The sequence below is a fragment of the Haliotis rubra genome, unplaced genomic scaffold (genome assembly GCF_003918875.1).
Source record: "Haliotis rubra isolate DU_JTF1 unplaced genomic scaffold, ASM391887v1 Scf207, whole genome shotgun sequence".
Taxonomy (NCBI): Eukaryota; Metazoa; Mollusca; class Gastropoda; order Lepetellida; family Haliotidae; genus Haliotis; species Haliotis rubra.
In genome coordinates, this window is record NW_025766081.1 from 1,315,408 (window position 1) to 1,382,103 (window position 66,696).

At 38.7% G+C, this 66,696-nt stretch overlaps 1 long non-coding RNA gene across 1 annotated transcript; it reads left to right on the forward strand.

The window, feature by feature from the left end:
• Window positions 1-21,799: 21,799 nt before the first annotated feature.
• LOC124276193 lies at window positions 21,800-48,414 on the forward strand. Its single transcript, XR_006898445.1, has 3 exons — window positions 21,800-21,811; window positions 27,521-27,526; window positions 48,170-48,414. It is a non-coding gene; the product is annotated as an uncharacterized LOC124276193 (long non-coding RNA).
• Window positions 48,415-66,696: the final 18,282 nt, after the last annotated feature.

Consider the following 66,696-nt stretch of genomic DNA (forward strand, 5'->3'; position numbering starts at 1 on the left):
TTTCACCTGCATCTGTGAAATAACAGCGACAAACCCCTTTCCATATCCATAAGGAACCCTTTCGAAAAGCACAGTTGATTATTCTTTCTTGACTATATCATGGACATGTGTTTACGAATATTTTGCATAAATAGTACTAACTTATTGCCTGATACTACACGAAAGTACGCATCCTAGGCAACAATCACATGCAAAGAAACAGTCTCAGTATGACGTTGCATGTTTTCCAAAATCGACTAAAATATATTGCTTGTCCACAAATTACATTTTCTTTATTTAGATGGCATTCACTTTTATAAGTAACCACTTCAAAGAAATATTATGTGCCAACAGAACACTATTGCAACTTGGATTTCAGACAAGGCTTGCGATTGAAGATCTTGATGACCCTGAGGATGACATTGTCCTTGACCCCGAAGATGTTGATGACCTTGAAAAGGAAATAGAAGAGGACCCATCGCTACTTGATCTCAATGGGCCGACGCCAGCCGTTCACAGAGTTAAACGAAAGGTGAAGGCAAGCTCATCATCACAATGGCCGACCACTGTGCCATACATAATAACAACGGATTTTGACTCATGTAAGTAAAGAAGCATGGTTACTGAACATTGCAAAGCGACAGCCATTCACATTTCGGCCAAAATTTCGTCAATGAAATAAAGACTGCAACAAAAGTCACAAGAAAAACGGAAAATAGAGTCAATCTTATGCTTCTGATTACACCATAAGCAAGTATTCATATAGCTGCTCTTAAAAAAGATTGCACTACAAGGTATTCGCGAAAACGAAAGCATATATTGTCACGGATACATGCAAAATCAAGTCAACTTATCATGCACATACAAATATACGGTAATATGTTAGACATTGCCAAGGGAATCGCTCTACACATAATTTCTGTCACTTTGTCCCAATTTTAGCAGTCCTGAGCAGGCAACAAACGAGCATTTGACAGAGATTATACTGCAGTAATTATTACCTGTCCTTGCTTTATTTCACATGAAGTTTTCTTTTCAATATTCATACGGATTAAATTTAATATAATTTACACAATATGGATCCATTTACAGATGAGTCCGACAAACAGGCGATACTTGATGGGATACAACATTGGGAAGATGAAACATGTCTGGATTTTGTCAGCGATGGACCTTACATTGGACCCCATTTGAATTTCATAAGAGATTCCGGGTAGGTGCCAGCAGAATCATGGGTTTTATATGCTGGTGCTAGCTGATCCATGGGTTTTAATATACATGTGCTAGCTGATTTATGGGTTTAACATACTGGTGCTTGCAGACTGAGAGGTCTTTCATAAAGGTGCTATCAGATTCATGGGCTTTACAGAAAGCTGCTAGTTGATTAATGTTTTTTAAATACAGGTGCTAGCTGATTTATGAGGTTTTTTATATACTAGTGCTATCAGATTCATCGGTTTTCATAGGCTCGTGCAAGCAACCTAAGGTGGGTTTTGTAGGAAGGTGCAAGCATATCTGTGAGTGTTTTTGCAATAACGATTGAAGCGGATTGCTTGGTTTAATATACACAGAGTACATAAGGATAAAACCCTGACATCGTTGATTGATGGGTGAAGTTTCTAGTAAGCTTCCATTTAAGTAAGAGAGCGGAAGCTCGCGGGTTCCATCCCCGACCGCGTCATACCAAATGGTACTTGTTTGTCCCTGCCTGGAACTCGGCATTAATGGGTACAACAAGGACTGGTCGGCTCGGAGTCAGTATAATGTGTCTGAGTGGGGTATTCATGCTTCACTGAGGCGTGGTATTTCAGTGGGCTAGCACTATAAAACCAGCTTAAGTCAGGGCTAGTACAAGCAGCCGCACATACACATCCACACGCATGCACGTCGTCATATGAGCGAAATATTCTCAAGCACGACGTTAATCCCAATTTCACCTCACCTCACCACCATTTAAGTAAACATATTTTATATGATCTTCTAACTGTTCTATCTCATGTTTAGGTGTTGGTCCTCTGTTGGAATGAAACCTAACGGTCAAGACATCTCAATCGGAGAAAATTGTGGGACGGTGAGTGTGAACATTTTTATATTGATGATTTCAAAATCAGTATAAAAACAGTAAAATATGTGAAGACAATCATGAAACAATTATGATCGTTATAATCGATCAATCATAGATGAAATAGTTTCCTGGCAAAAATACTGGAAGATATGTCACAAAGGAGAAGACACTGTGTCACAATATTAAAGCCTCAAATGCTTCAAATCAAAGAACTGAGACTCCCGAAGTTAACCGTCCTAATACATGATTTACCATTCTCAACATGTTGGTTCCAGAAAGGGATAGTGGCACACGAGATCGGCCATGCTTTGGGCTTTTGGCATGAACAGTCCCGACCTGACCGTAACGCGTACGTCAACATCCATTCTGCTAACATCATATCAGGCAAGAGTCACAACTTTATACGGAAAAGCTGGATGGAAGCTCTAACCCTTGGCGTCCCATACGACTACTCTTCTGTAATGCATTATCGAACAAAGGTAAATGGTCACTAATACAACTTATTCATAGATGAATTATTGAGACAAGGAAGAAAGTCATCTGACTTGACAACTCGCCACCGCATGGCACAATCACGTACTCTTCTAATGCTTCATGTGAACTGCGTTAAGGGAACCCTCCATCATAATTCAGTGATTCACTGCCTCAATAGGTACAGTACATGTGGTCAATGTATGACATTGATAGGTACAATTGTGCTGACATACAAGAATACAAAACCAATCAATGATATTTCTATAGAAAAATGTCTGCAAATGCCATCAGATACACCATAACTTCATAGTGTGTGTGTGTGTGTGCATGTGTGTGTGTGTGTGTGTGTGTGTGTGTGTACGTATGTATGTACAGGGGGATATGCATTCAATTTGTATCTATATTAAATAAGGATGACATAGACAAAAATATTCATCCCTCTCCTTATAGTGCTGGAAAAGTGTATGTAGAGATGACCAAAGGAGAAAAAATTGTCAACACCACAAGAGGAAGAATAAACATATCCTGTAATGTCATAATACTTAATTATCTCTCCTTTCACATGCCTGATAAAGGGTACAGTTGAATTTCTGCTGTGTCAAAAGATAACTTGCTTCACAACAAGGATTATGGCATTAATTGAATTATTATTTTTTCCTTTAATTCCAAGTAAAACATTCTGTCTTGTAACATATAACGGAATATTCAAGTCAGTTAAGAGCCTTAACTGGAAGTTTATCCAGATATATTGAACAATTTCACAGTCCCAAAATAGATGGGTAATTGGTTCAATGTTATATTTACAGAAACTGCAAATGTGAGAGTCTATATACTTGATCTTAAACAAAAACTGTTGTGTAGGTAGAATATTATGGATAATTCTGTATTGTAACCATCTTAAATCAGTGCTGTAGGTGCACTTCCAGGGGATGATATATAATATTTCCCAGTCCTTTGGTAGGAGATTTAGATTCAAGCTATCCCAGTTTTTGTTATACTGTTATGTTTTAAATTTAGAGCATAGGAGTGTTTCATAGAAATATTTGCTACCCTTTCTACTGAACTTAAGTTTAGACAAATTTAAAGGGTATGTCAGTTTAATGCTCAAAGTTGTAAAATATGAAATATTTATCTTTAACATATATGTAATAATTGCTTGTTTGACCCCTTCGAAGGTCAGGAAATTTTGTTCTGAGTTTATATAGATCTATAAAGTCATCAAAGGATAGAAATTTCCCTTCTGCTGTCAACATGTCAGATACAAACAAAACTCACTTGTTATACCAATATTTATACAGAATAGGTTACTTTGTTATCAACCTATATGTCATCATTACACGAGATAGACTGTGACTGGATTTCAAATTCACTTGTAATAGAATCTTTTTGCTTAGAAGTGAACCAAGCCCAAGCAAGTAACACATCTTTCCAAAACTGATTAGTTAAGGTGGAGTAACAACATTTTTAATATAATTGCTGTGTGCAGACCATAGGTAAATTTCACATGTAATCTTTCTAAGAAAAAGATAGTCCCACCTATTTGATGTTTGTAATTATAGTTTTCTTACCCATCCAAGCTTTAGGGGCGCAATTGTCTCTTTGATTTTTTGTACCTTTAATCCACCATGTTTAGGGAGAGATGTAACAATGTCCCTTTTAACTTTGTCTGGTTTTCCTTTCCCAATAAATCTGAAACATAGCTTTTGAAGCTTATTTAAGACATGATCTGGAGGATTTGGTAGTGAAGCAAATAGGTGATTTAATTTTGGAAGCAGGAGTGATTTAAAACTGTGTTTCTTCCAAAGGGAGTGAGTGTTCGTGCTGACCAGGTATTCATTTCTTTCGTAATTTGAGACAATTTATCAGAATATTTTTTTTCAACCATACTTTCTAAGTTTACGTCAAAATGAATACCTAAAAGTGTAAATTCAGTATGAGACCAGTCAAAATTCCAGTCTTTGCATAATTTTAGTCTTGATCTCTTTTTTGATCCTATCCAAATTAGCTTTGTTTTTTCAATATTAATTGTTAGCCCACAGAATCTTGCAAAGAACTGTAATGTATTTAAAGCAGCATAAAGTCATCTTTCAGAACCATCCATCGCCATCGTCGTATCATCAGCAAATTGGGACATAATGTATTCAATATTATCAATTTTTATTCCTCTTATATACTTATTATTTTTTATCATTAAGGCCAAAATTTCTACACAAACCAAAAATATATAAGGCGATAGAGGATACCCTTGACGACAGCCCCAGGTTATTTTAAAGAAGGGTGATGCAAAGCCATTAACCAATTCACTGGATTCAATATCATGATAGAAAAGGTTTACCCATTGAATCAAATCTGGTCCAAAGTGATAGAAATTGAGAACATTGAGAATGTATTTCAAGTCAACCGAGTCAAAAGCTTTCTCAAAGTCAAACAGTAAGAGTAGTCCAGGGATTTGATTTGTCTCGGTATGTTCCATCAGGTCATAAATTAGTCTAGTTACTTCCCCTATGTAGCTTCCAATGATGAAGCCCTTTTGGTCTTCACTGATGATACTTGGAAGAAAAGGCTTAATTCTGTTGGCAATGGCTGCAACAGCAATTTTATATGAGATATTTAGAAGCGAAATGGGTCGCCAGTTCTTTAAAAATCTTTTGGGCTTATTTCCTTTAGGAATACATGTTATGTGTTTAAATGTTGATACGTAAAGCTTCTAAAATTCCTAGTGTAGAGGAATTTCAGTCGATGATTGGGTTATTTTCTTTGAGAGGCATTTAAGAAGATAAAGGAAAACTGATTTGTATGGATAGTCAAGTTCTTTATTGCAATGAGTGCCACGTTTCGGTGTAGGTACTAACACCGTTATCAAGCAAGTGATACAACAACTGAAGCAAGGAGAATATATACATAGCTGTATAGTGAGTATATACAATTAACAAGGTTGATGTACATTGGATATTTGATAAGTGATTACAGCAGAGGAGGTTGATGTACAGAGTGATTGATTGTGATTAGAGTTGAGTTTATACAATTGATGAGTTGACGTACAATAGTTGTGATTACAAGCACAAAGGAGGGAGCATGGAAGCCAGATGGACAAAGGAGGTAGGGAAGGATTACTGGTGGTGGTCTTTGATTAGGTGGTGATAGGCTGACGAGATGAAATAACCTTGATCTCGATTCATGGTGGGGTTGTGGCGTTGGATGTTTATGGCTTCAAGGAGTTTCCTAATTTTGTAGTCTTGTCGGTTGATTTCAAGTATATCGATGTTGTTCCATAGGATGGCATGGTCAGGGTTGGCTTGGGTGTGGTCAGCTATGGCGGATTTGGAGTCGTTTTTCTGGACTGACGCTTTATGTTCCTTGATTCGTAGTGGGAGCGGACGGGATGTTTCACCAATATAGATGATTGGGTTCACTCATATGTTCTGTCGACATTATGTTGTCTGCCTCTAATTTGTTTCCTCTTACAGAGTTTTTCCGCAAACGGACAAGAAACAATCACCTCCAAAGAAACGGACATGGACACAACATTGGGATTAAGATATAGTCTCTCCTTCTATGATGTGAAACTTGCCAATTACAGATATTGCACTGGTAAGTCATAACCTCCTTATACTATAATATTTACGTCCAAGATAAAGACCAGAACATTTAATCAGTTTCAAATGTCTTGTATATTCTTATGGTTATTGGTTTGAAAGAGATTGGCCAGGGAGAAGGTTATTACGTGTTCCTTACGAAGCCTTGAGGACCCGGTTGAGAAGTTGCCTTTAGCAACACAAACTTAACGGGTGACAAACAAATCTGTTCTGTTCATGATCTGAAAAATGTTTGCTGCACAGTCGGAGCAAGAAATATAAAGCAGTTAATTTCATACGAGCATTTTTATTTCTACGAAAATGTCGGTTTTAATGCTCAACGATACTATCAAATAGTGTTAAACTATCAGTATCATAAATTGGACGCACTTTTATTTCCATTTTGTAGATGAATGCAGTGGTGGTCTGACGTGGTCTGAATGCAGACATGACGGGTACAGAGATCCCAAGAACTGTAACAAATGCAAGTGCCCGGATGGATGGTCTGGAAAAATCTGCACTGACATAAAACCAGGTGTCAACGGTGAGTAGCTGGCTTAGATCGTGATCTTGCTAAACACAGCGTCGTTGTCGAATGCATGCGTCGGTCTGAGCACAATAGGTCTGAGTATAATGGCAGTGAGATTAACAGTTGATTGACATGTTGTTTATGTCAATGTCATACTGGCTGGAAGCGTATATGAAAGTGGTAAAAGTGACAACAAGTATTGAAAGCACTGACAAGTATGAGAGTAAAAACTCCAAAGAAGACATGTCTGGACGTAGGCTGTGCGATAAATAGGTGACAATTAACAGTCGAAGTGGATGCAGAGTGACTTGTTCCAGATGAACTGAACTGGAGCTTTGACAGTGAGAAAGTCACGTATTACAACATAAGTAGACACGTGATGATTGGGGTTAGAATTGGTCTTCAGCAGCACATGCTTGTCGTAAAAGAAGACGAACGGGATCGGGTGGTCAGGCACGCTGACAAGTCATCGTACCCATTTGCGTAGATCGATGCTCATGATGTCAAACACTTGATTGTTTGGTCCAGCTTATTTACAGACTGTCGCCACATAGCTGGAATATTGCTGAGTGCGACGTTAAACAACAAACAAACAACAAGAACAAAATGCTACATGAATGTCCTCACATTTGCGAAACCCAATGCATTCGTATTTTCAAAGAGGAACATTCTCACTCAGTATTCATTCCATCTCTAATGTTGAAACGTCTGACAAGAGAGACTAATATGTATAAACACATGAATATGGTTTCTATTGGAAACCACAAGAGAGCAAATGTTTGAAAGTGGTCCTTGTCGACAACCTAGGGATTGGTATGCAAGGTGTTCATCAGTCTGCTATTTAGTCACCTGTCCTATTGTGCAATACAGGAATCGACATGATATAAAAAGTGTATGCTTGTTTTATGTTTGTTTCTTGTTTAACGCAGCGCTCAGCAATATTCAAGCTATATGGCTGTGGCATATCTTGTATTTTAATTAAAACAGGAATTGTATTGGTTGTATTGTAGAACTGTATGGTAATAATGTACGGATCACAAAGTTATTTTGAACTGCACTGAATCTTAGACAAATTATACAGACTAGTTAGACTTTCCTTTACAATAACAAAAATATTGAGCCAAGGCATGGTTTTGTCACAGGTATAAATTGTTCTACAATCATTAATAAAGCGTGCTTCACTAAAAGGTATATAGTGGCACTTTTCCCAATATGCGAATACAGTAGAACACGGATATAACGAACTCCAAGGGACCAAGAAATTTAGTTCGCTATATCCGTTCGTTATTCACATTTGACCGCCATTTTGGATTGTAGAGATGTAGACATTCACAGACATTACCTGTATCATGTTGATAAATATGAATTTTATTTTTATAAGAAAATTGAAATAATACAACTATGCCCGTGCCTTTTTCTTTTATATTTTCATTTTTATGTAATCAGGCTTTCCGTTCGTTAACATGACACAACAACAGGAAATACCTCCGTTTTCGAAGGTTCGTATGAATAACATGCGAGGCGAATCGTGTGGTGTCTGGTATCGTTCGACAGCTCTGGAACATCTTACCGGTGGGGGTGGGGTGTGAGTTTCGTTAATTGGGTCTTGGGGGTAGCGGGATCCAACTTGAACTACTAGGGCTTCAACTGCCATGGCGAGTTTCCACAGGTGGACTTGTATCTTTGAAACAAGTCTCCCCTAACAGAATTCTGATACCAAAATATTATGGTAACATCATCACACGAGCAGATATCTCGCCATGGGATGGAGCGTTTGTGTTTTGTAATCCTTTCAAACGCAATGTATGTATGTGCGTGCATCTTTGATTTGAAAGTGTGTATGTCAACTACAATCTTCATTAAAATTCTCTGCAGCAAACTGTGGGTCCACGGACCTGACTGCTACAACAAACTGGGCCCCATTATCATCACCGAACTACGGTGTTTCCGTGTACACTGCTAACTCTGAATGTACCTGGCGAATCAAGGTAAGTTGTATATAGCGTATACATAATGACATTTAAATTCCTCACATATGTTTGTCGCATGTGTTCTTCAAGCGGGCACCGAAAATAGTTATTAAACCGAACAATATTATTTTAAATATCTATTTCTGAGTGAGTGAGTGAGTTTAGTTTGACGCCGCATTCAGCAATCGTCCTGCTATATGGCGGCGGACTGTAAATAATCGAGTCTGGACCAGACAATCCAGTGATCAACAGTATGAACATCGATCTGCGCAATTGGGAACCGATGACATGTGTCAACCAAGCCACCGAGCCCGATCTCGTTAGTCGCCTCTTACGATCTATTTCTGAGATTACTTAATAATAACACTGAATGTTTGAATCACTCTTGCAGGCGCCTGGGGTTAACAAGAGGGTGGTGATGCAGTTCATGGACCAATTCTCATTCCATTGTCACACCCCCTGTAGGAACTACATTGAAGTAAGACATCAGGATCTGGCACGAACAGGACCTAGGTCAGTTAATGTCCATGTGTTGCGATGGTCATGGCACACACACATACACACACTTGTGACTACGTGCATGCATACATGCATATATGTCGAAAATATGAGTTTTAAGTTAAACACTCAGATCTATTAAATGTCCACTAAAACACATATATGACAGGATTTCAGTTACATTCACACATGTAAGACCAAGTTAAAGGCACACATACAGTATGTAAGTTGAAGGCAGAAAGTCCTCAATCAGGATCTAGCACGAATCCAAGGTCAGCTAATGCTCACTGCAACGGTATATTCCCGCGGCATGCATGATACCTAAAGACGCGCACATGCGCACACGCACGAACAATCGCACACATACGTAGAGACACACATACAAAACACACACAAAAACACACATACATACATTCATTCATACATTTTCTCTGGAAACCGAATTATCAATTACAATCACCCTCTGTGTCCCAAACCATCACCCTCTGTGTCTCAACAATATGTCATATTCTGTTTTAGGTACTGTTGCAGCTCTAAACCAACCAAATATTTCCGTTCTCATGGCAACGAGATGCTGCTGTTGATGAGAATTAATTCAGTCGGTGGACTGAAAGGGTTCAAACTGAGGTACAAGATTGGTAAGTTGTTTTGTTTTCTCTTCTTTTAAACTTTTTTGTCGTACAAAGTCAATGTACAATAAAAGGTCCACTAATTCCAGACATTTCCTGGAATTTTGGTATTACTCAAATCAGAGAGCATGAAATAAATACACAGCGTATGAAATAAACTGAATGGATAACATCTTCAACTAAAAGCACATGACAAGAAGACCAAAAATGTAGAAATGATGGTACGCTACAACTTATCTTCAAGTTGTAGTTATCTAAATTGTATGTAATTTCGACCTCTTTTTAATGTGTGAAATATTTGGATGTCTATTTGCTAGTCTTGATTTGAAAATATTGTATTTTGTGATAATAATGAAGCGATTGAGCACATCATCTTTCTCAGGGTATCCAAATAATACCCTTTTCTTATCTAAGTGAAGAAGACTGCCTGTTTTATGTTGACTCCACGCAATAACATTATTCAAAATCTCTTTGACAATATCACATTCATAGAATATGTGTATTATGGTTTCGACCCTTGTTTTACAGAAAGTACAAGCATTGGATTCAATCAATTTCATTCTTGATAGCATTTCGTTAGTTGATATACATACACCTGTGAATGATGATATATTGAAACCATTGATGTTTTACATTAACAAGTACCCTGAACGGTATTTTATGGACATATTTTCCAATCATTATCAGATATACATTCGTTTACTTCTAAATCCCATTTATTTCTGTAATTGTTGTTATCATTTTGAATTCTAGTTGCCTGTAGTATATCATAAAATATTCTGCATCCTCTGCTTGGGTTAACTAAATCTTGTAAAAGATAAGGAATAAAAGGCATGCAGGATTTTTTAGGTAGTGTGGTATTTGTTAAGATACAATATTTGTAAATCGTTTTCGAAATTCCGGCATATTATAAAAAGTCTGTTTTAATTATACAAATGTCCCAAAGCTAGTATGTTTCCTTTGTCGTCTACCAAATCGTTTGTAGTATTTATTCCTGCCTTTTCATAGTGTCTATAGCATACAGGCTTGTTACCGATACGTAAATTGTCATTGTGCCACAGTGGCTCTGTGAGAATGTCATCTTCATCTTTGATGTTTTGTCTTTTACTATTGATGTAGTAATAATTTATTCCCTATGAGAATAAAACATCTGTCCAAAAGTCATTGGTTCGCTTCGTCATAACATTTTCCTTGATATATTGTTCTCATTTTGATACAAAGTTCATATCGTTTGTTTTAATATTATTATAAAATAATATTTTAAGTTTTGAATAATTTTTGAACAACCTCTTAATCCATGTAATGTTTTGAGATTTGATTGTATTTTCTACGTTTGGTACTCTCGGTCCCCCATTTACGACTGATTTGCTAAGTGGTTTTCTACTTATCTTATCTGGTTTACTTTGCCAAATGAATTTAAAGAATTCTGAATTTAATTCTCTTATAAATGTTTTATTTAAGTTAGAGAGAGATGAGAATAAATGATTCAGTTTAGGTAGTATAAGACTTTAAAATACAGTATTTCTACCTATAGGTGTAAGGGCTCTTGCTGACCATTTCTTCATCGACAGTCGTACTTCTTTCAATTTATCTTTAGTTCCTTTCCACTATTTCTGCCAAATTATGTGTGAAGATGATGCTAAGGAGAGCAAATTCAGTTTCATTCCAATTCAATTGACATTTTTTACATAAGATTTCTTTAGAATTTATCAGGGATCCTATTTTAACTACTTGGGGTTTGTTCGTGTTAATTTTAAACCCGAACATGATGCATAGTGTCGTAGGATTTGCAGCGTGTTCTTAAGGCAATTTTCTGTACCATCTAATATCAGTGTTGTGTCATCTGCAAATTGAGATACAAGAAATGCCGTATTTCCAATTGTTATTGCTTTTATTTTAGGGTTAATCCTTAGCATGTTTGCTAGTATTTCTGCACATAGCAGAAATATATATGGGGATATATAGGTAAGTTGATGTTCATGCGTTAACTGTACACGTATAGCAGCGTCATTGTCCTAAGCACTATTGTGAACCATATCGACAATGTATGGAATACTGCAAGGGACACTCTTGCAGGGTTTTTACGTTTGAAATAAGATTAATATGTGAAACACGACGATCCAAGATCTCCAGAAGACATATAGCGCATTCTTGCACTTGAACATACTGAATTTATATACGCTTGACAAAGGGGTTCACAAAGTACGTGGTCTAGACTATCAGTTGTCGGACGTCCCTTTGATTAAGCCTCGGTGGTCCAGTTTGACAGATCTATGACTTTGTGTGCTGGCAATTTTGTTCCACGAGGGTGGGTTCGAATCTCGGATGGGACTCCGCGGAAAAAAACACATACAAGAATTTGTACTTTACTATGAAAGTGTAACCCGAAATATTAGATATGCTACTTTCTTGCACTTGTTGAATATTTGGCTTTTTCCTGGTGTTTCCTGAAAGCTTTGGTGTTCTTTACATTGTTACATACACATTTCATATTTAATATACTGTCAACATTGAATTTCAATTGAATTTTCTCTGCCTAAGAGATATATTCGCATGTACACAGTTTCCTTGTTTCTTGGTGAAGTAAGCGTCAAGTAAGCGTTTGTTTTGTGTGTTTTTTCTCAATTAATTGACTGTCAGTATCAAGTGCATTTGTGTTCTAAAGTCTGGGTAACATTGATCTGAACCTCATGACGTTGTGTTCCAGAGTCTTGTGGTGGTTGTAGTACCCCGACGACTACTATCGAACCTGCCTGTCTGGACACACAACCGTATCCCTGCACAGGTGTATATTACGTCGAATGTGGGTTCCAGAAATGCCCAATGTGAGTTTAAGGCAAGCGTCAGTGAAACCCAGTTAATCTTGGTTGTAAGATACCATTGTTAAATGAAGACATACGGGATATGTGTGGATATTGCTGATAAATGTAGACTCCAGTGTCTGTAGGTGAAGACATTAGGAACATGTGTAGATATCATTGCTGATAAATATAGACAGCATTTAGAATAACTAAAGACATCGTTGATAATAAGTTACCGCATCATTGCTGATAACTCTAGATATCAGTTAAATGTAGATATCAGCGGAATAAGTGTGGATTATTGACGAGAATGTGCTTTCAGATGTCGTAGTTATACTATAACTTCTACTGGAACCACTCCGTAGAAGACAATGTCTATTCTCTGCTCGTTATAAAGAGCTAATGAAATAATATTTTGCAGAAGTAATGTCAGAATTCATCTGTATGTAACCCACTTCAGCCCTGGAATAAAGGTAGATATTAACGGAGGTTTCGGAAGTAATGTCAGAATTCGTCTGTACGTTTCCCACTTCACCCAAGAATAAAGAGAGATATTAGCGGAGGTTTCGGAAGTAATGTCAGAATTCATCTGTATGTTACCCACTTCAGTCCAAGAATAAAGATAGATATATATGTGAGAATTCATCTGATGCTACCCACTTCAGCCCAAGAATAAATATGGATATTAGCGGAGGTTTAGGAAGTAATGTCAGAATTCATCTGTATGTTACCCACGTCAGCCCTAGAATAAAGAGAGATATTAGCTGAAGTTTCGGAAGTAATGTCAGAATTCATCTGTATGTTACCCACGTCAGCCCTAGAATAAAGAGAGATATTAGCGGAAGTTTCGGAAGTAATGTCAGAATTCATCTGTATGTTACCCACTTCAGCCCTAGAATAAAGAGAGATATTAGCGGAGGTTTCGGAAGTAATGTCAGAATTCAACTGCATGTTACCCACTTCAGCCCTAGAATAAAGAGAGATATTAGCGGAAGTTTCGGAAGTAATGTCAGAATTCAACTGCATGTTACCCACTTCAGCCCTGGAATAAAGAGAGATATTAGCGGAGGTTTCGGAAGTAATGTCAGAATTCAACTGCATGTTACCCACTTCAGCCCTAGAATAAAGATAGATATTAGCGGAGGTTTCGGAAGTAATGTCAGAATTCAACTGCATGTTACCCACTTCAGCCCTGGAATAAAGAGAGATATTAGCGGAGGTTTCGGAAGTAATGTCAGAATTCATCTGTATGTTACCCACTTCAGCCAAAGAATAAAGAGAGATATTAGCTGAAGTTTCGGAAGTAATGTCAGAATTCATCTGTATGTTACCCACTTCAGTCCTAGAATAAAGATAGATATTAGCGGAAGTTTCGGAAGTAATGTCAGAATTCATCTGTATGTTACCCACTTCAGCCCTAGAATAAAGAGAGATATTAGCGGAAGTTTCGGAAGTAATGTCAGAATTCATCTGTATGTTACCCACTTCAGCCCTAGAATAAAGATAGATATTAGCGGAGGTTTCGGAAGTAATGTCAGAATTCATCTGTATGTTACCCACTTCAGCCCTAGAATACAGATAGATGTTAGCGGAGGTTTCGAAAGTAATGTCAGAATTCATCTGTATGTTACCCACTTCAGCCCTAGAATAAAGAGAGATATTAGCGGAGGTCTCGGAAGTAATGTCAGAATTCATCTGTACGTTTCCCACTTCACCCAAGAATAAAGAGAGATATTAGCGGAGGTTTCGGAAGTAATGTCAGAATTCATCTGTATGTTGCCCACTTCAACCCTAGAATACAGATAAATATTAGCGGAAGTTTCGGAAGTAATGTCAGAATTCATCTGTATGTTACCCACTTCAGCCCTAGAATACAGAGAGATATTAGCTGAAGTTTCGGAAGTAATGTCAAAATTCATCTGTATGTTACCCACTTCAGCCCTAGAATAAAGAGAGATATTAGCGGAAGTTTCGGAAGTAATGTCAGAATTCATCTGTATGTTACCCACTTCAGCCCTAGAATAAAGAGAGATATTAGCGGAGGTTTCGGAAGTAATGTCAGAATTCATGTGTAAGTGGCTAGCTTTAGCCCTGAATATAGAAAAGCCGGCTCATTGCATGTACCAAACACAGTACCACGTGTTATGTGTCGGTAGCTCCATGTTTCTTCGTTTATCTGCAGGTATCGCTTAAATACATGCTACAAACATTGGAAGACTTGCTGCTCCGGATTTAAGCTTATCGGTGACTTTTGCTATAGTGAGTATATTATTGGCATACATGCACACGCATGCACACACGTCCACACACGGACACACATCCATCCATTCGTTCATCCATCCATCCATCCACTCCTCCAGTCAGACAAAACAGACAGATACGTACTATATGTGTTATTTAATATTTCTCTTCCTACCTACTATTGAGAACTACAGTACCAAAGTTCAGTTCAGTACACGCTATCTCCTAAGTTTTGGATCAAGCTATTTTCATTCTATTCAATATAATTATAGGTTTAATGGACCTATACACTATCACTATTGATTCGTTCTTATGAATATACAACGCCACACTTGAATTTGCAGAAGAGTGGACAAAGTGGTCAACTTGGTCTAGCTGTTCGAAGACATGCGAAGATTATGGAAGCAGGACTAGAGGCAGACTCTGTGTCAACCCTCCCTGCAAGTACGTAATGCATTCGTTTGGTGTGCCTCGTTGGGTGAGTGAGTGAGTGAGTGACTCAGTGAGTTTAGGTATACGCCGCACTCAGCAATATTCCAGCTATATATCGGCAGCCTGTAAATAATGGAGTCTGTAAAAGACAATCCAGTGATCAACAGCATAAGCATCGATCTACACAATTGGGATACAATGACATGTGTCAACCAAGTCAGCGAGCCTGACCGCACGACCCCGTTAGTCGCCTCTTACGACAAGCATGGGTCACTGAAGATCAATTCTAACCCCGATCTTCAAGGGATGTGCCACGTGGGGTTCTGGGATTAAATTGGTCCATGGTATTTTGCCGCAATTGGCGCCTTAATGGGGTGGGTGGTCATGGAAGGTGACGAGCTTGAATGAGCGTCTCCTTCACCGACGGCGTGGAGCATGACTCACAGTTTCTATCACTGGTTTGTTTGTTCCAGACGCGACTTTTAACAAGACATTGCTAAAAAGCTATTTATAGCTCTCACCAAATCACACTGGTCATATCAGTAGTTCTTTTTTTCAAAATCATCTGGATAACATGTTTCTGATTAGTTTTTTCTTACTTTGCACATTTTCCAGCGACTAATTGCAGAACATTCTGAGTCACATTTATTTAATATGTGACCTTAACTTTAAAAGAATTCACCGTGCCAATCAAAGCCTCGTCAAACACATTTAATCCAGTTTAGTCATTCACGGAGTAGCTTTTGAATGAACAGCGCCTCGCGTTTTTATATCACACCTTGAAACGTTCTTTCTTTTTATGTCGCTTCTTTTTCTGCACTTCCAGTGGACCTAAAACGCAGACCACCGAATGCAACAGAGAGGCGTGCCCCGATGACATTGTGAAGGGTGGTGGTGCATTCGGAGAAAAGTTGGACTGAAGTATGTACCAATTATGAAACATGACATAATCGTAACTGTGCTGGACAACATACTGCTTCAGGTTTGGGTCAAAATGTGTCAAATATTCGAGCGCCCACATCATCAGTCGTGGTGAAAACCTTCACCAACATCAGCGTACTTGCATACGTATTTCGCTGTTCAGGCTACGGCATAAAGAGCATAATCCGATACAACAAATATGGATTAAACGGATAATATCTTTAACGAATCTTGCAATCCTATGGTCATTTTCGTTGTGAAGAAAGGGATTTGATAACAGAAACAAATACTCGTTGATGCACTATATGTCCCGACTGGTCGAATTTGTTTGATGAGTGACTGAGTGAGTGAGTTTAGTTTTACACCGCACCCAGCAACATTCCAGCTATATGGCGGCGGTCTGAAATAATCGAATTTGTTGAGGAAGGTTAAAAATATTTGGATGAACAACTTCTTTATTACAGTGAGAGCGATGTTTCGGTGTAGGTTCTAAAACCGTTATGACGCAAGTCATCGCTTGCTTGATAACGGTTTTAGAACCTACACCGAAACGTCGCCCTCACTGTAATAAAGAAGTAAGTCATAACTTGCTGGATGATGGTGTTAGAACTGTACTATAGAGGTTGTTCATCCATATATTGTTATCATTACTGCTCCAACTTCTTAATGTCTTCCAAAGAGTTTGTTTGAAACAAAAGAGTTTTTCCAGGGATATACCCATTTACAACTGCATTTTGAGACCTGAATATTGAAAAATGCTTTTTCTTTCATAGGTTCGTGACGTGTATGCCATCAGGTAGTCTCAGTGACGTCCAACTGTTAGACCAGATCAAAGAAGATGTATTTTGCAGATCTATCCAGTATATTTAGTTTTGGATACCTTTCTATAGATTTCATGCATTTTTCTAAATTTTTAATGTTTTCTTTAATAGATTATACTTCGTATGCTTTTTTCATTAAAGTTTGTGTGTTACTCAAAACAGTGTCGTTTTTTACGTTACTTCTTATTTATTGTAGTTCCCTTTCGAAGCTTTGTCCTTTCTCTTCTTTACATAAAACGTTGTTTGTATCATTTGAGGAGTAAATTTATTTGCATTTCTTTAACTTTTGTAATTCCTTTATTATGCATTTAATGGCAATGTTCTTATCCACACAATTCAATCTTAGCCTTAATTATGTCAGTGTAATGTTGCACGAAACTGGTTAGCCATCCTGACGAATCCATACTTGATATATCCTTGCAGCAAAGGGTTGCATCTCCGGGAGCCAAAATCACACTCACCTGATGTTTTCCAAAAGATGTTTCTTCTAACGTAAGACGACGTATTTCGCAGATCTATCCAGTATATTTAGTTATGTTTTGGATACCTTTCTATAGATTTCATGCATTTTTCTAAAAAAAATAATGTTTTCTTTCATAGATTATTCTTCGTATGCTTTTGTCAGTATAGTTTGTGTGTTCCCTTTCGAAGCTTTGTCCTTTCTCTTCTTTACATAAAACGTTGTTTGTATCTTTTGACGAATAAATTTATTTGCATTTCTTTAACGTTTGTAATTCCTTTTTATGCATTTAATGGCGATGTTCTTATCCACACAATTTCAATCTTAGCCTTAATCATGTCAGTGTAATGTTGCTCGAAACTGGTTAACTATCCTGACGAATCCATACTTGATAGATCCTTGCAGCAAAGGATTGCATCTCCGGGAGCCCAAATCACACTCAACTGATGTTTTCCCAATTTCATACATCCTTGCAGCAAAGGCTTGCACCTCCGGGAGCCCAAATCACACTCAGCTGATGTTTTCCCAATTTCATACATCCTTGCAGCAAAGGCTTGCAACTCCGGGAGCCCAAATCACACTCAGCTGATGTTTTCCCAATTTCATACATCCTTGCAGCAAAGGCTTGCACCTCCGGGAGCCCAAATCACACTCAGTTGATGTTTTCCCAATTTCATACATCCTTGCAGCAAAGGCTTGCAACTCCGGGAGCCCAAATCACACTCAGCTGATGTTTTCCCAATTTCATACATCCTTGCAGCAAAGGCTTGCAACTCCGGGAGCCCAAATCACACTCAGATGATGTTTTCCCAATTTCATACATCCTTGCAGCAAAGGCTTGCACCTCCGGGAGCCCAAATCACACTCAGCTGATGTTTTCCCAATTTCATACATCCTTGCAGCAAAGGCTTGCAACCCGGGAGCCCAAATCACACTCAGCTGATGTTTTCCCAATTTCATACATCCTTGCAGCAAAGGCTTGCACCTCCGGGAGCCCAAATCACACTCAGTTGATGTTTTCCCAATTTCATACATCCTTGCAGCAAAGGCTTGCACCTCCGAGCCCAAATCACACTCAGATGATGTTTTCCCAATTTCATACATCCTTGCAGCAAAGGCTTGCACCTCCGGGAGCCCAAATCACACTCAGCTGATGTTTTCCCAATTTCATACATCCTTGCAGCAAAGGCTTGCAACTCCGGGAGCCCAAATCACACTCAGCTGATGTTTTCCCAATTTCACACATCCTTGCAGCAAAGGCTTGCACCTCCGGGAGCCCAAATCACACTCAGTTGATGTTTTCCCAATTTCATACATCCTTGCAGCAAAGGCTTGCACCTCCGGGAGCCCAAATCACACTCAGTTGATGTTTTCCCAATTTCATACATCCTTGCAGCAAAGGCTTGCACCTCCGGGAGCCCAAATCACACTCAGCTGATGTTTTCCCAATTTCATACATCCTTGCAGCAAAGGCTTGCAACTCCGGGAGCCCAAATCACACTCAGCTGATGTTTTCCCAAAGATGTTTCTTCAAACGTTACGTTAGGAAACCTAAATCAGGCATCAACATGGAAAAATAATATGAAACTAAATTGATCAAGTAAAGTTTCAAAGTGGTGCATTAGGGAAAATTCATTTCATTTATACATGATTAATGGCACTATTTGAAATTACATTATTGTACATTTACGATAAATATCAATGGGCGTCAGTGTCCGTCATATTGCCAAGTGACATTTTAAAAATGCAATATATGGAAACGAATAAGGGAACACATGCACAACGAAAAAGTGCACATGTTCCTTTATATATTTCCAGGATTTGCCCCACTGTGCAGTACATATCTTGTGAAGAAACCTGGAAAAGAAGAAAGGTACACAGGTATTTTCATGTGTTCCCTTATAATTCGTTTCCATGAGTATATATATGACAACTTGATTTACACGATGACTACAGTTATTAAAAAATGTTTAAAGTGTATATCTAACATTTTAGTGGGTGTGAAACTTAAAAAATGGATAATCGTATTTAATATTATTATTTACAAAACAAAGGCACTAGACAGAGGCACCCTTTTGCTGACTTCTATTTCGATGGCAGCAAAATTGTAAGATTACAGATGTGAATCTACAGTTTATTGTGAACGTTTGTCTCTAGATGATTTCACCCCACCGCGAGATATACAATTTCTGACCTGAAAATAGGCGGACAATTTCTTGCGAAGCGGACATACAAAGTCCTCACATCAATTCTATAGGTACATGTATTTGCCGGTGGGGCGGAAAGAAATCAGTAACCCAAATGTCACTATTGAGTGACCCTGTCCTAGAATAGATTCATTCACGAATGACCTGCTCCTGGAACTGATACACTCCAGAGTGTACAGAAACTATTAGAAAATATCCAAACTATGCACCTTTTTTGTTTGTTGAATAATATAACTAAACTCCAGGGAAATGCCACAAAATTGCCAGGGGTATTACAACTGCATTGCGTGTGAGTGATAGGGGTGTTTGTGATATTCACGTGTTGACGAATTATATTTTCTTCGTTTGAAGTGCATTGTTTTTTAATTTTAATTTTAAAAGACAACTCGGATAACTAGTACTGTTGCAATCCCGAGGAGGAAAATGTTTTCAAGTTTTATTGATTAATGTATTTTCGGCAAATCCATATTCGCATTATATGTATTTAATTAATATACATTAGATAAACTTTCTTTAGAAATAGATGACATGTAATTCACTTATATGGCTGCAATATTGCCGACGCCACGTAAAGCCTTTGAACTCACAAAATCACTCATAGACTAACTCTGGAATTGTATGATTATAATTTACACAAGGAACTTTATTTAAACGTCAAAAAAAACCATGAGAGATGGGGGATTTCAGACTACAAACATCTGCATTGGGCTTCTCGTGTTAAGGGTCATTATCAGAAACAACAACAAAACAAACAGACACACACACATTACACAACAATCAAATAAAGGTTCAAATGACAGGCAAATATATTGTCCCTCCTGCCAGACAAAATGTCCATGTAGAGAACAAACATCGGGCTATATACTAGTATGGTCACCCTGTGCAGCACAACCAAAGTACGGAACTATCATGGAACTGAATATCTCACACATACATTGGTAGGGATTATTCCTGACTAAACAATTAACAAAATTAACCTGAGTTTGATCCCCGTTTCGATAATCGTTTGTGGCTTCTGAAAAACTATCTGTCGATAAGAATAAAATGTCAAGAAATCTATACGCGTTTACAATGTCCACCTCTGTATGGTTTGTTCCTGTTCCTACGCCAGCTACGTCCCTTATCGTAGTGTTTGCTGAAAGGGGCAGTGGGCGTTAAGTAACAATGGTGCACCGACTAGTCAGTCTCGGGAGATTGCAAAATTTTGTGTTTTGTCAACATCTACCCGACGATTTATTCACCATAAGTGAACTGAGTCAGCAGGAGCGAAAATAACCTATATGGGTGCTTTTTCTTAACAGTGCTCATTGTTTAAGAAAGTTTAAATGTACTTTTTCCAATAATGATGTAGTTGGAATATTGCTGAGTGCAGCGTAGAACTAAACTCACTCACTCACTTCAGGTTTAAGCTCCACACCTTTACAGAAATCTTTACCAAAAGACATTTCAATATCATTCATAAAAATAGCAAATAAAGTGGGTGATGAATTCTCTCCTTGGCGTACGCCAGATCGACAGGGAAAGAAGTCTGTAAAACCATCTTTACTTAATATGCAAGGATTTTATATTTCTATACATGTTATGTATAACGCGGAAACATTTACCAGAAATGTTATTTGCCTGAAACATTTGACACGCGTTTGCCACGCGCCAAAAGTCCTACGCGCCAAATCCACAAATGCACAGTATAGTTTCTTATTTCTGATTTTAGAAGTTCTGACAGAGTAAACAATGTGAAGATGTGATCGACAGTGTAGAATAACCTTTTCTAAAGCCGGCCTGAGCCTCTGATAAAATATCATTATTTTCTAAATATAAATTCAGTCGATTACTTAATAAAGAAGTTAAAAGTATGCCAAAGCAGCTAAATAGAATAATTGGGCGGTAATTTTCTGGATTTCGTGGATTTCTTTTCCTTTTATATATTGGTTTAATAATACCTGTTAACCAGCTTTTAGGGAATATGCCACGATCAAATACAATATTAAAAAAATTAACACGGACCGTGGCTCATATACTTCAAATACTGTTTTTTACGCTTCTATTTACAGGCCCCCCGTCATACAGGTGGAATATTGTTGTGGTGTTAAACACCAAACACAGAATAACTTTTTACCTTAAGTTTGTTAAAAAAAACCCAGCTATTTATTGATTCTAACAGAAGCGTTTTCTTTCATTTCTTCCGAAATGCCCTGGTCACCATGTTTTTGTTTCTCTGTTTCTTCCTATGGAAAGGAAAAAAGACGAAAAAAAACCCAACAAGAACACACACACACGTACGCACGCACGCACGCACGCACGCACGCGCACGCACGCACGCACGCACGCACACACACAGAGAACCAAAATAGTTACCGTACCGATCAAAGCCTAGCCGAGCACGGTTAATCCAGTTGAATCATTCACGGAATCGCTTTCAAATAAACCGCGAATTTTCATTTCACAACTTTAATCGTTCTGATTCTTATGTCGTTTCTTTTACTAAATGTATAGTGGACCAAGAACGCAAACCGAGACATGCAACAGATGACCGTGCCCTAGCGTGCCCAAGACGTGTACACAGAGGTACCGATGTAGAGAATGGCGGTACTGGAATAATGATTGTATCAAGTAAGTTCCAATTACAACACTTGACATAATCGTTACTATGCTGAAAAAGATACTGCTTCCTTTTTTGGCCAAGTCATTGCCAAAATGTGTCAAATATACGAGCGCCTACATGATCAGTCTTTGTAAAGGTCTTCACCAAAATCAGCTTAGTTGTATATTACCTATTTCACCATAAAGAACATTATCCGATACAACAAATTCGGATTAAACGAATAATGTTATTAACGAATCTTGTAACCCCAAAGTCATTTTCACTTTAAAAAAGAGATTTGATGACATAAAGTACTTTTTGAGGACTATAGTCCTGACTGGTTGCGCTTAAAGGAAACAAATGCCCTTTCTCACCTGCATTTGAGACTTGGAATATTAAGAAGCGCATTTTCGTTCCAAGGTACGTGAAGTGTCCTCCACCCAAGCACATCAAAGACGTTAAACGCCCATATGAGTAGAACAGATCGAAGAAGATGTATTCTGCAAATCCATCCAGTGTACTGTGTTAGGTTTTGGATACATTTGTAAAAAGGTTCATACAATTATGAATAATTGTTTTTGGAAACTTATTCGTCGTACAGTATACTTTGTTAATGTGTGTTACCTTATGTTCATTGTGGATCCCTTTTTTTAGTAGCGTCCTGACTCGCTTTTGTATATAACATCGTTGATTGTATCTTTTGAGGAATAAATATATTTGAATTTCTGTTGTAATTACAATTAAATTACCCAATGATACACCATGATCTATTCTTATTCACACACGTTCTATCTTAGCCTTAATGATGTCGGTTTAATGTTGGACAAAACTGGTTCAATTGGGTTTAAATCAGGACAAAGGGCTGGCCACTGCATAATGTTGACACCATTCTGTAGTAGGAAGTCCCGTGTAGCTCTGGCAGTATGGGCCTGGGCGTTATCGTGCTGGAAAATGTTGTTCCGGTGAAGTGCGAAATGTGGTATGACGTGGGGTCTGAGAGCTTGGTCGATTTAGCGCACGGCTGTGATGCCGCTATTCTCCCTGGACCAAGGTTCTCCAACATCACAGGACCCACTCTCTGGTTCAGGCCTATTCCACCCCATACCATGATGCTTACACCTGCCTATGAGCCTCTTTCCATAACACATTTGTCTGAGTAACGCTGGCCAGGTCGTCGCCATATTCTTGTTCTGTCATCTGCAGTTGATACTGCAGCCTGTAGATGGTCAGAACGTTGACCTGGAAGCGATTGGCAACGGCTTGTGCAGTGTGACCAGCTTCAAGTCTTCCTAGCGCCTGGTTCCTCTCAGCTGTCGTGAATCTCGGCATCCTGCTGACGTTGTAATGTGAATGTTTCAACCAGATTTGGGGGTGCATCTTATAGGGCCGGTCCTTGTGAACAGCACGTGCAGCATGAGTTGCATGAAAAACATGGAGAACACCATACCATCTCCGAGGACAGGTTGCGTTTTTGAGACCATTTCCTTGGTTCAATTCTGAGTTTGGGAAGGAATGTCTTTGCTCAGGTAAAGTTGGAGATGTTGTCAAAAATATACAATCAAAACAGTAAATGGGTTTACAGTTATCCATTTCTGCGAATAAAAATTCCAAACAGACGTTTCTTTTGCTGCTTAGTATATTTACGAAACAAAAACACTAGGCATATACACACTTTTGCTGACTTCTATTTCGATGCCAGCAAAATTCAGATGTACGATTACAGAAGTGAATCTGTAGTTTATTGTAAACGCTTGTCTCAAGGTGATTTTAACAGCGAGAGATACAGTTCCGCGTTAAAATCTGACCTGAAAATATGCGAACAATTTCTTGCGAAGCGGCCATACAGGGTCTCACATCAACTCCACAGGTACTTGCCAGTGTGGCGGAAAGAAATCAGTAACCCAAATGTCACTATTGAGTGTCCCTGTCCTAGAACAGAATCCCTCATGAATGACCTGCTCCTGGAACTAATTCCCCATGTGGGCAGTCGAACAGCGGGCTTTAGCTTTATTAGCAAAGGCTTTTACACACAGGTATCATAACCGACCTTCCTTGGTGAAACACGAGCAGTGGAATCCAACAGTACGATATACAAATCATCATTGACTACCACCAACACACCTCAAAAGCTGAATCATTCGCACAGGCAAAGCCGACAGTTTTGTAGTTTTCCCACTGAACGTTGAAGTGAATCGCATTTGTGGATTCACAGTACATTCCTTTTCAGAACATCCAGTATTTTTGTAATGAAACAGGACAATCTGTCAAACATTAACTGGTACAGACATTTCAAAACAAATCCAAAGACCACATCTATAGGGTTACTTTCGCTCTGCTGATCCAGTTCATCTGGAGTGAATAGAAAGCCTGGTGGATGTTGACAAAATACACGATTTTGCAATCTCGCGAGACACAGGCGGATTCAGAAAGTGGGAGTGGGGTGGGTGGGGGTTGTTAGGGAGTGCAGGGGTTCCCCACCTTCCACGCCCCACCCTTCCAATCACACACCTTTCGTCCTAAAAGATTATTAAATTAATAAATGACCAAAGAAACTCTCCTGAAAACGGGTGAAAATGAACTGTGCAACCCTCCTCCTCCCCCCCCCCCCCCGACACACACACATCACACACACACACACACGCTCCTCATTCTGAAAAAGCTGTATCCGCCCTCGCTGACTAGTCGGTGCACCATTGTTACTAAACGTCCACAGAGCCTTTCAGTAAACACTACGGCAAGGGACGTAACTGGTGTAGGCTGTACAACGTTCATCTACTCATGTCGACAGCTTTCAGCGCAATACTCCATCAATGCGGTAGTTTCCATGACGCGAGAATTCATGCTCATGATTGGATAGCAAGCAACCAACCAGAGCGTTAGCAGTGGATAGACGCCTCGGGTGTTTGGGTAAATATCATTGTGGTTGAGGTTTTATGAATTTGTGACGATATATGTATGTGTAAATCCTTTATGTATCATATGTATAAATCAATCCTTTGTTTGAATAATGTTTTGGGCTTTAAAATGAATACACGATCCCAGTTTTGAAATACATCCTTGGTAATATCAGGACATGTGAATGTGAACTTACTTGCTAAAGCAGGTTTAATACATTAACCATACATGAAGCATGTCCTTAACACTCCTATATACTTCTAAGAGATGTTTGCAAAATGATGAGCAGATTCTACTGTACCACCAGCATACGTCACAAACACATGCTAGGGTAAATTTGTTCATCTGATAACCACGTGAATATATCGTACAATCAAATTGGGAAATGCAGAGGACATCTGCAGCAGACACAAAATCATCTATATCCTGTAAATGTGAACTGAACTCATTGTTACTTAATTCATTTGTTAAACGGTTCGTTCTCTTGTAACATACTAGTATGTGAAATGGAGCGAAATATTTCATTAGTGAATTTCTATAACTGATACTTTTAGTGTTTGAAACATATTACAAATAAGGATTTTATCAAATACTTTTTCACAAGTCAGCCAATTAACACAGACCAATGAGTTCTCATTATAAAGATAACTGAACACGATTTAATATATTTTTGCCCAAATGCACAATCATGGAATTCTATTGAAACTGAGAATGCAGAGAATAATCGTCACACGAAAACTCAATGGCCCCAAGGTTGATTTTATCTTGAATATGACTGTTAGGAAGGTAAACACATCGATAACAAGGTGATTCATTTTTGTTGCTTCAGTATCTATCATTATCACCAGTATTGCCAATAACCCAAACCACCAAAGAATAAAAAAAAATACATGACTGTTTATCATATTTAGTTATTCGATACCAGTCCTTGCTCCTCATACTTTCGTAGTATCTCCTCATACTTTCGAAGCATAAGAATCCAGGTAGTCTGACAAAAAAAGTGCACAACTGATGAAAACCACATTGTCAGCTGAAAGAAGGTACCATAGAATGTGCCTTTTACGTAGACACTCTAAGTTCCCCAGAAATCATAGCTTTGTCACGAATGGGACATTGTCTGACGCCATTTCATCATCCTGCATTAAGCTTTAATAAACAGTATCATTAATTATAAGCTGTTAAACCTCTAGATGTTTTAAGGGGCGTTGGGGTAGCCTAGTGGTTAAAGCGTTGGCTCGTCACGCCGAAGACCCGGGTTCGAATCCCCACATGGGTACAATGTGTGAAGCCCATTTCTGGTGTCCCCCCGCCGTGATGTTGCTGGAATATTGCTAAAAGCGGCGTTAAACCAAACTCAGTCAGGCAGTCTAGATGTTTTAAAGGTATACTAGAGACCGACAGAGTATAATGTTAATTTTATCAAGTTATTCTGCAATTGGTCAACTTATCTAAAACAGTGAAACGAATATCTCTGGACTTATTAACCAAACTCAATTTGCTTGAAATAAACTAGCTGAAATATATACTGGTATATACACATCCTTGCTTCAAGGTGTGTTAATGTCAATAGCAAACAAAACCTTAACATTCACTATCTTGAATAATTTATCAATATTTGTACTGTGAAATTCTCGGAGCCCGGGGTCAACCGAAGTGTGTAGTGACTGCTCTACACCATTGTAGTGTAGTGCGTACAAAGCTCACAGTAATGGGACTCGCTTCATCGGGCAAGCAAACAAGCGGAGAGAAACCCCGCGAGACATAGAGCTTACGGAGTCCTCACAAACGCCCACTAGTGATGTCAAGAGCTACGGCTAATTGGAGATCATTGTCAGCAACCAACCAATCAGAAGACGGCCTATACCGGATGGTCCGTTTAATGGATCTGATTGGCTAAGATGTCTTAAGTTGTTTTCTTACAATGCTATCGTGATGAAGATAACAAAAACAGATGGAAATAAGGACCGGTGACCAACTTCCCTTTTCAAGAGTATATAATTTGGGAGATATTTCTGACACTCAACACTTCCTAGGAGCACTGCCTTCCGAACACAGCTCTACAGTCTGGGATTGGCCGTGGATGTAAGTATGGCAGGAAGAAAACTGTCTTGGGTCCTTGTTGGATCCCTGATTTTATTTGCTCTCTCTCTTGTCAATTCTGAGAGCGTGGCCGCAGGTGTAGACGGGAGGCAGGACAAAGAAGGGGTTGCTAACCTTCCACAAAATGACGTAAAAATTGATGAAGACGTACCATCTGATGGTTCCAACAATGCTGCAAACTTTGTAGACGATTCAGAAGAAGTCGTTAATGATGATGTCGAGGAAGTAGAGATAAAGGAAATTCCTGGAGACTCGAGCTCGGAAGAATCTGACGGAGAGACCCTTGACGGAAGGAAAAGGCGAGCAGCAGTCAATACTATAAATGTCAGCCCAGAGGCCAAGTCAGTTGTTGGAAAGACATTCAACTTTAAGAATCTGACAAAACTGACAAACAACGTTCAACTAACTTTTGCTGGTAAATCCGTGAATTTGGCAGCATTCAAGATTAACAGCGTTGACTCGGTAAGTTTACTTTTGAACAAATTATGATAGAAACTTTGATTGATGCTGTTATACATTATTGCAGCACTCATACAGACTTAACGAACAAATTTCTGACAACACTCTAGCAACTCCATGCTTTGGTCAGTTTAGATATTTCTCTGTAAGATTCTCTGAGCTTCAAATGAATAATTTAAATTACTCCAAAAAATAGTAATATTTTTTGCCTGGTCATGAGGTCATGACGTCGAATTATTCAGGTACGAATTTGCGTTTCTGTACAGAAATATATGCCTGATTGTAATGGTTCTTTTGTGTCTTCTTCAGAAAAAGCTTGACACGTTTCTTAGGGGTGAGCGATTGTCCGACAGGTTGTACGTTGTGTCGAAACTTGCTGGAATTGAACAGAAACTAGCTGCAAGGCAAAAGAAGAGACTGGTAAGGAATACATCAAATCTCAGTGGAACCTCGTTAATTCGGACGTCACTGTTATAGCGAAATATTCTTATAAGGGAATTCCTAATAGGAAGCTGAGCGCAGGTTAACGAGGCTTCACTTCATTAGAACAATCCACACTGTGAGTTATATATAAGCCTGCAATTTTCATGAACTGTGAAATAGAAGCAACAATCTCTTTCCACTTTTATAAAAACATATGTCGAAAAGCAGTCGATAATGGGATTCTGACTATGTTTTAATATTGTGTTTATGAACGACAATCCAACAGTGATGATGCCAGGTGTATGCCAGCAAATAGGTTAGCATATCCTGGTGTATCTGAGTCATAATAGATACATGCTACTGAGCTTGCAATGCAAATCTGGCTCTTTAGTCCACCAGCAGAAACCTCGACCCAGTTTAAGTCAATGCAATGCAGGAGTCTTCAGACAGAATCAGTTTAGCGTAAAAGGCTAAACAGCTTAGATATGAGTGGTCACTGAAAAGCAGCGTTACCAGGTTGTCATCAGGGTACGAATATCCTGCCCAACCACACGCACCAATGATTTAATAAATTGCATGAAAAGTAAAGTTTATATCCTGACCCTCCACATCAGTACTCATACCATGCGACGGTGTCATGTAAACATTTATTATGATACTGTATAGATTTTAATATATTGCCTATCCGAAAATTGCTTTCTCTTCATATTAGATGGTATCACCTTATCTTGAGAATGTTCCACTTAAATGAGAATTTTCATATGGTAAAATAACTCTATCGAAAATTGGATTTCAGACAACGCTTGCGATTGAAGATCTTGATAACCTTGATGATGACATTGTCCTTGACCCCGAAGATGTTGATGACCTTGAAAAGGAAATCGAAGAGTTCCCTTCGCTACTTGATCTCAATGGGCCGACGCCAGTCGTGAAAACCTTGTCTAGTGCAACAATCAAAGACAGGGTTAAACGGAAGGTTAAGGCAAAATCATCATCAAAATGGCTGACAACTGTGCGATACAAAATAACATCAGATTTTGACTCAGGTAAGTAAGGGAGTATGGTTATTAAACGTGGGAAATCGACAGCCTTTCCAATTTCGAACAAAACTCCGTCGATGAAATGAAAGCATGCAATTTGTATCCAAAGTCAAAATAAAATGAAAACAGAAAAATGAAAGAAAAGCCAATCTTAAGCTTCTGATCATGTTTTAAGCAAGTATTCATATCATCACTCTGAAAAGGTTTTATACTATTCGCGAAAAGAAAAAAGTATATCTTGTCCCACGCACAGACACAGACAAGCACGTCAATTGGAAAAAAACATACGACACTAGTGAAAACATTTTTGTCACTTTACTAAAACTACAAATGTCTCTGACATGTTCACCTTTAGATCCCCACTCAGGTCCCAATTGCAACAGTCCTAACCGCCAACTCCCGAGCAAGCGTCGAAAGAAGCTCCCCAAAATGTTTGCAGAAAGAGCATGCTCAATTGTCCTTAAACGTTATGAAATGTTATACCGAATATAGAAATGCTTGAATATCGTTCCACATCAAGGTATAGGCACATATGCATGCTAAACGGGGTTGTTTTCCCAAGGCAGGACAACTACATAGCGACCGGGAGAAGTAAGCATAACTTCAAAACTTAAGGCAGTACACAGAAGCACCAACGTAGCTACGGTGGAATAATTGTTATTGTTAATTGCCCTTGCTTAGTGTCACATAATGCTTCCTTCAGTTATTCTGATTAAATTCTTTTTAATTTACACACATTGGATTTATTTACAGATGCGACCGGTAAACAGGCAATAACTGATGCGATACAACATTGGGAAGATGAAACATGTCTGGATTTTCGCAAAGTTGGAGTTTACATCGGTCCCCATTTGAAGTTCAAAAGACTGTCAGGGTAGGTGCAATCAGATTCATGGGTTTTAAATGCAGGTGTTAGCAGATTCAAGGATTTTTAACATGTTGGTTCACGCAGATTCAGGTGTGTTTTGTAGAAAGATGCAATTGGTATTTTGCAGTGTTGATGCAGGCAGGATGTTTAGTGTACACTGATGATACAAAACTTATATCGTTGATTGATAGATGTCACATTTAATACGGTATTCCAACTGTTATATCTCATGTTCAGGTGTTGGTCCAAAGTTGGGAAGAAACTTCTCGGTCAAACCATCTCAATCGGAAGCGGTTGTGGGACGGTGAGTGTTAACATTATAAGATTGATGATTCGAAAATCAGTCGCAGATCGATAACAAATGTACAGACAAACATGAGACAATTATTCCCAGTTATCAAGATATGCAACAACACGTGCTCTGCAAGTTCCTGTAATTATATAAATGCATATATATTGTCTCGTCTGTCCATTTTCATTTCTCAAAAAAAAACCCGACATATTCCCCAAACATTCATTTATTGCTATATATTAATCGATCAGATATTCCATAATCGATTTTGTTTTGATAATCGATCAGTCATAGATGAAAACAGATTACAAGCAAAAACTATTGACATGTATATTCTCGACAAAGGAGGAGGGCACTTCTTCAAACCTCAAATGTTTCAAATGAAAGAGCTGAAACACCCGAACCCAACTGTCTTGGTGCCATGATTAACCATTGTCTACATGTTGGTTCCAGAAAGGGATAGTGGCACACGAGATAGGGCATGCTTTGGGCTTTTGGCATGAACAGTCCCGACCTGACCGTAACGCGTACGTCAACATCCATTCTGCTAACATCAAGTCAGGCAAGAGTCACAACTTTATACGGAGAAGCTGGAAGGAAGCTCTTGCCCTCGGCGTCCCGTACGACTACTCATCTGTAATGCATTATCGCACAAACGTGAGTGGTCACTAATATAACCTATTCGTAGATAAATTATTGAGACAAGAAACAGAACCACTTACCATTACAGCTCGTCAGAGCATGACATATTCCTATAATCTTATATCCATTATAGATGTTCCAACGGTATGGTGTGTATGTACCTCATTAAGTGACGCCTTCATCAGTATTTAGATATGGGAGTGGGGTGGAGGGTAAGGATTGTTTTAGTAAAAAGCGTCACTGGTCCCATCCCCACCCCTACACTCACACACTTCCGCTATTTAATGGCTGATCATGAGCTACATTCTACATGTGTATTTATGGTAAAATGTAAAGCTACCTAAGTTCCTAGTGTGTTCGCTTATTTGTTCCATTTTCATCCTGTCGTCAGTCGCCTATTTAATCCCTTTTATAGAGTTTCTCAAAAAACGGACAAAAAACAATCACCTCCAAAGAACCGGACATGGACAGGACATTGGGTTCAAGATATGGTCTCTCCTTCTTTGATGTGAAACTTGCCAATTACAGATACTGCAACCGTAAGTCATCAAGCTCTTATATTGTGTTATTTGTGTCCAAAAATAAAGCCCAGAACATTCTATCAGTGAGAAAGTCGTCACTTGTTCCTTACGTACCCGTGAAGATCCGGGTTAAAATTGGTCTTCAGCAAGCAACTGCAAAAGGCGGGGAAAGGATGACCGGGCTCATTGACTTGGTTGATGATACTATCGTATCCCAGTTGGGCAGTTTGATGCCCTTGGTGTCTGGTCTGACTCGATTATTTACAGACCTCCTTATTACGAACATATTTATTTCTATGATATATTGTACTGTAAAAAACATCATAAATCTTACACACTTTCATTTTCATCTTGCAGATAAATGCAGTGGTGGTCTGACGTGGTCTTCGTGCAGAAATGACGGGTACAGAGATCCCAAGAACTGTAACAAATGCAAGTGCCCGGATGGATGGTCTGGAACCCTCTGCACTGTCGTAAAACCAGGTGTCAACGGTGAGCAGATAGCTTAGACCGTGATCATGCTGTACACAGCGTCGTTGTTGAATACATGTACCAACAAGCGTCAACAGGTCTGAGTACCCGTCAGAGACAGAATTAGTAATCACCAACCCATGCTCGTCGTAAGAGGATAACGGGATCAGATGGTCATCGTATCCCAATTGCGTGGATCGATGCTCTTGATTTTGATCACTGGATTGTCTGGTCCAGTCTGGATTATTTACAGACCGCCGCCATATAATATGGAATATTGCTGAGTGCGGCGTTACCCAACAAACAAAAACAAACTTCACACAACAAACCAAACCAAGCATAACTTTACAATGACAAATCTATTGACCCATGACATGGTTTCTCCACAGGAATATGTAGTTTGACAAGAAAAAAATAATGTAGATACGTGTATAAAATAATGTAACTTTAGTTTTTCAAAAATGTAGATCTTGGTATTTGTATCAAACAAAGCGAATATATTGATATTTTGCTGTTGTTGTTTTTCACATTATTAACTACACATTAATTCACATGCACGAAACAAACTAATTATATATTAACATTCTGATACCAAGTGCTCTGGTAGCATCAACAGCCCAGTAGACAAGTAGCAATGTGATGGAACGCTTGGGTTTTCTAATACATTTAATCACTCAATTGATGTGTTTTTTACATGTATTTTTATTCAAAGTGTTTATGTCAAATACAATCTCTACAACTTTAAAATTTCTCAACAGCAAACTGTGGGTCCAAGTACCTGACTGCTACAACAAGTTGGACCACGTTCTCATCACCCAATTACGATACTTCCGGGTACCCTGCTAACTCTGAATGTACCTGGCGAATTAAGGTAATTAGCGTATAGCGTATACATAATGGCATTTAAATTCCGAAGTACATATGTTTGTCTCATGTGTTCGTGAAGACAAACCAAAATTTGTAATTCAACTGGACAGTATTATTTTAATTTTTTATTTTAAATCTATTTCTGGGATTACTTAATGTAAACATCGAATGTTTGAATTACTCTTTCAGGCTCCTGGGAGTAACAAGAGGGTGGTGATGCAGTTCACGGGCACATTCTCATTCGACTGTTCCACCACCTGTAGGAACTACATTGAAGTGAGGAATCAGGATCTGGCACGAACAGGACCAAGGTCAGTTGATGTCCATGTGTTGGTCGTAACCAACAGCTATATCCCCGTGGCCCGCATACATGCATACCGGTATATACATGTATCTTCTGATCAAATGTTTGGATCAACCCAACCGGGGTGCCGATGGGAATCAAGTGGTTATAAATCTCAGTCCCAGAGGCCGGTGTAATAATATCTCAGTTAAATATGAAATATTTTAAAAGACATTGAATCAATTTAAACTTAAAAGGCCCACATAAAGGATATCAGTTACAGGCAGAAAGTCCTAAAGAGTTCTAAATGGCCATTAAATCAATATTAAGTATTTTCGCCACAATAATTTATTACATGTTCTTGAATATTTGAATAACCGTCTTCGAATGTTTCTGATATGTAACTGAATTAGGAAGAGAAACATTCGTTAGAACCCGATATGGTGCTGAAGACCGTCCATTGTCTCCAGAAGCAGAATCATCAAATACAAGCACTCTCTCTGAATCAAACGTACCCGTGAAGATCCGGGTTAGAATTGGTCTTCAGTAACCCATGCTTGTCGTCAGAGGCTCGCTGAATTGGTTCACATATGTCATCGTATCCAAATTGCGTAGATCGATGTTCATGCTGTTGGTCACTGAATTATCTGGTCTCGACTCGATTATTTACATACCGCCGCCCTATAGATGGACTATTGCTGAGTGCGGCGTAAAACTAAACTCACTCACTCACTCTAACTCAAACGATAGATTACTCGATATATTTAAAATATGTTTTTTGTTTCAGGTACTGTTGCAGTTCTAAACCAACCAAATATTTCCGTTCTCATGGCAACGAGATGCTGTTGTTGATGAGAATTAATTCAGGTGGTGGATCGAAAGGATTCAAACTGAGGTACAAGATAGGTAAGTTGATGTTAATGCGTTAACTGTACACGTACAGCAACGTCATTGTCCTAAACACTCTTGTGAACCATGTCGACAATGTATGGAATACTGCAAGGGACATTCTGCGTCTTAATCGCAAGATCAATATGTGAAAAACGAGAACCCAAGACCAACAGAAGACTACATTTAGTCAAATCAAGCATTCTCTCACTTTAACATACAAAATACACTTGACAAAGGAGTACACAGAATACGTGGTCTGGACTACCAGTTGTCCGACTTCCATTTTGATTAAAGCTTCGATGGTCCAGTCTGATAGATCGTTGAGTCTATGTGCTGGCGATTTGGTTCCTCGAATGTTGTTTCGAATCTTGGATGGGATTCAAATGACACAAAACTCTTATCTGTACTTCACTAATCCAAACTATTACATATGTTCCTTTCCATTTATTGAATATTTGGCTTGTTTCCTGGCGCTTCCTGACCGCGATAGTGCTTATTATATTATTCCATAAATATTCCATATTTGATAAACTGTCAACATTTCTCCCTTTTGCTGCCGAGGAAATGCTTTCTCATACCTACACAACCTCATAAGCATTAGGAAAAGTATCGTTGTAACACATTTGTTAATACAAAATGGCCTCGGTTTCTTTGTGATACCGCGTCAGCTGATTGTATCAGGGTACATGTTTTGCAACGTCGAGGTAAAGTTGATCTGTAACTTCCATACTTTGTTCCAGAGTCTTGTGGTGGGTGTAGTACCCCGACCAGTACCTTCGGTTCTGCCTGTCTGGACGCTCGACCGTATTCGTGCAGAGGTGTATATTACGTCAGATGTGGGTTCCTCTGGCTGAAGAAATGCCCAAGGTGAGTGTAAGGCAAACGTCATTGAAACCCTGTTAACCTTGGTTAAAACACTCTATTGTCGTTAAGTGAAGACATTGGGAATACTCGTAGATATCATTGTTGATCAATAAAGCCACTATTGTCGTTAAGTGAAGACATTGGGAATACGTGTAGATATCATTGTTGATAAATAAAGACACCATTGTCGTTAAGTGAAGACATTGGGGATACTTGTTGATATCATTGTTGATAAATAGAGACACCATTGTCGTTAGGTGGAGACATTGGGGATACTTGTTGATATCATTGTTGATAAATAGACACGCCATTGTCGTTAAGTGGAGACATTGGGAATACGTGTAGATGTCATTGTTGATAAATAGGGACACCATTGTCGTTAGGTGGAGACATTGGGAATACGTGTAGATATCATTGTTGATAAATGAAGACACCATTGGTTTACGAGGCTTACACGGGATATTGTTTCTTGTTGTAAACGATCGGTGATCAGCGAGCTGGAGCCGAATAATAGTAAGCAGATCATGCATACGTGTGCATGTAGTACATATATTCTATATTGAAGGTAGATATTTTCGGAAGTTTCGGAAGTAATGTTTAGCTCTTAATATGCCAATTTATAAATAAAACCAGCTGAATGCGTGTACCAAACCCAGTACCATGTGTTATGTTTCGGTAGTTACATGCTTCTTCGTTCATCTGCAGGTATCGGTCAAATACTTGCTACAAACAAGTTAAGACTTGCTGCACCGGATTCAGGCTTATCGGCAACTATTGCTACAGTAAGTATATTACTGTGTACATTGCTATTGACGGTGATATGTATGGTTTTGGGGACCTCAAGTTTGCAATGTTTCAGAAAGTGTCTGCTTTCCAGTAGCACTTGAAATATTAGTGCACATCCAGACTACATTTTGCACGATGGTTGTGTTATAAGAACACATAGAAAATATGTGTTTTAGTACAATGGGCCTTTATTCGCGTATAATGTAGCCTACTTAAGATGTTATCAGCGAATATTCCTGTTACTTTCTAGTATTATTTGAGTGGGAGAACTACAGTTTCGACTGCTGCTTATGTAATCCCTCAGCACCATGTAAAGCTAAATGGGCAAAGGAGTAGCCTAGTGGTTAAAGCCTTTGCTCGTTGGCCAAAGACCCGAGTTTGATTCCCCACAAGGGTGGAATGTGTGAAGCCCATTTCTGGTGTCCCCCGAAATAACATTGGAATATTGCTAAAAGCGGACTAAAACCATACTCTCCCACTCGCTCACTGTAACGTTAAATCGTGCAAAGTAACATTAATAAATTTCATCTCTCAGAATTACTTTGCCAGGAAAATGGCATCAGTTGGTCAGTTGGTCAAAATATGCGGACATTGTACACACATGGCATTGATTGTAAGGTTAGTTTTTGAAGGTACGGTTCTTGATTTGTCGTTCCAGCTATCTAATTTTCAGAACTAAAGATTTAATGGAGCTATACGTTACCAGCATATATTCCTTCTCATGAATATATTTATATTTACAGAAGAGTGGACGAAGTGGTCATCTTGGTCCAGCTGCTCAAGTACATGCGGCGGGTGTGGAACCAGGACTAGAACTAGAACCTGCCTGAAACCCCCTGCAGGTACGTAATGCCTTTGTTGGGTGTGTCTTCTGTGGTTCTGGGGTCGAACTAGTCACCAATAACCTGTGACATGGTTGAATGCGTGTCGCCCCACACCACTTGTGCCATGGCTCATTGTTTCATTCACTGGAGTATCTGTTCAAGCCCCGATTATTTATAGGCCCCCGTCATACAGGTGGAATACTGCTGTGGTGTTACCATTGCCACAGGGGTGTGGGGTTGCCTAGTGGTTAAAACGTTCGCTCGTCACGCCGAAGACCAGGGTTCGATTCCCTAAATGGGTACAATGTGCGAAGTCCATTTCTGGTGTCCCCCGCCGTGATATTGCTGGAATATTGCTAAAAGCGGCGTAAAACCATACTCAATCACTCACTCCCATTGCCACAAGAAATTATCATTTTACTTATCGATAAGTTCTCATGTCTTTGTTTCCCTTTTTCTTCCTATGCAGAATAAAGTTTTCAGAGACTAATTGCAGAATATTTCAAAGAAGGATAAATAAATCTTCCTTTTGTTGCCAGAGATATTAAAGATGTGATAAGAACGGGGAAAAAAGAATTCATCGTGCCGTCAAAACTGAACACGGTTAATCCAATTCAGTCATTTCACGGAAACTCTTGCAAATGAACAGCGCCTCGGTTTTTGAGATGTTCATATATGGAGATTTATATGTCGCTTCTTTTGCTACACTTCCAGTGGAAAAACCAAGCAAACCGTAGTATGCAACAGACAGGTGTGCCCCAGTGTAACCAAGGCGTGTACGCAGAGATACAGGTGTGGAGGATGGTGGTTCAGGAAGAAGTATTGTATCAGGTAAGTTCGAATTGACATAATCGTAATTGAGCTGAAAAACATACTACTGCTCTGTTTCTTGTTAAACATTGTCAATTATTCTAGTACCTACATTCTCGGTCTTGGGGAAGGCCTTTATCAGCTAATATACATATTCCAGTGTACACGCTACGGACGTTACGAACACAATCCGATACAAGAATTCGGTTTTAACGAATAATGTCATTAACGAATCTTGTAATCCCCGGGTCATAGGCGATTTGAAATCAGAAACAAATATCTGATGATGCAATATATGCCGTAACTGGTTCAGTTATGTCTGAAACATAAGAGTGTTTCCATGTGAAAAATATGCTTAGTTTCATCTGCATTTGAGACTTTAATATATTAACAAGTGCATTATCATGTCCTAGGTACGTGAAGTGCTATACCTCCAAGAGATGTTGCAGCGGTCTCAAAGAAGTCAATGGCCAGTGCAAGTAGAAAAGGACCAGGAAGATCCATCCAGCCAGAAGATCTGCAAATCCACCCAGTCGATGTTGTTATGTTTTTGTTACCTTTTGACACAGTTCATGCAATTTTCTATAATTTATTTTTCAAAATGATTCTTTGTATGTATTTACAGTATATTTTGCTAATGTGTTTGGTCAAGATAATCTGATAACACTGTCGTGGTTCGTTTTTGTATATAGCATTGTTGTGTGTAACATTTGAGAAATAAATATGCGTGTGTTTTTGTACTTCCATTTAGTTCATTTACTCCTCCACCTTTCTCTCTTCTTATACACACAAGGTCTAGCTTAGCATCTTCGCAGTTGAGTAAATCGATATTTTGTAAATAATATAAAACGTAGGGAGTAGGCACAAATACGATTTCTCTAAATTCAGTGATCAGAATGTGGATGGGACACATCATGGCCTGGCTTAATTAACATAGGGACCCTTGAAGGTTAACTCGTTTAGAGCCTTGAAGATCCGGGTTAGAATTGATCTTCAGCAACCCATGCTTGTCGTAAGAGGCGACTAACGAGATCGGGTGGTCAGGCTCGCTGACTTGGTTGACACATGTCATCGTATCCCATTGTAGATGAATGCTCATAATGCTGATCGCTGGATTAGATGGTCCAGACTCGATTATATACAGCCTAGCGTCATATAGCTGGACTATTGCTGAGTGCGATTTCAAACAACAAACCAACCAACCATTAACACAGGTGAAATAATTTACCTTGAATGCCCTTAAATCTCAGAATTGATGTCCAGCATGGCGACGTTCCGATACACTTACACATACACATAGACAGGCACATAGGTATTTATTCTTTACTGTAAACTCTGGACAAGGCTGTACATGTATGACAACAGGGATCATTTCAACTTTCCTGTTATCAACCTTCACTTCATGTCGAGCAATATTCCGACAGTTTTGGTTTTTACATTACACAACTTTTGTGGTACAATCGAGATTGCTCTCTTTACCAAAATGTCTAAAAGCGTCGTACGACGCTTGTTCAGATGTTATTCGATCAAGGTTCCAACATTTAAGGCCTGCGTAAATATTTCAAATGTTTTGGAGAAAGCATGTTATTGGAACATCTAAATTTGATGCAATTCCTGAATTTGATTGGTTCCATAAGTTCCCAGGTTCCAAAATGTTCAGGTGAGCACGCCTGCACATGTTTAATAACGGGTGGGACAGGATACGCTCACCTTTTCCCGAACTTTTGTATCGTCACTATTTGATAACGATTCATAAACACATGTTCATTATATACTTGGAATTATACAATCGACTCTATTAATTAGCAGAGATTTCTTATGGATGTGGAAAAGAGTTTGTCGCTTTTCCTATCTCTCCGGGAGGGAATACAACTGGATGACAAATATAATGTTCATAGTTAATAGGACGGTAGTGCGATGCACTTTCTTTCACAGTGATATGATATTGTTATAATTGATATTGTCACTCACTCACTCAGTATAACAATAGTTCCAGTTATTGGTTTTATTGATGACATGATCGACGAAATATGTTCTTCTCGGGTAGGGATATGCCCTTGTTCAGTTGAACATTGAGTTCAACTTTCTTGTGATCAAGGTCTCTCGTATGGCAAAATAAACGGAATAAACGGAAACGTCTGTTACGTGGAGACCTTGTATGGCAAGGAGGAGTGCATATGTACATAAGGGTGCGCGCGTGCGCACATATTTACAGGTGCACACACATGAGCGCTCATGTATGCAGACACAATACGTACACAGACACACAGACACACATTCGGGATAGAATCGTGATCAGAACGTGCTGTGTCGCTGTCATACAGCTGGGACGTTGCTGAATGTGGCGTTTAACAACAAACAAAACAACAAGAAATCAAAAATTATATCCCGAACAAGCATGTATTTGTACATAGTAATTGTGAATAAGATACCTTGGCTAAACATATTCATACATGAGTGTGGCTCATCAAATATGTCATTCTAGACTATGTATAAAACAATGAACATCTTTCATCCATAACTTGTTGTCACTTGAGGAATTGATTGTCTGCCACATTGCAAAGATCTAGTTACCGTTGCTATGTGATGATAAAGTTATTACTACAGGTCCGAAATATGACCGGTAGCCTTGTGAACAATTCTTCATAAATGACGGTCAAGATCATAGACGGGTTCTAACTTTTTGACAGTTGTTGTTCAACAGGGTCATGGACAGTCACAGGGAGGTTCTCATACAACTCTCTGGGTGGTGTTTTGATAGATTCGAAGTTCTTCATAGCTCGTATCGCCATTGGGTTCCCTCGTCGAGTCATCATAGAGGGTATGTTGTTGAGCACTTGCAGCATAAAACACGAGCGTAAGTATTTGTACACGAGACAGTGGTTATGTCGGTAACGGGGCCACCAGTTTATTCTACAGTATAATAAAGAACAATAACATGATATGGAGTGACTATAGCTCACTTATACTACATGATAAAACGACTTGATATGGAGTGACTATAGCTCACTTATACTACATGATAAAACGACTTGATATGGAGTGACTATAGCTCACTTATACTACATGATAAAACGACTTGATGGATAGCTGACTATAGCTCACTTATAGCTACTTAGTATGATAAAACGACATGATATGGAGTGACTATAGCTCACTTATACTATAGCTCATATGGAGTCTACCACATGATAAAACGACATGATATGGAGTGACTATAGCTCACTTATACAGTATGATAAAACGACATGATATGGAGTGACTATAGCTCACTTATACAGTATGATAAAACGACATGATATGGAGTGACTATAGCTCACTTATACTACATGATAAAACGACATGATATGGAGTGACTATAGCTCACTTATACAGTATGATAAAACGACATGATATGGAGTGGCTATAGCTCACTTATACAGTAAAACGACATGATATGATGAAAGCGACGACATGATATGGAGTGACTATAGCTCACTTATACAGTATGATAAAACGACATGATATGGAGTGACTATAGCTCACTTATACAGTATGATAAAACGACATGATAAATGGTAGGTGACTATAGCTCACTTATACAGTATGATAAAACGACATGATATGGAGTGACTATAGCTCACTTATACAGTATGATAAAACGACATGATATGGAGTGACTATAGCTCACTTATACTACATGATAAAACGACATGATATGGAGTGACTATAGCTCACTTATACAGTATGATAAATCGACATGATATGGAGTGACTATAGCTCGCATATACCATATGATAAAACACATGATATGGAGTGACTATAGCTCACTTATACTACATGATAAAACGACAATATATGGATGACTATAGCTCACTTATACAGTATGATAAAACGACATGATATGGAGTGACTGTATAGCTCACTTAAACTATTATGATGAAACGACATGATATGGAGTGACTATATAGCGCACTTATACTATATGATAAAACGACAATATATGGATGACTATAGCTCACTTATACTACATGATAAAACGACAAGATATTGAGTGACTACAGCTCACTTATACAGTATGATAAAACGACATGATATGGAGTGACTATAGCTCACTTATACCACATGATAAAACGACATATGGAGTAATGATATCATGTAAAGATTTCTAGAATGTTTATTCCTCATGCAGGATATTAACCATTCCAAAACACACTCGCTTGATAACCTGTATATAAATGTAAATGAACGAAAGTGTATCAAATGTAATTTTGATATTGAAGATGAGTTTCACTTTGTTTTGATTTGCTCTTTATATGAAAAGTCAGACAAAAATATATTAAGCCATATTACTGGAAAAATCCATCTGTCTTTAAATATATCCTGCTATTTGGATTAAAGAATGTTAAAAAGTTGTGTAATCTTGGTAAATATTGTAAATATATGTAAATATTGTTTACTGCATGTAATATAAGACATTTGTATCCAAACTAATTATGTCCATTCTCCAAATGCATGTACATGTTACAACCAAAATTGTCAAACCCGTCCACCTGTATCCGGGTATTGATTTACGCTTTATGTTAAAAACACCGATAAGTTGTAAAACTTAAGTTCCTCAGAAACGCCCACTTGTAATGTCAAGAGCTACAGCTAAGTAAATCATTGTTAGCAATCAGAAGACAGCCTATACCCGGATGGTCCGTTTGATGTATCTGATTGGCTAAGACGTCTTAACTTGTTTTCTGAGAATGCTATCATGACTAAGATAACAATACAGATAGAAATAGGGTCGGGTGGCCAACTTCCCTTTCCAAGATTATAAAATCTGGGAGATATCCCTGACACTCAACACTTCATGGGAGCTCTGCCTTTCGAACACATTTTTACAGTCTGAGATTGACCGTGGATGTAAGCATGAAAGGGAGAAGACTGTCTTGGATCCTGGTTGGATCCCTGATTATATTTGCTCTCTCTCTTGTCAGTTCTGAGAGCGTGACTGTAGGTGGCGACGGGAGGCAGGATAATGATTTTGAAGAAAATGGAAATACAGGTAACGAAGAAGGAGTTGCTGAAGTTCGACAAAATGATGTAAAAGTTGGTAAAGTTGGTGATGGTTCCAACAATGCTTCAGACACTGTAGACAATGAAGAGGAGACAGAGGATGTCGTTAATGATAATGTCGAGGAAGCAGAGACAATGGACGTTCCTGGAGACTCAAGCCCAGAAGAAACTGACGGAAGGAACAGAGGAGCGACAGTCAATACTATAAATGTCAGTCCGGAGGTTAAATCAATTGTTGGAAATGCTTCAACTTTAAGAATCTGACAAAACTGACAAACAACGTTCAGCTAACTTTTGCTGGCAAATCCGTGAATTTGGCTGCATTCAAGATCAACAACGTTGACTCGGTAAGTTTACTTTTGAACAAATTATGATAGAAACTTTGATTAAATGCTGTTATACATTATTGTATCACTCATACAGACCCAACGAACAAATTCCCGACAACACCCAAGCAACTCTGTTCTTTGCTTAGTTTAGATGTCTCCGGTAAGACTCTCTTGGCTCCAAATGTGTAATTTAAATTACACCAATAAATAATGATATTTCTTGCATGGTCATGACGTCGTGTTGTATACGGGGTAAATAGTCCCAAAGTCGGCCGTTTCGTTTTTCTTTTATGATGTACCTGGTCTATTGTTTAAACACCTGTGAGAGCTCTTTAAATTTAAGAGCTATTCACGTTAACCCATAGACTCCTGACGCTATTTCCATACAGAGTAGGACAGACGCGGCGATTATAGCAGACAATAAACCAACACCGGCTGCACCAAGCCCCATGCGAGCTGCGAAAAGTGCAGTATCAACTCCGTCGATAACATTCACAGCTCTATAGCAATGACCCCCTCAAGGCTTCTAAAGGTGGTTGTTCCTGGTCATGTTCAAATCACACAACGTTGTTGTCGTTCATGTTTCTTACTCTATCGTATTTTTAACCCCTTTAAAGGTTTAACATCTTCTATTGGTGCAGTTCTAAAAAAAAAATTCAATATAAAGTGTAGAGATTTGTTCCACCACAAACAACGGATTGATGAAATTATCATAGTTGGGACTAACTTTAAATAGTAATTTTGTATGGCCCAGAAAGGAGGTTAACATATTGAATTCGTCTTCTTATTTTCTGGAGTTAATGACCCGATATATATTCCATTATTTTTTATTTCAATTAAAAATCAATCACCATCGAAAACAATATATCAACTGTTAATATTTATTAATCGGTCGAGACCGCCTCCGTGGTGTATAGGTTAGAGCGTCTGCCCGGGGAGCGGAAGGGCGCGGGTTCGATCCCCGACCGCGTCATACCAAAAGACGTTAAAATATGGTACTTGTTGGTCCCTGCCTGGCACTCAGCATTAATGGGTACAACAAGGACTGGTCGGCTCGGAGTCAGTATAATGTGTCTGAGTGGGGTATTCATGCTTCACTGTGGCATGGTATCTCAGTGGCCTAGCACTATAAAACCAGCTTCAGTCTGGGCTAGTACAAGCAGCCGTACAAACACATACACACGCATGCACGTTGTCATATGAGCGAAATATTCTCCAGCGCAACGTTAAACCCAATTGCACCTCACCTCACCTATTAACCGGTCGATAGGTTCGAGTATTATCCATCTGTCATCATCAGTGCGTACGAGATTGTAACGATTGTATTTTTATGGGGTTTCCGATTTTTACATCGTTTAAATCTCCTAGTATACCTTCTTTTTGCTTGTATACATTGTTTTGTAATTGCAAGGCGATTTATCAAAACCTTGTGTGTCACAGAGATCGGAGAGCGCAATGGGTGATCTTTTTAAATTTATCTTCCCTTCACTAATCCGCTAGGTGCGCTGATCCGGATGGTCCAAACTTAAACTGACAGCGCACGTTGTATGCGCGATGCGAGCTGCACGTGTTACTATTACATGTATAGATTGTTAACCAGTGTTGCCTTCACCTTCACCCGCAACGCTCACGCTGGTGCATGGACAGCATGTCTTATCCCTTGAACGATGTTATGTCCTGAAATACTTGTTCCGCGATTCCATGATACATCAGTGATAACTATGATTGCTTATATTGCAATAATGAAACACCAGATGGCCGTTCGAAGCGAGACGGTTGAATCAGCTGATCGTTCAAACAGTTCACGTTTTGTCGTTTAGTTGACGTTTAGCAATCGGCAATGAAAGTCTAAAACAAATTGTGCTAGATGTATGAATATCATACTTTTATATCTGGAGTGTATTTCTTTGCATACGTACTCAAATCTCTTTTGTATCATGGCCGATTAGTCTTTATGCATGCAATTCATTACGACTGTAGCTGATGCGGTACACGAAACGCATGCAACGTGTGAATTTCGTCAGCCCGAATAAATTGGGATTTTTGACAACTCCACAAACATTTAGCAAGTAACTACCATGGAGAAGTGAAAAACAATGCTCAAGATATTGTAAATATACTGTCGCGAACGAATAATGTCGATCATTATCTACATATCATAATACAATGGTCAAATACGATTTAAAAATAGAATCGACATAGCTGTAATCTATCTTTTTGTAATCTGTAGGGCTACAGAGTGCATGATGTACAAAATGATTTGTATATATGAAAAGTGGATACCTATTGCAAATTTCACACATATAACTGCATTTACATTGACAGCAGATTTGTACAATATGATCCACGGAAGATGATCACAATGCTTGACATAGCAGCACTGCAAGTCTGGCAGTAGAACAGTGTTCAGAGATGTACATTTTTCATTGAAAACCAATGAAGAGTGAACTTTTATGATAAATAGAATCTCATTTTCGTGTCTACTGATATCAGTTATATGAAGACTCGTTGATAAAAATAAAAATATCATCGTCAAGCCTCGGCTATTTATAGCATTATCAACCCTAACTCTCTCTCTCTCTCTCTCTCTCTCTCTCTCTCTCTCTCTCTCTCTCTCTCTCTATCTCTCTCTCTCTCTCTCAATTTTGAATAGAAGAAAATTAATATATTTTCTGACACAGAAGCTATACTAGTTAAGCACAAATTCAAGGCTACTTTCCAACTTCAGTGTTTCATCATTTAAATGCCCAACTATATATTCATACTAATGATAAATTTCAATCTCTATAACAAATGACACTGTTAAGTGTTGTAAACATAAAATGGATTTTTATGTTTCCTTGCTATAAACTGATTTTGCAAATTCTCACAGTCACACAAATAAATCAATTAAGTCAATCTTTCTTCCTCTCTACATAAATTGATATCTGCTTTGTACAGTGTTGTAATTGTATCTGATATTTTTGCTTGATGGAACATGTGTACTTCAATATTACATTACACATGAATGACCTTTAAGCAGCCATAGTGCATTAGTATTAAGTATCATACACATCCTCTGGGACAGTCAGTATGATCTGCTGCTTGTTGAGACAAGTCTCTGTAATTTACTACTTATTTTAGGAGCTTTAAATGGTTACAATATTTTGTAAGAAATAGATAAATAGACTGACACATATTAATAAATCACAGCACTGACTGATGGAGAAATTTTATAAGGGATAGCATATTGGAAATAAGTCTGAAGGACCCTTAAGCGAGACTGGTGATCCCATCGTCCAATAAATATCGCTTGTCGTTAAAGGGTGACAGACTGAGTTTGTTGAGCTGAATGTTGTATAGCTCATGTCCATAACTCCCAATTTGGGACACTTGAGACATATGAATATGTCTCTCAAACAGACACTGATTATAGTGATTGTGACGTGTTTGGTTGTTAATAACATTTTTCTTGATTCCCTTTGCCATCTTCTTTTGAACAAGTTGGTCTTTTGTCGTTATAGATCAGTGAATACATTTTCGATTTCAAGCCCACAAATTCTTGAATGGGTAGACCATACGTCTCGTCTTTCATTTTGCCAAAGACCTTCTTGTTGGCTGTGCTGTAGAGAGGATGGCCACTTTGGTAGACAGAAGTGTCGACTAAGTGCTGGTCTCTTAACATGTCTGCATAAATGTTATCGGTTCAAATAGCGTAACAGAGAGAAGCAGTGTGCGTGAACAGAAGCTGACTTTGGGGGGCCAAAATTTGGTTCTATGTAACTATAGTGAAACTCATACATGAGAATTTTGGAAATGTCTAATACAGCAAAACCACACATATAGCCGTTGCTTCAACATGTGAATGGCCACCAAGTCCTCGTTGAAAGTTTGGGCTTGTTTCTGGCTTTGGTCCAGCTTCACATCTATTCGTTTTCTCAAGTTCTCCATGGTTTTGCCAGAGTTATTCATCAATTTGTAAAAACCCTTTTCGTAGTCATTCTTAGCCCGCTTTCGTTTCTCTGTGTTGAAGTGGATGTAGTCTTTGAGCCATGGTTCCTGCATGAACGTGAGAACTCGGTGGACTTTGGTCAGTCTCATGCCCAAAGAAAGGTAAAACTTCAGGTTCCTGTAGTGAACAACACATTTTGTCTTTGATAGAAGATTAGGGGTAAGTGTTTCTGTCGAGGTTCCTTTCAAGTTCACATCATCAAATAATTGGGAAGCATAGGAAGAGAGCATATCCTCTGTCACTTTGATTTCTTCTGGAGCCAAGGGGTACTCGTTGTGAAGATCGTGGAGCTCTGCTGGATAGTCAAAGTCCACTTCCAGAATGTATCCCTCTGCTGCATTGTCAGGTACTCAGATGACGTCAAAGTCATTTAGTTGATCTTGCGACAACCAGGTAAAGCCAGACATAGGAAGAGATTGTGACATAGCCCATCCATACAAGTTATTCGCATCCAAATACATGATGTGGTTGTTGGGTTGTTCTGGGTCGTAGTCAGGAAGATCAGGATGATTGGCTTTGGCATGTCTGTGCGTGATCATCGAGATACCTCCCCTCTAACCTTGCTCTATAAATAGATGCATGTCAATATCCGTGAGAAGCTCCAATTGCACGTCAGTCATTTTGAGAGCAGCCTGACAAGCTAAACCAGGACTGGTATAAAAATGGACTGGGTCCAACTCGTAGGCTCCTAAACATATATTCCTTAAGTTTTCAAAAGCATCTTCCAGGGTTAATACATCGGTGAGGACATGCAAATCGTTATATTGGCCACGGTCTCGAATTTGAAACGAGTCCCAGATAATTTTAGCCTGGTCATAGTCTTCTATGGAGATATGGTCACCTGACAGATAGCTGTAGAACGCGTCTACTGGAGGAAGAGATGTATCCATGAATATCTCCATGGAATCAAACTATTCATAGGGGTACACCTGCAAGGGTGGTCTGTCCAGTCCGAAATGGGTTTCCATGTGAATGAATTTTGATGGTCCTTCTTTAGCGAAGTTGCCGACTAGCATTTCGAGGGAGGAGGGCATAAACTGACAGCTGTCGATAAAGTCCATGCAGCCTAAAAAGAAAAGGAAATGTATTTTACCATGTTGTTGGGGATACAACTAATTCGTTTATCCTGGACCTTGCCCATGGCCTGCATGATCAGATGACTGTCATAGCAGCTCAAGTTGTGAAAACCCACTGGAATTCTTCCCGACAGATATGGCAATGTATTGCCTTTTTAAACCTTTGCCAACCTTGTCCAGTCATTGCCATAGGTTCAACGATCTTTTCTCGATATCATCCTGCTCTCGCACCATAGCCTCGATAAACTTGTCTACAGCATCGGGTCCTTGATAGACTATAGGTTGTTTGCAATGATCTGGTGTTAAGCCAACGACTTTGTAGGCGAATCCACACAGGATGTGCTTCGTGAGCTTTTCAGTATAAGAGGACGGTGGATCCTTAGAACAGCCCGAAACAGGAACTTGTAGGGATTCAAAGTCGGCGTAGATGATGTACGGCACCTTAATTTGTTTTCTGATATCTTGATAATACAGCCTTTTGTCCTCTTCTTTGGGAGTTCAATCTTCTGAGGTCCTTGAGTCTGACAATAGGGTATATGATCCTCCAAAAGTCTTTCTTAGTGAATCCATGAAGACAATAAGGGCAGTAGAATGTGTTCCCATTATGTTTTGTCCGTTGTCCTAGTAGTCGATGCATGTCTTTGATTCAACAGTAATGTTGTTTCTTACCATCCGACAACAACAAAAGATCCACATGCCTCTCATGTTGTTGTTTTGTGATGTGAATAGGATATACTTCTCCCTTTTCATACCCAAACACGTTGATTGAGATTTGGTTTAATTATTCAAATTTAGGGACATCAGCTAGTTTGACCAGAAAGGTTATTCCAGCAAAATCCAAGTCATTCCATTGACTTTTATAGCTGACAACATGGTGAAGGTTTTGGTTTACTGGATATAGAGCCGAGAGAACCGCCCACATGAAACACTTCTTGTCCCCGTTCTTGATATTGATGATAGCCTGTTTCATTCTTAGCTTGATTGGTAGGGGTATATAGGTGGATCCTCCCAATGGTCGGTATCGACACAAGCGAACCACTCACAGACAGGAAGAATTTTAAATTTACTGTGACCATTGTAAACTGAGATTCACCAAAAAGCACAACTTGCAACGCAAAATGAAGACAGCCCATGCCCCCATACAGCAAGTGGGTGGAGGTAATGTCCAAGATCAACCCTGTGACCTGCAGGCTCTGGGAGGTACCGTCAGCATCCATACCTTACCTGGAGATGGTGTGGGGAAATTCGACCCAATGAGGTTTTTGAAGAGTCAGCACAAGCAGATCAAGTCCGTTTTATAGAACAGGCTTCTGTTGTTGACAAGGGAGCTGTCAAATGGTATTTGGCGATGAGAGCCAAAATGAGTTGTCGAACAGGAGAGACTATTTAGTTCGGATATATAACAGAGAGGTAGGAAACATAGATCGAAATGGCCAGTGTATATGTAGAAAATTGGCTATTTTATAAAGTGATGTTTTGTATAGGTGGAGATACAAGGTGGCTTTCCGACACGTAGGCTATTCATCTTAATTTACGGGATATTAAATATTGTTCATAGAATATGCATATTGTCGTTGTTTATTTCGCTCCATAAGTTTACATTCATGTGCGCTGATCCCATTATACAAACGGATGACTCTGGGTTATGTTTATCAAAGCGCTATGCGAGAACAAGGGGGACGCTATGTTGACGAACTGTGACCTAGTTTAACGTATGGGGCGTGAGGGGGATTCCCCTTGTGACGTCATTAGCGAGGGTAGCCTCTCGAATTCACGGAGGCTACCATATTTTCGCTTTGTTTAACATTCATCGGGAGTATTCTCGGACTCTCATTTCTACCACTACTACTGATGTAAGTACGAAATTGCATTTCCTGCACAGAAATCTATACATGATTGTAATGGTTCTTTTGTGTTTTCTTCAGAAAAAGCTTGACACGTTTCTTAGGGGTGAGCGATTGGCTGACAGGTTGTACGTTGTGTCGAAACTTGCTGGAATTGAACAGAAACTAGCTGCAAGGCAAAAGAAGACACTGGTAAGAAAAATACATCAAATCTTAATGAAGTTCCTAATAGAACGCTGGGCGCAGGTTAACGTCGTTTCACCTCATTGCAACAATCCACACTGTGAGATAGATATAAGCCTGCAATTTGTTATGAACTGTGAAATAGAAGCATCCTTAACCACCATTCATAAGAAATATCTGCCAATTAATAATGCGATTCTGACTATTATGAGCCGCCATTAAACAGTGATGATTCCAGGTGTTAGCGAAAAGGTTAGCATATCCTGTTGTATCTGAATCAGCATAGATACATGCTACTGAGCTTGCGATGCAAATAAGTCTTCAGTCCACCAGCAGAAACCTCGATCCAGGACTAGGAAATATATAAATAAAAACAATGCAGATTCAGTTAAGCGTAGAAGGCAAAACAGTTGTGATATGAGTGACCACTGAAAATCAGCGTTACCAGGTTGTCACAAGGGTACGGATATCCTGCCCTAACACACGCGCCAATAATTTAATTTGCATGAAAAAGTAAATACGTATTGCTGATCTCACACAGCAGCACTCATACCATGCGACGGTGTCATGTAAACAAACCGAAACATTTGTCATGATGTTGTATAATTTTCAAAATAGATTTCAATATATTACCTATCTGAAGATTGCTTTTTCTTTATATTACATGGTATCCCTTTTTCTTGTGAAATTTTCCCCTTCAAAGAGAATTTTCATGTGGCAAAATAACACTATCGAAACTTGGATTTCAGACAACGCTTGCGATTGAAGATATTGATGACCCTGATGATGACATTGTCCTTGACCCCGAAGATGTTGATGACCTTGAAAATGAAATCGAAGAGTTCCCTTCGCTACTTGATCTCAATGGGCCGACGCCAGCCGTGAAAATCATGTCTGGTGCAACAATCAAAGACAGGGTTAAACGGAAGGTTATGGCCGAGTCTTCATCAAAATGGCCGACCACTGTGCGATACAAAATAACATCAGATTTTAACTCGGGTAAATGAAAACCCCAGGCTTTCCAAATTTGACCATAACCCTGTCAATGAAATGAAAGCACCCAAATCATTTCCATAGTCAAAAGAAAAATCGGAAGCAGAAAAATCGAAAGAAGGGCAAATCTTACGCTTCTGATTACGTCTTAAGAAAGTATATTCATATAATAAAAGGTTTTATCGCGAAAAGAAAAGCATATCTTCCCCAAATCACAGATAGACAGACAGAAGCAAGTCAACATGTCATACACATAAAGAAAAACGGGAATATATGACCCTAGTGAACACATATGTCACTTTGCTAAATCCGCAACTGTACCTGACACCTTAACCATTTGAAATCACACCACTCGGGTCCCAATTGCAGCAATCCTAACCTTCAAGACTCAGTTCCTAAATATCTCCTAAAACATAGTATGCTCTATGATACCTAAACGTTATGAAATGTTTACACCAAATCTAGAAATGCTTCAATATTGCTCGACATAAGGCATAAGCACATATTAACATGGTTGCATGCTAAACGGAGTTATTTACATAGGACAACTGTACAGCGGCAGAGAAGTAAGCATAACTTCAAAACTTAAGGCAGTACTCAGAAGCACGTACTTGGCTACAGTGGTATTATTGTTATAATTAATGCTAATTGTCCTTGCTTAGTTTCACACAATGCTTCCTGTCAATAGTCATTCTGATTAAATTCATTAAGATTTACGCATACTGGATTCATTTACAGATGCGACTGGTAAACAGGCAATAATTGATGCGATACAACATTGGGAAGATGAAACATGTCTGGATTTTTCCAAAGTTGGATTTTACATTGGACCCCATTTGCAGTTCAAAAGACTGTCAGGGTAGGTGCAATCAGATGCATGGGTTTTACATGCAGGTGCTAGCAGATTTAAGGATTTTCATATGCTGGTGCATGCAGACTCAGGTGTCTTTTGTAGAAAGAGACAATAATATTCATTGGTATTTTGCAATGTTGAATCAAGCAGAATGACTAGTTGAGTGTACACTGGATGCATTAAGATACAAAAAGTATACAGTTGATTTATAGATGTCACATTTAATGCGGTATTCCAACTGTTATATCATATGTTCAGGTGTTGGTCCTTGGTTGGGAAGAAACGTTTCGGTCAGACCATCTCAATCGGAAGCGGTTGTGGGACGGTGAGTGTTAACATTTCAAGATTGATGATTTGAAAATCAGTCGCAGATCGATAACAAATGTACAGACAAACATGAGACAGTTATTCGCAGTTATCAAGATGTGCAACAACATGTGCTCTGCAAGTTCCTGTAATTATATAAATGCATATATATTGTCTCGCCTGTCCATTTTCATTTCTTAAAAGAACCCGAAATACTCCTCAAACATTTATTGCTATATAATAATCGATCAGATATTCCATAATCGATTTTGTTTTGATAATCGATCAGTCATAGATGAAAACAGATTACAAGCAAAAACTATTGACATGTATATTCTCGACAAAGGAGGAGGGCACTTCTTCAAACCTCAAATGTTTCAAAGGAAAGAGCTGAAACACCCGAACCCAACTGTCTTGGTACCATGATTTACCATTGTCTACATGTTGGTTCCAGAAAGGGATAGTGGCACACGAGATAGGCCATGCTTTGGGCTTTTGGCATGAACAGTCCCGACCTGACCGTAACGCGTACGTCAACATCCAATCAGCTAACATCAAGTCAGGCAAGAGTCACAACTTTATACAGAGAAGCTGGAAGGAAGCTCTTGCCCTCGGCGTCCCGTACGACTACTCATCTGTAATGCATTATGGCACAAACGTGAGTGGTAACTAATTATATAACCTTTTCGTACATTCATTATTGAGACAAGAAAGAGAACCACTTACCATTACAGCTCGTCAAAGCATGACATATTCACATAATATTATATCAATTAAAAACGTTCCAACGGTATGATGTGCATGTACCTCATTAAGTGACGACTTCGTCAGTATTCAGATATGGGAGTGGGGTGGAGGGTAAGGATTTTTTTAGTGAAAAGCGTCACTGGTCCCAACCCACCCCCTACACACACACACTTCCACTATTTAATGGCTGATGATGAGCTACATTCTACATGTGTATTTATGTTAAAATGTAAAGCTATTTAAGTTCCTAGTGTGTTCGCGTATTTGTTCAGCTGTCATCAAGCCGTCAGTCCCCTATTTAATCCCTTTTATAGAGTTTCTCCAAAAAACAGACAAAAGACAATCACCTCCAAAGAAACGGACATGGACATGACATTAGGATCAAGACATGGTCTCTCCTTCTTTGATGTGAAACTTGCCAATTACAGATACTGCAACCGTAAGTCATCAAGTTCTTATATTGTGTTATTTTTGTCCAAAAATAAAGACCAGAACATTCTATGAGTGCCAGATGTCTTATTTTTCTTTCTCATAGTTATTGATTTGAAAGAGATTGAGTTGGGAGAAAGTCGTCACTTGTTCCTAACGTACCCGTGAAGATCCGGGTTAAAATTGGTCTTCAGCAAGCAACTGCAAAAGGCGGGGAAAGGATGACTTGGCTCATTGACTTGGTTGATGATACTATCGTATCTCAGTTGGGCAGTTTGATGCCCTTGGTGTCTGGTCTGACTCGATTATTTACAGACCTCCTTATCACGAACATATTTATTTCTATGAAAAGTTCTTGTGTGGTTTTGATGTTCGATGATATATTGTAATGTAAAAAAAGTCATAAATCTTACACACTTTCATCTTCATCTTGCAGATAAATGCAGTGGTGGTCTGACGTGGCCTGAATGCAGAAATGACGGGTACAGAGATCCCAAGAACTGTAACAAATGCAAGTGCCCGGATGGATGGTCTGGAACTCTCTGCACTGTCGTAAAACCAGGTGTTAACGGTAAGTACCTTAGACCGTGATCATGCTATACACTGTTCATGGCCAGGAAGGCTAAAATCGTGACACTTCTCGGTTCAATACAAACGCCACTGAAATAAAGTTCTAAACAAGCGACGAAGATAAATGCTCTATTATAATAATGTTTTGAAAAGAAATATATCTACTCGTGGATTATGATTAATGACTATTATTCTAAAGGTTTTCTAATTATATACCTCTGAAATACAAACGCTACTGAAATAAAGTTCTAAACAAGCGAAGAAGATAAACACTCTACCATAACAATGTTTTGAAATGAAATCTATCTATGCCCGACATGGATTATGCTTCCCGGCACCGTATCTTTAGCTTTGAAGGTACTCCCCTACTCCCTTGGAAATTAGCTCTCCCGGGACATCTGAAAAATAAATTTTAACCTTCCCGGCACGACACAGCGTCGTTGTTGAATACATGTGCCAACAAGCGTCAACAGGTCTGAGTACCCGTCAGAGACAGAATTAGTCTTCAACAATCCATGCTTGTCGTAAGAGGATAACGGGATCAGATGGTCATCGTATCCCAATTGCGTGGATCGATGCTCTTGATTTTGATCACTGGATTGTCTGGTCCAGGGTGGATTATTTACAGACCTCCGCCATATAATATGGAATATTGCTGAGTGCGGCGTTACCCAACAAACAAAAACAAACTTCACACAACAAACAAAACCAAAAATAACTTTACAATGACAAAACTATTGACCCATGACATGGTTTCTCCACAGGAATACGTAGTTTGACAAAACATAATGTAGATATGTGTATAAAATAATGTCACTGTAGCTTTTATAAACATGTAGATCTTTGTATTTGTATCCCACAAAGCGAATATATTGATAGTTTGCTGTTGTTGTTTTTCACATTATTAACTACACATTAATTCAGATGCACGAAACAAACTAAAATCTCCCCCTATTAACATTCTGATACCCAGTGCTCTGGTGGCATCACCAATCCAGCAGACAAGTAGCAATGTGATAGAACGCTTGGGTTTTCTAACACTGTTAAACTCACTCAATTGATGTTTATTTATGTATTTTTTGGTCAAAGTGTTTATGTCAACTACAATCTCTACAACTCTAAAATAAATTCTCTACAGCAAACTGTGGGTCCACTGACCTGACTGCTACAACAAGTTGGGCCACGTTCTCATCACCCGACTACGATATTTCCGGGTACTCAGAATGTACCTGGCGAATCAAGGTAATTAGTGTACAGCGTATACATATGACATTTCAATTCCGAAGTACATATGTGTGTCTCATGTGTTCGTTAGGCAGAGACCAAAAATAGTAATTCAACTGGAAAATATTATTTTAAATATCTATTTCTGAGATTACTTAATGTAAACATCAAATGTTTGAATTACTCTTTCAGGCGGCGGGGAGTAACAAGAGGGTGGTGATGGAGTTCATGAAAACATTCTCACTCCGCTGTTTCTCCACCTGTAGGAACTACATTGAAGTAAGACATCAGGATCTAGCACGAACAGGACCAAGGTCAGTTGATGTTCATGTGTTGGTCGTAACCAACAGCTATATCCCCGTGGCCCGCATACATACATACCGGTATATACATGTATATTCTGATCAATCTTTTGGATCTAACCAACCGGGGTGCCGACGGGAATCAAGTGGATATAAATCTCAGTCCCAGAGGCCGGTGTAATAATATCTCAGTTAAATATGAAATATTTTAAAAGACTTTGAATCTATTTTAACTTAATCGCCCACATAAAGGATCTCAGTTACAGGCAGAAAGTCCTAAAGAGTTCTAAATGGCCTTTAAATCAATGTTAAGTATTTTATTATTTATTATAATGAATTAGTATTATTTGAATATTTGAATATCCGTCTTCGAATGTTTCTGATATGTAACTGAATTAGGAAGAGAGAGATTCGTTAGAACCCGATATGGTGCTGAAGACCGTCTATTGTCTCCAGAAGCAGAATGATCAAATACAAGCACTCTCTCTGAATCAAACGTACCCGTGAAGATCCAGGTTAGAACTGGTCTTCAGCAAACCATGCGTGTCGTAAGAGGCTCGCTGACTTGGCTGACACATGTCATCGTATCCAAATTGCCTAGATCGATGCTGATGCTGTTGATCTCTGAATTGTCTGGTTTCGACTCGATTATTTACATACCGCCGCCCTATAGATGGACTATTGCTGAGTGCGGCAGCTCACTCACTCTAACTCTAACGATGGATTACTCGATATATTTAGAATATGTCATATTTTCTTTTAGGTACTGTTGCAGCTCTAAACCAATCAAATATTTCCGCTCTAATGGCAACGAGATGCTGTTGTTGATGAGAATTAATTCAGGTGTTGAATTAAAAGGATTCAAACTGAGGTACAAGATAGGTAAGTTGATGTTACTGCGATAACTGTACACGTATAGCAGCGTTATTGTGAACCATATCGGCACTGTATGGAATACTGCAAGGGACATTCTGCGTCTTAAATGCAAGATCAATATGTGAACAACGAGAACCCAAGACCAACAGAAGACTACATTTAGTCACATCACGCATTCTCGCACTTTAACATACAAAGTACACTTGACAAAGGAGCACACAAAATACGTGGTCTGGACTACCAGTTGTCCGACTTCCATTTTGATTAAAGCCTCGATGATCCAGTCTGATAGATCGTTGAGTTTATGTGCTGGCGATTTGGTTCCTCGAATGTTGTTTCGAATCTTGGATGGGATTCAAACGACACAAAACTCTTATCTATGGAATCCTGGAAGGGACATTGTCGCGTTGTAGCAAAATGAGTCCAAAGTAACCAAAGCACGACAATGCGACAATGCGTAAACGCGACATTTCGCCCATTTGTCGCATTGTCGCAATGTCGCGTTTTGAATAATATTTTTTCTATTCCACCAAAAAGCGACAATTTTCAAGGTCAAAATATGTCGCGTTGTCGCATTGTCGCCCTATCTAAGATGTGTAACAAAAGCCTAAAAATTGACAAAATGTCGCGTTGTCGCAATGTCGTGTGTCGCGCTTGTTAAAATATTGAATATAGAATGCATTATAACGTATTGACTAAAACGCGACACGCGACAATGCGACAAACTATATGTCGCATTGTCGCATTACCGCGTTGTCGCCCTTTTCAATTACCGGTGCGCATGTGTAGAAAGTCAATTAGTCTACGCATGCGCAGAAAATGTTATACTCTATTTCAGACTTCACTGGTCTTTTGTTACCTCCAATGGTTTTTTAAATGAAGTAGTGCTCGTAATGGCAACGGGGGCTGCTTTTCTGGAACTTAATGCAAATGTTTCATTATCTTTATTATCTTAAATATTGTAAATGTATTCAGCCAATCAAGTGTGTTTTAGCGGCAAGACAAATTATTAGCGCTACTCGAATGGGTCATTGTGTTCGACAGTTTGGCTCCTGAGTTTCTTGGTACAGTCCTTTCGGGCGCTGATGAATTTGTCCGACATCTGCCTCTGTTCAGCCAGCAGTGGATAGATACCAGGTAGAATGAGATGGTAATATCACTTAACCATCCAGCACCTCAAAGACAGTTTAGGTCGGCTTTGAACGTGATATTCTTCTTGGGAAGGTTTAGGGAGCTTGATAAGTTAGCAAGGTATTTCATTACAATGATGTGTTGTGATGTCTGTTGTTCAATTCTATTTAGAATCCTCTATTATTAATCCTGGACATGCCATGATTCACAATATATCGATAATTTTTCATACAATACTATATCCAGCGATACACATGTACTTGTATCGCTTCAAATACACACCTACTAAATCATAATAATTTCCAGCAAAATGGCCAGTTTGAATACATCCAGTCCATTAACCAAGAACTCTTAACCCACAGACTTTACGGCCACATGTACGTTCATTTATTATTGCTCTGAGTTCGATCCCTGGGTATCTCAGCCCTTTAAAAACATCGCAACGTAACCATCTTTGTGATAGTTCTTAAATTCCGCCGTTACCAATGAAACTTGTCCTGGGTACTGTAGTTTTTATGGCTTGAAGCCAGTATCAGAGTATACATTTGCTATACATGTATATTGATCATTTTGAGCATGATAACCCTGGTTATATTAGAATAGATCTGATACATGTTAATAATCATATAATATAATATCAGCAATTATTCAGCAGTTAACAAGTTTGATTAAATGCTGCAATGGAGTCTTTTTGCTTTACTTTATTATACTTTAGGGCTGTGCATACAAACATAGTTCAACACATAATCAGTGATGTTACTTTATTATACTTTAGGGCTGTGCATACAAACATAGTTCAACACATAATCAGTGATGTTACTTTATTATACTTTAGGGCTGTGCATACAAACATAGTTCAACACATAATCAGTGATGTTACTTTATTATACTTTAGGGCTGTGCATACAAACATAGTTCAACACATAATCAGTGATGTTACTGTATTATACTCTAGGGCTGTGCATACAAACATAGTTCAACACATAATCAGTGATTTTGCTTTGAATTTTGGAAAATGACCGTGCTCTGAATTTGTTGACCAGTTCACTATTGCTATTTAAAAAAACTAAAATTGTATGGTGTGTATCTAGAAATTGTGTCTTTTATAGATATCTGGGTATTGTGTTAACACCTAGACTTATTTGAAAGCACTAACTAATCTTGGTGCACATAGTGAAGAGGCTATTATGACATTGTACAGATATTAAAAGAAAGTTGGAAATATACCATGTCCAGATTTATTTAAGATATTTTATGCTATGATTGTTCCTATAGTATGTTATGGTGCAGAAGTATATGGCACCTCATTATTATTGAATTATTGAAGATGTTGAGTATAAAATGTGTAAATGGTTTCTCTAAACAATGGTATGGCTTGGGGAGAATGTGGCACTGCCCCTCTCCAACTTGTCAACACCACAAGGGCTATTAAGTATTGGTGCAGGCTACAGTATTTGGATGAACGCAGACTGCCAAAGCTACCTAATGGATGACTCATGGCTGTACCACATGGGCTACTCATTTTAACAAAATCAGCGAATGCCCTTCTGTCTGAAATCAGGAAACATAACTTGGATATCCGAACATCGATTGAACTTTTCGATTCCTGTGTAGCACCAGTCCTTAACTATGGAAGTGAACTATAGGGCTCAATGAAAGCAGACAAAATCCAGAGAATACACCGTAAGTTTCTTAAAGGTCACATAAACCCTAGGGGGTACAAATACATAAATCACTAACTGGCATCGTTATAAATGAAACCCCGTCATTAAAACTACTCATTTCGACCTTTAATTGACTTAAATCGACCTTTTTGACAACAGTGCACAATTCTCACCCGCGAACGAAATTTCAACCAATCAGAGCGGCGCGCCTCTGTGACGTCATATGAGGAATAGCTTTGAGAGCCGATGCAGAATTCATCTACATTTTAGGGGGTAAATTATCGTGTTTACAGGCTTGTATAAACCTGAAATCGTGACAATTGTTGTGGAAAATGAAAGCTATATGTTCTCACAATCTACTTTCATTTAATTTTGTCTCCTGCTTTGCCTAGTTTCCGAGTTACAACTTGTTTTCATAGACGATTCTGTCAAAATCGATTGGTGTCGTTAGGCCCTATTTGTATAATGACTGATCCAAATTGATCCCATTTCTGTGTTGTTTTACCTCGATATTTAATCATGTCATGTAAAAATCTGTTTGTATTCTCAAAACAGTGTCGGCCCATAAGTTTTCACATGCAATACAGCAATTAATACTCCCTCGTTGTAACCCGTGTTAGGTGGTATAAACCTACACATGTTATTTGTCATCATTCACTTGATGGTCAGTTAATGAATTTATAACAGGTATAATTAGTGGTAACACACTTAGATTACCCGACAAAGGTTCCCATTTGGCATTTCTTGTGTCTGGAGTAAATATTCAACATTATAAACATCGATCAAAAGATTAACCGATAACACGCTGATTGATTAATTACTTTTATCTTACACAGCGGAATTGTCAAAAGGTAGTGTTTATGTATGTAGATTTACTAATCTATACTGAATACACTCTGTCGTGTCGGTGTCTGCGTAAAAACAACGTCCTTCTTTCAAAGGATTAACCGGCAATACATTGATTGATTGCCCATTATTGGCTAACTAAATTACTGTTTTTAAAGAAAGGCGGACATTATGCAATTAGTTGCCAGGTGTGCTATCTTGGGTGACCAATGAGACTATACACCAATACCTGAAAAGATTTATCACTTTTTTTCGTATATTAAACTGTTAAAAGACACATCATTTGGAACAGTTTTGTGGATATTGATGGATACATTCCTCGAACAAGGTAATGGCCTGATATTGTTCCTATAACTTTAATCTGTTTTAATTTTAATATTTGCATTTTGTTTTTATTCATTTGTCGTAGCATTCAACAGAATCATTGTTTTCGCCGTGAAGTGTAATGAGACAGACAACATGCACTAGGGTGTGTGTGCGAATTATGATTCACATTGGCAAACTATAAAATGTCTAGATATTACAGTTCTGTTATAAATTCACTATAAGTATCAGCAGATCGTCTGCTTTTTATTTAGTTTCAAAATGCATACAAGTGTGATAATAAACTAATTAGGATTATAAGACCAAATATAAAGACGCACATTGACTAGTATCTACATACTGGTGAGTGGACATTAACCATGGGAATGTAGCAAGAAATTTATCGCGCAGTATTGTGACTTCGACCCCCACCTCGCTTCCGTGGAAGAAATCGTTATGTTATAAGTTGTGTCATGCAAAATCCGTTTGGTTATGATTCCAATACATATTTAACAACGAGTAGAAAGTAGTCTTGATTTTCTAACTTGATGAAAACAAACTATAATCTCATTAATTCTAACAGATTTTTTATTTTTAAAAATGGCGGCGCCCTATCGGGAACATCCGCCAGTCTGAGGATAAATGGTATTTAGGTTTGTTTTCACCGAGTTACTAAAATCAAAACTACTTTCTACTGGTAGTAAAATATATATTTTATTGATGGCCAATAGGATTTTGCATGACATAGCGTATATCATAACAATTTCTCTCGTGGCAGCGAGGTGGGTGTCAATATAATACTACTTACAATATTATTGTTACTTCGACCACAACCTCACTTCCGAGGAAGAAATCGTTATGTTACAAGTTGTGTCATAGAAAATCTTTATGGTCATCAATCATATGCATATTTTACTACAACTAGTAAGTAGTTTTGATTCTTTAACTTCCGTGAAGCGATCTGAACACAAGTAAGATATCGTTTCAGGCTTCCACAACGCTCGCTTCGCACTCACAAATATAACCCATTTAGCACGAACTGCGGGGTCCTGTGGAAATCTGTGCATGGGGACACCATCGCCCGACCCCTAGGAGCAATTGACGACAAAGCAACGATTCGGCATGTCGTCGTTGATGTCGAGAAATCATCAAAATGATGAGCGTGCTACACATTTTCTATACAACTAACTGAAAATCGTTCCTCATATGACGTCACTGCAGTGCTCTGGCGACAGAGTTACGTAACCTGTCTGTGGTTTCGTTGGCGGGCGAGAGGGAAGCCGGCGACTTTTTGGCCACTTTTAATCGCTCGGTATTAATTAACCACAAGTTTTTAAAGAATAAATTTGGTGTTCCGCATAAGACTAACCACAAATCTTTCATATGTAATGGTTAAAAGAGTAACAAAAAACAAAGTTTAGTGGTTCTTTAAACAACTATTAGGAGTGAAGGACAGTACAAGTAACATTCAATTATATGGAGAACTTGGACGCTTCCCCCTTATATCAGACAAGTGAATATGGTGAAGTATTGGCTTAAACTTGTTTCTACAGAGAACAGCATCTTACAAACAATATTAAACTCCATGATGCAAACCTCTTCAAAATGGACCTGTGAAATTAAATCTCTCCTTTAAACCCAACTTAAACTACCACTAGCGAGTTCATCCCAGTGTTCAGACGAAGACTAGAAGATTGCATTACACTTTGGCAGTCCAACTTGGAAAACTCATCATCGCTTTACCTATATAAAGAATATAAATCCACTTTTAAATTTGAAGATTACCTCCAGAAGATAAATAACCACAATCATAGAAAAGCTCTATGCAAACTGCGACTCTTATCCCACATACTCAACATAGAGACTGGACAGTACGGTAGTTCCCGGGTACCAGGCACTGAACGGTTGTGCACAATGTGTAATCTAATGGAAGTCGAAGACGAGTTCCACTTCACGCCCGTATGCCCAAAATATGCTGAACTAAGAACTATCTATTTTAAGAAATATTACATCACTAGACCAGCGTACTATAAATCCTTTTTATTAATGCAAACACAAAATGTTAATGAAATGAAAATGCTAGCAAAATATTGTTTTCAAGCTTTTAAAGCCCGTCAATAATTCCTTCTGTTTGTCAGTACATCCTCGCCAAGTCTCTTGTACTTAATTTCATAATGTATATCTAAATGGCCAGGGGCCAACATGGCCTGTGCTCATAAAAGTATCTGTCTAGACTTGGATTTGAATATGTGTGGTTAACACAAGATGTGGGAAATGTGAAGATATGTATTCTCCATTTTAAACCATGATTATTTAACAACCTACAACTATCATGGTGTTGTTCTATCAACAGTTTATCTCATTCCTTCTATTTATATTCATGTGTCCGTTTTCCTATTACATACAAAAAACTGTAGCTGGGGTACATTCAACTTTATTTTTATCATAGTCATGTGATTTTCCATATCAAATAGATAACAGGATCAAGCAGATGTTGTAATACCATGATCACGTAAGATCATTATGCCTATTCCATCACCATGATCAACCCCATGCAAAATGGAAGAATACATATGGCTGCTATTTTAAAATGATATATGCAATATGAGTAAAAATATTAAATATATTCTTCTTTATTGTTATTCCCTTTTTGAAAGCACATACATTGTGAAAAATAAATGTTGGAAATAATCAGTTATGTGTTACACATGTATTAGATCTATTTATTATTATTACATAATGTGGTAAACAACAGTTCACCTGATGAAGGGACCTGGAATGGTCTCGAAACGTCGTGAGAGAAATTACAAAGAAGTTTAATCCATAAGAATATCTTGGACATCAATGTACAACTTCTAAATGCCACTGAAAGACAACAATTTTCTAGTTACTATTACTGGGTGTTCAGTTTATTTCCAGCAAACAACGGGAGAAAAGGTCAAAATTATCGAATTATACGTCATCACATATGCTAAAATAAGGATGCTAGCTATATTCAAACAATGTGGTCGTTCAGATCCATGTTTTATGTGTACGATTTCGACACAATAGCGAGCTGACACGAAATATCAACGCACATGTCGGTGTTTAAAATGGGGTTTTCGTTATAGCTTACATTATGCCCATGTAACGATTTTCGTGTCTCGAAACTGCATTTATAACGTTTTCGTACACTGAAAGATTTACGGAAACTGTCGATGTTCACCAAAGAGACTGACTGATATTCCAGCAATATCACGGCGTGGGACACCAGAAATGGGCTTCACTCATTGTACCCATGTGGGTTACCAAAGAGAGGCCAGACGTTTGTTCAAAGCAGAGGGTAGTGCTAACGCGAGGGTCAGTGTTCAAATATTTAAAGCAGGTAGGCAAATTCAATACGATGAAGGTAAAAGAATAACCTACAAGCTCAACACAATGTTTTGTGAAAAACGTACGTTTTGATTAAACCGCACGTTAAAATATTCGGGCTGTCCGGTTTTCGATCAGGTTTTGAGCAGCGCGAGTGTCACCCCTTGTGTATTTTAAGTAATCAGTGTTGCGGTAGAATTTTCTTAAAAATTCATGTCTTCACTGATCTCGTTCAAATTTGAAATATAGGTTAATCATAACATAAAAAACACAATATACGATTGCATAAGTCTAGATTTCTATTATCAAAAATTATTGTCCAAACTGTGATTCGAACTCCTGTGGTTATAATGCATACTATATTCAATATTTTAACAAAGCGCGTCGCCCAACAATGCGACAACGCGACATTTCATCATAATGTCGCGTTGTCGCATTGTCGCGTGTCGCGTTTTAGTCAATACGTTAAAATACATGCTATAGTCAATATTTTAACAAAGCGCGACACGCGACAATGCGACAACACGACATGTTTTTAAAGGGCTGAGATACCCTGGGATCGAACTCAGAACAATAATAAATGAACGTACATGTGGCCGTGAAGTGTGTGGGTTAAGAGTCCTTTGTTAATGGACTGGATGTATTCAAACTGGCCATTTCTCTGAAAATTATTATGATTGAGTAGGTGTATGTTTGAAACGATACAAGAACATGTGTATCGTTGGGTATAGTATCGTCTGAGCAACTTATCGATATATTGGAAATCATGGCATGTCCAGGATTAATTATATAGGATTCAAATAAAATTGAAAAACAGACATCACAACACACTATTGTAATTATACCTTGCCAATTTACCAAGCTCCCTAAACCTTGAGTGGAGCGGAGTGGAGTGGAGTGAGTGAGGGAGGGAGGGTTGCTTTCTAGCACTCCAAGGGTACGTAACTCTGCCAAGCGATTTTATCGTTTCTAATAATATAATGATAACAGTCCATTTGTATGGCGTTTTCCCAAGAAGAATATCATGTTCAAAGCCGACCTAAACTGTCTTTGAGGTGCTGGATGGTTTAGTGATATTACAATCTCATTCTACCTGGTATCCATCCACTGCTGGCTGAACAGAGGTAGATGTCGGACAAATTCATCAGCATTCAAATACAGGACTGTACCAAGAAACTCAGGAGCCAACTGTTGAACATAGTGACCCATTCGAGGACTTCACCTGATGCTTCTGCCGATGTGGCCTGAATTTTAACAATATTTCAATTTATTTTACAACCTGTGAGCTTGATATCGTTGAAATGTCCAAGGTGATGAATGTGTATGGTGCTGGGATTCGAACCTATGATCATAGTTTTCTGGTGTGACTAAGAGACACAACTCTGCACAGCAAATTGCCCCGCCTAGAATGACAGGGCCACCGTGTGCCGTGATTACAATGAATAGTAGCGCTTATAATTTGTTTTGCTGCTAAAACACACTTGATTGGCTAAATACATTTACAATATATAAAATAATTTTCAATGCAACAATGAAAGATTTGCATTAAGTTCAAGAAAAGCAGCGCCCATTGCCATTACGAGCACTATTTCATTTTAAAAACCATTGGAGGTAACAAAAGACCAGTGAAGTCTGAAATAGAGTATAACTTTTCCTGCGCACGCGTAGTGTAATTGATTTTCTACACATGCGCACCGGTAATCGAAAAGGGCGACACCACGCGACAACGCGACCATGCGACATATTCAATTTTTAAAGCTTTTTCTACACATCTTAGATAGGGCGATAATGCGACAGCGCGACATATTTTGACCTTGAAAAGTGTCGCTATGTCGCATTGTCGCCCTTTGGAGGAATAGAAAAATATTATTCAAAACGCCTCATTTTCCTTGTTTTTGAGAGGGCGACAACGCGACAATGCGACAACGCGACATTGTCCCTTCTCGAATTCCATACTTATCTGAACTTCACTAATCCAAACTTTTACATATGTTCTATTACCATTTATTGAATATTTGGCTTTTTTCCCGGCACTTCCTGACAGAGATAGAGCTCTTTATATTATTCCATAAACATTCCATATTTGATAAACTGTCAACATCGAATTTCCCCCTTTTGCTACCTACACAACGTCAAAAACATTATACCCGTGAAGGTCCGGGTTAGAATATCGATCTTCAGTAACCCATGCTTGTCGTAAGAGTCGACTAACGGGATCGGGTGGTCAAGCTCGCTAAATTGGTTGACACATGTCATCGGTTCCAAATTGCGTAGATCGATGTTCATGCTGTTGATCACTGGATTGTCTGGTCCAGACTCGATTATTTACAGACCGCCGCCATATAGCTGGAATATTGCTGAGTGCGGCGTAAAACTAAACCCACTCCCTCATTCACTCATAAGCATTAGGAAAAGTATCGTTGTAACACATTTGTTAATACAAAATGGCTTATGTTTCGTTGTGATACCGCGTCAGCTGATAGACGAGCTAGTATCAGGTACATGTGTTGCATGTCGAGGGAAAATTGATCTGTAACCTCCATACTTTGTTCCAGAGTCTTGTGGTGGGTGTAGTACCCCGACCAGTACATTCGGTTCTGCCTGTCTGGACGCTCGACCGTATTCATGCAGAGGTGTATATTACGTCAGATGTGGGTTCCTCTGGCTCAAGAAATGCCCCAGGTGAGTGTAAGGCAAACGTCATTGAAACCCTGTTAACCTTGGTTAAAACACTCTATTGTCGTAAAGTGAAGACATTGGGAAAACGTGTAGATATCATTATTGATCAATAAAGGCACCATTGTCGTTAAGTGAAGACATTGGGGATACGTGTAGATATCATTGTTGATCAATAAAGACACCATTGTCGTTAAGTGAAGACATTCGGGATACTTGTTGATATCATTGTTGATCAATAAAGGCACCACTGTCGTCAAGTGGAGACATTGGGGATACGTGTAGATATCATTGTTGATAAATAAAGACACCATTGTCGTTAAGTGAAGACATTGGGGATACTTGTTGATATCATTGTTGATAAATAAAGACACCATTGTCGTTAAGTGAAGACATTGGGGATACGTGTAGATATCATTGTTGATCAATAAAGACACCATTGTCGTTAAGTGAAGACATTGGGGATACTTGTTGATATCATTGTTGATCAATAAAGACACCATTGTCGTTAAGTGAAGACATTGGGGATACTTGTTGATATCATTGTTGATCAATAAAGACACCATTGCCGTAAAGTGAAGACATTGGGGATACTTGTTGATATCATTGTTGATCAATAAAGACACCATTGTCGTAAAGTGAAGAAATTTGGGGATACTTGTTGATATCATTGTTGATCAATAAAGACCCCATTGTCGTAAAGTGAAGATATTGGGGATACTTGTTGATATCATTGTTGA